The 60,948-nt window shown below is 42.1% G+C and overlaps 1 long non-coding RNA gene across 1 annotated transcript; it reads right to left on the bottom strand.

Annotated features, from left to right (window-relative positions):
- Nucleotides 1-1,310: 1,310 nt before the first annotated feature.
- On the bottom strand, nucleotides 1,311-33,597 carry LOC103177717. The gene is made up of 2 exons (XR_487752.1): nucleotides 33,508-33,597; nucleotides 1,311-1,368 (listed from the first exon to the last, which is right to left on the bottom strand). It is a non-coding gene; the product is annotated as an uncharacterized LOC103177717 (long non-coding RNA).
- Nucleotides 33,598-60,948: the final 27,351 nt, after the last annotated feature.

Genomic DNA, 60,948 nt, shown 5'->3' with positions numbered 1-60,948 from the left:
GTTAGTGCAGTGACTGTGCATTTTCAGGCGAATATGTTTTTACCCAAAGAGGCAGTGATAAGTAAAGAATTCAAACTAGCTAAGAATGTTTCCTTGTCCACAGGGAATTGATCAGTAAGGGTGGGTAAATCTCTACAATGTTTTATGAACAATAAAATGGGCAATTTTTTAACCAAATGTAAAGGTAAGAATTTTACAGATTAACGTAATCAGGCAACAAAAACTGACAGTGTTTCATTCTGAACCTTAACTTTGAGGAATGGAGAGCTTGTTTGAGTCAATGGTTTAATTCTGGAAATTGAAGCTATTCAAATAACAGGATAGCAGCGTGATGAAGCCTTATAAACAGCAATGGTAGAAGGTAGTAATGAGTAATGTAGTGATAATAATAATCTTTGCATATCCTCCGGGGGGGGGGGCGGGCGGGGGGAGGGGGGGAGAGAGTTAAATGAGTTCTGGCAACGGAATGTTGGAATCGCGTCAGAGCCCTCTGTGAAGTGCAGTTCCTGGCCAAGTGGATCCAAAGTATTCCAGGGCACTGCTGATGATAGCACAGCCAGCATTGCTCATCAGCAGGATCTGGAAGAGTAGACCAGTCACTGGAGGCAGCGAGTGATCCCACTCCGCTCCTTTTAAGCCTGAAAGCCAAAGCCTAATGGGTAGAGTAGGCCTAGCTAGACAAGCAGTGGGAAAGCTTGCTAGACAGAATAATCTTTGCATTTGATATAGTGCTCTCACATTGGAAAGATGTCTCGAAGTACTTTCCCTGATTTACTGTGAGGTGTAGTGACTATGTATTTATAGGTGAATTTGGCAGCCAATTTGCAAGGATGAAGTCAATAATTAGTTTTATTTGGGGGATTGTTAGCCAGAATACTGGGAGAAATTCCCTTCTCTTTTTGAATACTGTCAAGAGATCGTCAAAGTCCACCTGAACACTCAGCCAAGACCTTGCTTAATGTTTCATCCAAAAGTCGGCACCTCCAATAATGCAGCACATCCCCAGCACTGCACTGGACTGTCAGCACAGAAAAGGCTTGAACCTACAACCTTACTGACCATTAAGCCAGGCTGACACTAGTAATGGAAGAACAGAATGATGCATTACTAGACATATTGCAAAAGTGCATGATACTGTATTTTATTGGCAAACGTTGCTGGTGACATGCCATGACTGATTTCTGACATTGATAGTCCGTTGTTTGTATTTATTTTACAGGTAATCAAGGAACAAAAGGATTTCAAAACAAACATCAATGTTAATTAAATTGAATTGTCCTCTGCAATTTCGTTCCTTCCTTGCTTTTTCATTCTTACTTCCGGTCCAGATTCACGTGCTTTCCCTCAAATCAGCATCAGGATTACATTCTGGGTGGGATGAACAATAAACCAAATAATTTATAAATTTGTAACACAAAAACAAAACTAATCCTTGCGTTTGATATAAGACCTTCATGTCAGTAGGGTGCCTCAAAGAGCTTCACAGGATATTCTGTAAAGCTATATATTGTATTGGTGAATGGGACAGCTAATTTGCATACAGCAATATCTCACAAACAGCTATGAAGTGTATTCCCAATTTTATTTGGGGGATTGTTAGTCAGTGTTAGACACTTGGAGGAATCCCTTTGCTTTCATATCATCCCATGAGATCCTTAAACTGAACAGGCAGACACGACCACCTGCATGTCATCCATAGAAGGCACCTCCACCAATTCACATATCCTCAGGTCTACACCAGTGTCAGTCTATACTGTAGAAGTTCAAAAAGGTCTTCGGGAGAAGCCTATTGCCTGATAGAGAAGCGTACAGAGTCATATAGGAACTGCATTGCTATATAAAACAATTTATTGTTGTTGAGATTGATTCATTTGTGTTTTCAGTGCAGGCCAATCATTCCCGACAAGCCAATTACTCGGGAGCCATGAAAACAGAACTGTCTGTTTTTCTTTCTGGAATTTAATATTCTTGACATGAAGAAGAGTTAAACAAATGGGGCAAAAAGGTTATTTAAATTTTTTTTAAACCCTGGAGAGCAAGTGCTGTACACAAATCCTCATATGATCAAGTTAGGAGTGTCAAAGTCCTAAATGATATCCATGTCCTTGAATCAGTTGACTGTCCCTTCAGAAATCTTTCCTACTCCAAATTCAACCCACAACTTGGGTGCAAACCTTGATTTTCCAGCGCTTTGAGATGTCCTTCTGGTGTGTAAGGTGCTATACAAATGCAATTTGTTGTTGTTGTTGGACATTGATATCTCTGGAATTGTGGGTTCAAGCCAGCCCCATGTTGGGACTTTGAGTCACTGGGACTTTTGACACAGTCTATGATGATATTCCAATGCAGTGCTGGGGAGTGCGATATTGATGAAGTGCCATTCTTCAGATGATACGTTAAACTAAGTCCCATCTGTCTGCTCAGGTGGATGTTAAAGATTCCATAGCACAACTCTAAAAGAGAAGGGAGATTCTCCCAGTTTCTTGGCCAATGATACCCCAATATAATTGTTCATTGATGTCATGGCTGTTTGTGGAACATTGCTGTGTAAATTGGCTACCACTTTCAACTGCAAAAATACAGTCACTACACAGTAAAAGAAATCCTGTGAAGCATTTTGAGATGTCTTGACAACATGTCAAGGCATTATATCAAATGAAAGGATTATTATTACTATACTAGTTTGGTGTTTAATGCCACATGTTATAGCTTGTATGTGTTAAAATATTGATCTGAAAATCACCTGCATTGCTACTGCTACTCTGCATTCCTGAATAGCTAAAATAGTCTTTGATAATTTTTTTCACACAGCGAGTTGTTTGGATCTGGAATGCACTGCCTGAAAGGGTGGTGGAAGCAGATTAGATAACACCTATCAAGAGAGAAATGGATAGATATTTTGGGAGGACAAATTTGCAAGGCTATGGGGAGAGAGTGGGAGAGTGGGATTCTTTGGATAGCTCTTTCAAAGAGCCAATACGGGCACGATGGGCCAAATGGCCTCCTTCTGTGCTATATAATTCTATGATTCTATAAATATTCAGGGAAGATTTTGCATTTGTTTAGAATAGTTACTGCATTCAATTGTCTTTCACTTGGTTTTACTAGGAAGATCATCTTCACTCTGCGTTCACACTGCACAATCTTTGTAGAATTCTATTTACAGCAACTGCAAGGTGTATTGGATTGTTTCAGCAGCTGTTCTATTAAGATTAGTTTCTGTTTGATTCTTCCCAAGTCCTTCACTCTTGATTTGAAATTTCTACTTTAGCCATATCTTTTCTCTTCTTACTGCTAGGTAAACAGCGGTGTGTGGAATAAGGAAACTTGCTCAACATTTCGCCCTGCAGGGAATCTAATCCAGGTCTCTCGCTTGTAAAGCGAGTGCTCTAACTCTGAGCTATAGGATTTACTAAACTGATGGAACAGGCTTGGTGGGTTAAATGGTCGCTTGCCTATCCTGTTTTCCTATGTTCCTAAGTCAGAAAGCAGCAACATAGACAAACAATGCAACAATTAACAGCAACATAATTTCATTATCAATCACGTCTGGTATCTTTTTCATATTTTTATACTAGATTAAAAAAATTAAAAATTGCAAACATTCACAAAATAAATAATATACACTCCACAGGTGTTTGCCCCAATTACAAGTAATAAGAATAAGAATAAGAGGAAGAAGAAGAATCTTTAAGTTTGATATAGCAACTTTCATGTCAAAAGGATGTCTCAAAGTGCTTCACAGGATTTATTGTAAAGTGCAGTGATTGTATTTTGTAGGTACACACTGCATTACACTGAATAATGCAGTTACAATGGCTTTTTAGAGAGGAATAATCCTAAATAGTCAAAGTTCTTTATCTGTCTAAAAATAGTTTTAAAAGCAACTAATGCTTGAGTGAAAATTGTAATGTTTCTTTACAGAGGAATGGACTGCAATTCTAGTAAGTTACACAGAGCATTATTGCAAATGGGAAAAATCCATTAGCGACTGACCTTGATAATCCATACATGTGATGGCAAATAGTAAATTCAGCCTATCAAAGTGCGAATTATAATATATCTGTAAGAAAGAAGACTATTTACATCACTTTTTTATAACAAAAGTATACAAATAAAAAATTACAATGAAAAATTAATTCATGTTAACTACATTAAATTCAATGTTTTCTTTGAAACATCAGTGAAAGCTTCCCTACGCAGTCCCAGTATAAGAAATATGTACTATTTAACTTACCTGGGTTATTCTGTTCTGTTTCCTAATGGAATAAATTCACTCAGATGGCCAAAGTGAAATTCTGCTCTGTTCACTAAGGTAGTTTGTTGCTCTGCATTTATAAGTTATTGTAATGCAATTTAAAATCATGAATAACATTGAATTATACATGTGAAATTGTATTTTTAAGCGCATTGCAACTTTTTCTGTAAATTTACAAAATGGAGCAGAATTAGTGCTTCAACCACAAATGCACTGCGTTGAAAGCAAAGAGCAGGACAATTTCCCAATGAGTAGTGTTGAAATATAATGCCTCTGATGGTCAGAAATTAAACTTGAGCCCAGCTTTATTATATTAATGTAGCATTTCAAAGATCCAGAAATTGTCAAATTCTTAAATATAGTCTGTCTCAGTCAGGCTCAGTTGGTCGCACTCTTACCTCTGAGTCAGAGTTGTGGGTTGCACTCTAAACCTCTCAAAGCCAGTCAGGAACCCCGGCGTTCTGTTCGACCCTGAGCTGTCCTTTCTCCCTCATATCCGCGCCACAACTGGCACCACCTTCCATCACCTCTGGAATATCGCCAGTCTACGGCACTACCTCACCCCTCACGCTGCTGAAACTCTGGTCCACGCCTTTATCACCTCAAAGCTGGACTACGGGAACTCTCTCCTCGCCGGCCTTCCCGGCACCTCTTTCCACAAGCTGCAGGTCATTCAGAACTCTGCAGCTCGTGTACTGTCCCGCACCAGGCTTCGGGAACACATCACTCCCACCCTCGCTCGCCTCCACTGGCTCCCCATCCCCCAGAGGATCGAATTCAAGATCCTCACCCTCACCTACAAGGCCATTCACGGCCTTGCTCCCTCCTACCTCTCCGACTTACTATCCCCCTACCTACCTGCCCGTACCCTCCGTTCCTTTGGCTCCGGTCTACTCCACATCCCCCGCCCCAACCGCCCTACCATCGGTGGCCGGGCCTTCAGCCTCTCAGCCCCCAGGCTCTGGAACTCTATCCCCGAGTTCCTTCGCCGCCTCCTCTCTTTCCTCCTTCAAGGCCGGTCTCAAGACCTTTCTCTTTGACCGTGCCTTCAGCTCCCCTGTCGACTCTCTACCCCCTCCTCGCTCCCTCCCTTTCCTCCCCTCACCCTGACCATTTCCCCCAATGCTCGGGTCCTGACCCAACTGTACAGCGCCTTGGGACGTCCTCCCGACATGAAAGGCGCTTAATAAATGGAATCTTGTTGTTGTTGTTGTTGTTGTGGGTTCAAGCCCCATCTCCAGGCTTGAAACTCGCACAGTCATTGTTGTAGGTACCATTCTTGAAATGTGATGTTAAAACAAAATCCCATCTGCCTGTATAGGTGGATGTGAAAGATTCTATAGAACTAGTTGAGAAGTGAAAGGAATTTCTTCTGGTGTCCAACAACCCCCTAAATAAAATTGGTCACTCACTCCATGGTAGTTTGTGGGACATTGCTGTCCACAATTTTTCTGCTGCATTCGCCCACAAAATACATAGTCACTATACTTTGCGGTATATCCTGTGAAGTGATTTCAGATGCTTTGACAATGTGATAAGGCCATATATTGAAATGCAAGGATTATTATTTTCTGTAAATTCTCTAAGAACTGCAGAACTGCAGAAAACACATATCAGAGAATTTAAGAAATAACCAAATTTTGCATTATCTGAAATGCTATATTCATTTAAACATAGAGTGAATTTAAACTCAGATGGAATTTCTACTCATCGGTTGGTTTAAGTACTAATTAAAGTCTAATGTCATGTACCAGACTTATTAAGCACCAGCTGCTTAATCCAAGTCGTCATGTGAGGGGACTTGGCAAATAGACCTGCCTGTGTGAAGCTGCCTCCACGCCCAAGGTGCTTAGTGACAGGTCAGTATCGGCCAGAGCCCTCCCTCCCTGCCGCTGCTTCCCGTGTTTGCCACAACTCCACCTCACTGCTTGATTTGGACTTTACAAATTGGCCAGTTGGCCCAATGTTTAATATGTTGGGTGGAGTGCAGAAGGTCCCCAGATGAGTTCACCAGCAGCACAATATCATCCGCAAACAGATATGCCACAATCCTGTTAGAAGACCTGGCGCAGATATACAAATTCCATCCCACTCAGTGCCATCCAACAAGTCATTATAATAATAATGATCATTACATTTGATATAGTGCTTTTCACGTCTTCTCGACATCTCAAAGCACTTCACAGAATAAAGTGTAAAGTGAATTGACTATATATTTGTGAATACATCTATTAGGGTAAGTTACAATAGCCAACATTGCTTCACCCCCCCACCCCCGCCCTTGGGTGTCAACCTTTTCCCAGATCTTGGAGCTGGAATAAACATTCCACATAAAATCCAACATTTGGTCATGTACTCCCATGGATTCCAGTTTCATCATGAAGGCTTCAGGGGATAACTTGGTCACACACAGATGAGCACGTTCAGAGAAACTGTGAGAAAAGTTACACTCAACAAAAAATTGTATTAGGAGAAAGGAGTCACTATCATTACACTACACATCATCTTTGTGCACGAACCGTATCGTCTCAAAAATTCAATTGTGAATGAAATGTGATTTTTAGGATATTACATGCCAGTTGTGTTAATTTCAGGGATTTGCAAATCATCATACCATTCAGGCTCATTCACACATGGAAGAACCTCACATCTACTCATTCATTTTACCATGGGTTAGGATAGACAGGAAGAGCACCTCTCTTCAAGAGGCAATATCAGGATTTCTAGTTTACACACCCCAGGCTGACACTGTAATGCAATCCTAGAGGTTTGCCTCATTGTTGGAGGTGAAACCTGATGAGACCTCCTGAAATTCTCTCTGCCTGTTCAGGTTCAACATTAAAGACCTCCCTGAGTTTCTCCTGATGTCCCGGCCAGCAATCCCCCCAGTTAAAATTGATCACTTGCTTCAAGTTTATGGGACATTGGTCTGTGAAAATTGACTGCTGAATTCTCCTACAACAGGATTGTTGTGAATATGTTAGCCACTAACATGTGGGAACTGGGGATCCAAATGTGGTGAAATTGTGTTGTTAATGTGTAACTGAAAAATGTGTAATAGACACTATCGATGTGCATGCAATCTCAATACTTATATTCGTACAGCGTATGCATGTGCACTTTGACCTTTTTGTGTTTTTGTTGGTAAAATGGTAAGAGGAAAATCAGTGTGTATGAGTGTTTTGGGATCATTGTGTGTGCTTTAACTCCTTGGTTATTGCTTATTGGTTAATTGCTAAAATAATTCATAACACAGGTGAAAACTTGGATTTCAGCACCATGGAAACACCAGCAATATTGTATGGAGAGGGGAGCTGTCCATTGTGGTCAGGTAGACCAATCTGAATAACCACTCCAGGCCAGCAGAATACATTAAGCCCAGCCAACAATGATCAACTCCAATAGGACAGGACATGTCATGGCAAATGGAAAACAATATCCAACTGAGTTCTGGATGGAGAGCAAGGGTGAGTCTGGCGAGTCATGCGAAAGAAAAATAAAGAGAAGTTTGCTTAGCTTCCCACTGAATGACGGTAGATGTTTGTGAAGTAGATGTTTGTTAAGTAAATATACATGTAAACATACAAACAAAGTAGGTTTACCTGTATTGGGTGAGTGCATGAAAGGCATTTACTACTAAAATCAGTGCATTGTAGCTAAAATGGTGTCAACCTAGTCACAACTGTGACTAGTCAGTGTGGTTTCTATTGGACAACACTATCCTACAAATATACAGTTATTACAATCTACGATAATTCCTGTAAAGCACTTCAGACATTTCAATGACGTTCCAATGGTACTATATCAAATGCAGGGATTATGACTATAATGATGAAGTTATGCAACAACACAAACTACTTGACTGTGTGTAGCTTGGATAATTCACAACATTACCTCCTGAAACAGGTTATCCATGCACTGCTTTTCTTTGTACAGCAACACAATTAGGCGTGTTACCAAGATTGGCTATCAAGGCTGGTCAGTAGAATCATTCAAAAGGGCAACACAATGTGCAGCTGAACATCAAAAAAAATGCTTAAGAGGTATGCGGAAGAGGCTGGAAATGGAATCTACAATACAGCATCTATGATGTTAATCTCTAGAACTCCTTCTCTCTATCCTTAAACCTCATCCCCTCTCTGTCTTTAATTCCTACCTAAAAGCCTATATCTTCGACCACAGCTGTGATCTCCTCCCTTCTCCCCCTCCTCCCTTGCTCAATATCAGCCCCTGTCTTTGTGCAGAGCTTTGAGAAGGACTCTATGTGAAGGCAAATATTTCCTGTTGGTAAAGGGCAACATAGAAAAAAACAAATCTTGTTGGAGCAATTTAATTGACCAATTTAATATAGTTCTATGAAGTAGTAACAGCAAATGTAAATCACAGCAATACTATATGGATGTATATTTGGATTTCCAAAAAGCATTTGATAAGATGCCCCTTGGAAGATTGGTGAAGAAACTTAAGAAACATGGAACAGGGAAAGGTGGTGATTTGGATAGAAGGGGTGACACAGTCATGATGGGCAAATGTGCAGAAATAATCCTATACTTCTAAGTTTCTATTGCTATTGCATTTTAATTTATCCCAAGGCCCATTTTTACAGCCATTAGTCACCAGAGGATGGTCTAGACTTTAGAGTAAGGTGGCAGTGAAAGTGGAGCAACACATTCTATCCTTATGACTGAGGTTAAAGAAAGAGATATGCTCCAAGTGTTTACTTCAGTTACAAACAGCAGGCTTCTTATATGGGGCATTGCTTAGATGTAACAATTATAAATAAACCTTGCATCTCGATATACCACATTATCATGTTGCTGAGACGTCTCAAAGTGTTTCACAGGATTTTACTATGAAGTGTAGTGACTAGCATGAGAAGGACAGATCTTGTTTGAGTAATTTAATTCACCAATTTAATATAGTGCTTTGAAGTAGTAACTGCAAATGTAGATTAAGGCAAAGAATCATTTAATAAAGTGCTGCATGGAAGATTGGTGAAGAAACTTAAGCTGTCAGGCACTGATAGCATCACCATCCATGAATGAACACTCCACCTTTCTAAGCCAGTCCAGAACCTTGGTGACTTATCTGACCCTCAACTATCCTTTCTACCCCACATCTGCGCCATGATCCCCTCTGCCTTCCCCCACCTTCGAAACATCGCTCGACTCTACATCGCAGGTCGCCGAAACATTCATACATACATTCATTACATTAAGGCTTGACTATGCAAACTCCTTGCTTGTCGGTCTCCCCAACTTCTCCTTCCATAGACTGCAGATCATCCAGAACTCTGCATCCCAGGTCCTCTTCCGCACCAGTCTCCATGACCCTATCACCCCCATCCTCACCTGACTCCATTGGCTTCCCATGACACAGAGCATACAGTTCAAGATCCTGTTCCTCACTTTCAAAGCCCTTCATGGTCTTGCTCCCACCTAGCTCTGCGACCTCCTAACCCCCTACCATCCTGCTCGTTCCCTCCGCTCAGCGGGCTCCGGCCTGCTTCATGTTCCCATAATCGGTGGGTGGGGCTTCTGCCACTCTGCCCACACCTGCTGGAACTCCATCCTGCAGTCCCTCCGGCTTGTCCCTTCCCTTGCCTTCTTCAAGACCCATCTCAAGCCCCTCCTCTTCGACCATGCTTTCTATCTTCCTGCTTCTCCATCTGCCTCCACCTTTCCCCACCCTGACCCCCAGCTCGTGTCCGTGACTCTGTCTATCCAGCTCCTTGGGACATCCTCCTGATGCGAAAGGCGCTTTACAAGTATAATTTTGTTGTTGTTATTGTTAAAACCCCACATTAGAACTTTGCACTCACTAACTGTGCTGAGACTCCAATGCAGTGCAGACCCTCCTCTTCAACCATGCTTTCGATCATCTTGCTTCACCACATGCCCTTCACCCTCCCCAATCCCAACCCCCAGCTGGGGTCCAAAACCCTGACTGTCCAGTGCCTTGGGACATCCTCCCAATATGAAAGGCACTATACAAATGTAATTTTGTTGTTGTTATTGAGACACATGGAATAGGGAAATGGGGTGGCTTGTCCGATCCATCAATGTTCAGCACCTTGGTAAGTCCTCCCGATGTGAAAGGCACTTTGCAAATATAATTGCATTGTTATTGTTGTTGTTAGCTTGGATTGAAGGGTGGTTGAAGGCTAGAAAGCAAAGAGGGCTGTTTTTCCATTTGGAGGAAGGTTGTGGCGTGCCCAGAATATGTCTTGGGGCCTCGCCTCTGTTCTATATACGTTAATGACCTTGACTTGGATGTAGAGGTTATGTTATCAAAGTTTTCAAATACCAAGCTAGGATGGCAAGAGACTGCAAGAGTATTTAAGCAGATGAGTGCGATTGGCTGATCAGTGACAAATTAAGTTCAATGAAGGGAAATGTGAGGAGATTCATTTTAGTAGGAAAAATGAGGGAAGGCAATATATGCTGAATGGCAGTATCTTGCAAGGAGGCAAGGACTAAAGGGATTTGGGAGTCCAGGTACCTAGATCATTGGCATCACAAATGACAAAGGCTGCAAAGAAAGCTTAAAGTATGCTGTGTTTCATACACAGGAACATAGAGTACAAAAGTAAAGCAACAATACTCTTTGTATTAATCATTGGTTAAGCTGCAACTGGAGCATTACATTCAGTTCTGGACACCTGACTTCTGAAAAGATGTGAAAGCCTTAGAAGGGGGACAGAGGAGGTTTATGGAAATGATTTTGGAATGAAGGGCTGTGGTAATGAAGAAGGATTGGAGAGACAGGAAGGGTCTTGAAGCTCTCTGAGATGCCATCCAGCATGGAGGGCGCTATATAAATCCAAGTTGTTGTTGTTGTTGTCTGTTTTAATTGGAGCAGAGAAGGTATACAAAATTGTAAGGGGTATTGTTGGGGAAAAAAGGGAGACGTTATTTCCATTGATAGGAGAGTCAGTAACTAGGGGACATAGTTACAAGATAACAATAAGAACAGTAAAAGAAGAACTTAGAAGGATTTTTTTACCTATAACAACAACTTGCACTTATACAGCACCCTCCACGCAGGGTAGCATCTCAGAGTGCTTAATAGTGGTCGAGCCTGACTCTGACCTGGGTGGGGGTGCATGGGGTAGAGGGTGGGGAGGTGACCCCCAACCTAGAGAATTGTTGGGGTGTGGAACTCCCTGCTCAATAGGATGGTGGAGGTGGAGTCCATTATGGCTTTCAAGAGGGTAGCAGACAGGCATATGAAAGAGAGGGGCTTGAAGAGGTATGGGGATATGACGGTGAGGTGGGATTGAAGTGATCTCCTTGCTCTGTGAGCCGGTGCAGGATTGATGTGCCAAACGGCCTCCTTCTGCTCGATAGATTTCTATGTTTCTATTTATTTTTGTGCATGAGTGGGTGAATGCAGCTGCCAATTTGCAAAGAGCAATATTCCACAAACAAGGTAGAAGGGATATCGAGTCCAGTCAGCCAGTCACTCACTTAGAAGCATGTGTCCACCCACTGCAAATTTTTTGAACAGTCACCTTGCATGGTGGCTTATTCTCAAGGGCAACAAAGTAAACTATTCTACTCTGATATGGGAACTGATTGGAATACATAGAACTTCCCCCTTTTCCTCTTTCTATCCCTCAGGCATTTACTGTTTCCTCAACATCTGCTAATTAGGCCATTGGACTCATTAACACCGTCTTTGGTAGAAACATTACTCATTTTTCCCAGGAGGCAAAAATTGCACACTTTATGACTCACTTTGCTGTTCTGAAATATTTTGTTTTCTAAAAAAAGGCTAATCTGGCTAATTTTCTTGTCAGGTTTTACGCTCAGTGCGAGAAGTGTCAATGCTGGGAATAAAACATATTTTTTACTTTTCTCACCCAGTATCATCCTGGTGTGTGCTGATAAATGCAGCGCAAACAGATTTTTCTTGGTTCAGTCAGGTATGCATCCAAAGCAACAACGTCAATTTGCATTTATATTGTGCCCTTCACAAGGGTTAGCACTCTGGAGCGCTTGATCACATATGTATGTATGTCCCGGAGCAGACCACATATGTATGCCACCTACACATGGAAATTTCCCTGTTTTGTGAATGGAATGCATGGAAGGATTCACCCCATGTACCAAATTCTGGAGAGCATTAAGTACAGGTTGGCATGAGCCAAGTCTTGAGTGTGCATTGTCTAGAGTTTAACTAGCTAAAACCGCACAACTTGCCATTGAGAGCCCTTTCTGGCAAGCTTCCCACTGCTTGTTTGGCACAAGCCAGATGGAGAGCCATGGTTCCCTTTTACTCTGTCTAAACAATTAAGTTTAAGAAGAGAATTCCCTGAAGTTCCAATATGAAATTTCCAATTGGCATCAATTTGCTTGCTCTGCATTCACACTCAATAGAAACATTAGTTCAGACTGCCAAACTTATTTCATGTAGGATTTCCTGAGCCAACAGAGGGAACAAATCTTAATCACTTTAGCCTTTATCTCATGGAATTAAAACTGTCCAAAGGTGAAAGGACAGTGTGCACTATCAAGTCTCTATGAAATATTATAGTTGAGTGTCACCTCATGGGATACCGAATTGAGTGCAACGGCTCAGTTTATAGCACTTTCACCTCTGAGTTAAAAGGTTGTAGGTTCAAACTGCAAGTCAGGACTTTGAACTCTAGACTGACTCGCAAGTGCAGTGCTCCATTGGTGGAAGTGCTGTTAGGAGATGTTAAGTGATGTTAAACACTGATCTTGAGAAGGGAGTTTTTCCTGGTGTCCTGGCCAACAGTCTTCCAAATAAAATTTATCATTCACTTCATGGCTGTATGTACTGTTTGTGGGTCATGGCTGTATGTAAGTTGGCTACTGTGTTCGCTTACAAAAATACGCAGTCACAGTCACGTTTTAGAGTATTATTCTGTGATATGCTTTGAAACATCCTCTCTCTGTGAAAGATGTTATATCAAATGAATGTATAATTTTTAATAACATTATTAATAATAATAAGTCTTGCATTTGATATAGCGCTTTTCACATCTTCTAGACGTCTCAAAGCACTTCACAGAATATGCTGTAAAGTGAATTGACTGCATATTTGCAGGCGAAATGCGGCAGCCAATTGCGCACAGCAGTGTCCCACAAACAGTCGTGGATCGAAAATGACCAATTTATTATTGTTTTGTTTTTTGGAGGGATTATTATTAGGTGTCTGGAATAAAGAAACTTGCCCAAAGTTTCGCCCTGCCTGGAATTATTATTATTAGTGTTATATTAATATTATGTTCAGTATGTGTTTTACACGAAATGAGATTGCTGTATGAAGTAACCTTGTTTTATTCTAAATTTCCAGCACAATAGTATGAGTGGATATCTTATCCTTGCCTGGTGATTTCCAAAGAACTTCCGGGATGTGATTGTATCTCAATCCTGTTTAGGACACTCAATCTGCCTTGAAAGAGATTGTGTGGCTGAATGAAAAGGTCAGAGCTCACGGTCACTTCTTTAGATGTTTTTTTTAAGACAGAAAAGGCTAATACATTTTATTTGAGCAATAATATCAACTGAAATGCTATAAACTCGAGTCAAATGCTACACAATTTGAAATGAAATACTGCCCCTGGAGCTTAAACTACCTTGGAGCATACTGGGAAAAGAGGCCATCACGATTGGAAGTGTACGTACTTTTGTTAAAACCACCATAGCCCATTAACTGAGAAAGACAAATGTTCCTCAACATATTAAAGATAGGCTGAAATCATTTGCATATACTGTAAATCATGTCAAAGATGTGAGGGTGAATTTAGGTACATGCTAGTGATTGTGTCATTATTTTAAATGGAATTGAAAAAGTAAACCCAGTTCAATGGGTTTAGAGTTGCAAAGGACAATTTCAGCACCAACACCAGGAAGTTTTTTCTTTAAGCAAATGGATAAACGGATGGAACAGGGTGCCAGGAAATGTGATTGAGACCAGGGCACTAGAATTATTTAAAAAGCAGCTTGATGCTGTGATGTGAGATGGTAAGATTATTGTTATAATGTGCTTTCCTCCTTTTTGGTTCAAGATTGTCACTTTGGGTTTATGCAAAGTAATAATGCTTAGACGTAGCTTTGAAGATGGATAATTTGTCAAATAGCTAGGAGCTCTCAATATGTTGGAATTTCTTATGCACATCTACATTTTTGATAAAATTAGCATACTTTCCGGCCACTTCAGGGGATAGAAAACTGAGAGCACAGTCTCCAATTTGAGATGAGTATTTTGTTGTGCTAGAAATGTTCATTCTTCCTTGTATAGTACCCGAACACCTTTCATAGCTCCAAAATGTTAACCTACTGTTTTCAGATGTTAATCAACCTCCTGTCAATAGAACTAGAATACAGAAGGAGACCATAGAATAGACCATTTGGCTGCTTGAGTCTGTGCTGGCTCTCTGCAAAAGTTATCTATTTAGCCCAATTCTGCTGCCTTTTCCACACAGATAAAAAATCTTTTTTGGTTTCATTTCCACTTTCTAGCATTCATTTTTTCCTTTTCAATAGGTTCACCTACAAAAAGTGTTGGAACACTCACAATATATTGTCAATCATATACACTGCATTTCTACTCTGCCAGGTATATAATTAACAATTTTTGTAAAAAAAATTGTACTGGGGTCTTTATAACTTCTTAGGTATGTTCTTTGATTCTTGAGTAGGTTTTTCCTCCATTAAGTCGATCAAACTTTAATACTATTTATCTGCTTATCTCCATAACCTTTAATATTCTTATTTAACAATTGTTTAGTTATTGCTAATTTGAACTCATCAATAAACTATTGACTTGTAAAGTCAATCTGTTTTATACTTTCATGACATTTTATGCGAGGAGCACCGATAAGTGGCAGTGACTTGAATTCAGACTTACATACAGCTTACAGCACCCACAATCAAACACCAATAATATAAACCTGTGCTAATTCTTCTCAACAATTCAACCAGCACAGTTGGACACCAACATCAGCCGAGACACTTTCCTGAAGGTCTGTGCTGAGAAGGGGTGAAGGGCACTTTGGTTATGTTCCTCCCTCTTCAAGGACAACAAGGTCTCAAAGCAGGTCAAGCTTGTCTCATACAAGATCTGTGTGTAAACAGTTCTCCTTTACCTATCTGAGCTCCTGGGGATGCAGCGAAGAGACTTCCTCCGAACCATCTGCAAAGTGCAAGATCAAGCAGCGAGGAGGATTTGTGGCAAACACGGGAAGCGGTTGCAGGAGAGGGAGGGCTCCAGCCTACACTGACCTGTCACTAAGCACCCTGGAGGCAGAGTCGATTTCACAGCCAGCACGTCTATTTGCCAAGGCCCCTCACATGAGGTCCTGGATTGAGCAGCTGGTGCTGAGTAAGTCTGGTACAAGGCATTGGACTTGGACCTCAAGAACGTCAAGGTGGCTGGCACATCACAAGCTGTCCTATAAAAGTCTGCCCACCATGCTGAAGGCAGATGCCCACCAGATAGTTGATGAGGAAACACTGAGGCTTGGGGTGACAGAAAGCTGGAATGAGTTACCTGGAGTCCGAGTTTGTGAACACATATTTGTACGTCCAGTGCCTGGAATCTATCTTGGTTGGCCTGCAGAGAGGCAAACAGCTGCTGCTAAAACTCCGCACCTCTAATTGGTGGAACCATTGCTCACTGGGAAGCGATGTGTGCCCGAGCTGCGGGCAGGAAAATGGTGGCAATGCTCTCACGAATTTCATGCTGAGATGTGTTGCCCACTGGGAAGCGCGCAGGGAGTTCATTGTACCTATTATCCACCACTAGCCATTGGCAAGCTATATGGTTTTAGTTGGTTAAACTCCAGTAGTACCCCAACACACACTCTGGGGCCCCCAAGCCTTAACTCTTGCCAACCTGTGCTTAATACTTTCCAGGAATTAGGTAAGCAGAATGTATCCCTCCAGGGACAGAGTGCGCATCCATTCAAATAATCTATCTCTGGGATTTCCATGTGCATTTGAGATGCATGGAAATCTTAGCTTGGTTTGCATACTCTTAATTATGGTGATGGATTTCCACATGTGTCAGACACCCGGCTGACCAGAAAAAAAGTACAGCACAGCACACAACATGGTGACTTCTATAATAGAACCACATTTTTTTTGCTAACACAGCAGGGGAAGGCTAAAGTTTCACTGACTGTTACCTGTAAGACCATTTGATCTGAAAATTTAAGATCACACAGAATGGTGGAAAATTCTTACATTCAGTATTAATTTGGAAGCTGGTTTCTTTTTAAGGATTGTGGGGAGTAAAAAGGCTTCCAGGTTATCACCTACTAAAAAATGATGAACACAAGAACTTTCCACAAGTCTGTTTGAAAAACCAAATGGTGTTATGGGCTAAAATTAAGTGGAGTTTCAATCCTCAGAGAGAACAAGTGGCAGCAGTTTTGACAGCCATGTTCCTAATTACTGAGGAGACTCTCAAGCTTTCAACTGATATTTTGGAATCGTTAGTGATTGCCACCTTGGAAAGCCTCAAATGTTCTGACACTGCTCTTCAGAAGTTGCCTCTGTATAAAATAAAATCTGGCTTTAGTCAATGTGCCTACAGCTTTGTTCATGCAGCTTCTCATCTGACAGCTACAATGGGTGAGAGGTGATAAGGTTCATAAGGTAGTGTCGGGCTTTGTGAACGCTCCATCCTGTGAGTGGCTGCTCGGAACCCTTTTTATTGTAGAATCTAGGAAGCTCAGTTTAGTGTTTGGAAGTGTGAATAAGGCACTATTCAATTGGATTCAGGTACCAATTAATTTGTTCATTTGGAGTTTTGCTGTTGGGTACAGAAACAAATTTCCAACAGCTGGACCATATGCAGAAAACCTTTAACCTCTGTCTAAGGTAGAAGTTTATTTGATTTCCTGGACTATTGTATTGTCTGAGGACCACCAGACTGTTGGAATTATGTATGACAATGTCTTGAGATATCTTTGAGATATCTAGAATACGTGAAAAGTGCTATATCAAATGCAAGGATTATTATTATTTTATTATTTGGGGGATTATTGGCCAGGACACTGGGATAAACCCCTCCACTTATGAATGCATATAAAAGGATTTTCAGTTGCCTACAATTAAAAATGATATCACCTATAATCTTTTCCAGTGTTTTCTTAATTATATAATTACTGCATTTCTGTACACGTGTTTACACGTTGTTAACACAACCTACAAATTAGACCCCAATGTATTCATCACTCCCCTCTCTGCATCCAATGCTATTTCCACAAGCCTTGTAGAAACGTGCTATGTTATTCATTTTCATTAGCTCGTGTGAGTGACAAGAAATATAAATTTTCATTGAAATGAGCAGTATTGCAATGAAGTCTAAATGCAAGATTCACAAAATTATTTGCAAATCGCAAATTGGAGAATTTATCATAGCCGACCTGCTGGAATTCCACTGAGCTGCTTATCTTGGATTGGATGTCTGAGTAAAGTTCCAAGGGGGTCACAAGATCACAAGATTGGTTTGGGTGAAGAAGTCTCTTTGGCCCATCTGATCTCAATCCTTCCAGAACACCCACCCTACCATCCCATCATAGTACCAAGCTGCTTTTTAAATGAGTCCAATGTCCTGGCCACAAGTATCCTCCCTAGTATCAACTTTAACACCTTCCCAATGCTATTTTTTTTGAAAACAAGATTAATAGAAAAACAAGTGTGTCTTTTTTTTTCAACTTTGCTTTGACCTAGCTTTGCCTGTATTTTTAGCCTTATTCCTCCTCCGTGCTCCCTTCCAGCTTGGACTCCTGCCCAGTCTGTGTAAATTGCCCTGAGATTGTTTTCCCCCAATATGAATGCACCACAAAATATAAATTGTTGTTGTTGCATTCCAACAAATTATTTTAAAGGTATTTTAAGTTAGACCTGTCCAAAAATTGTGATCATACCGTACCACAATACATGACTGGAGAACATTAGTAGTTCTGCTGAGAGTGTTCCACTATATCGACACTCACTCTTGGCCTAAGGATGACGTATAGCCTGTCCCTATCCAACTGTGCGATGAAAACCATTGAGTCACAGCCCAATAAAACATTTCTGGGGCACGAACATCCATTACCTTGTACAGTTAATCCTTAGAGACTGTCACTGCAGAAGTAATTAAAAGCATCTGTTATTCATCTTCTACATCTTTTAATGAAGGAAATAATTTTTTTTGTTAAGAAATATCAAGATTTTGTTTGTTGGTCTTATTCTTGTCTAAAGAGTAACCTGCCTTTTGGGAATTGAACCTATAATTCTGTGCACACTGAGCTGACAAAAATCAACTTCAAGACAAGTTATTTTTATTTCAGCCTTGCCAAAATTGAAGAATCATTCATCTCTACTTTGAACCTGAATACAAATAGTTTCACCAATGAAAATAAAAACAGGGAATTTGAGCTTTGGATTCCCTTGCACTGAAATTAACTTTTTGCTGCATGAAATTCTTTTATTTCTTTAAGAACTTCTATGTATTATTTATCAATGTGAAAAATGCCACACTTATTGGAATGATTCTGTTGCAAAATGTCACATTTTTCATCCCATCATTTTATCAAGCAGTTGCCAACAGATACAAGAGATATGTAAAATATCATTAACTCTAAATTGGTGTCAGTTCTACAGAAGCTTCTATTGCTCTGGGCTGACAAGCTCTGTATATTTTCAGGACACATAGTGTTATGTTGCATATTCCCCCCAGTAATATTACAATGGAAAGATATGCATTAGAGTAGCAAAGGGAGTTTCTCTTGATGTCCTGGCCAACATAAAACTCCGGAACATAGTAAATGATGAGAAGGATAGTAGCAGACTTCAGGAGGACATCGACAGACTGTGAAGTGGGCAGACACATGGCAGATGAAGTTTAATGCAGACAGAGAGACCTAGGGGTGTTCACATACACAGGTCTTTGAAGGTGGCAGGATAAGTTGATAGAACTGATAACTAAACATATGGCATCCTTGGATTTATAAATTGAGGCCTAAAGTACAAAAGCAAAGAAGCTCTGCTATACTTTAATAAATCATTGGTTAGGCCTCAGTTGGAGTATTGTATCTATCAAGGGCTTGGAGAAAGTGTAGAGGAAATTTAACAGAATAGTACCAGGTACGAAAGACTTTAGTTATGTGGAGAGACTAGACAAACTTGGATTGTTCTCTGTTTCACCCACAAAATATAGAATCAATTCACTTTACAGTATATTCTGTGAATCGCTTTGAGATGTCTCAAAGATGTGATAAGGCACTATATTAACTGCAAGAATTATTATTCATATTTTAGAATGTTAAGGGGAGATTTAATAGAGGTGTTCAAAATAATAAATCGATTTGATAAAGTAGATAGGGAGAAACTGTTTCCTCTGGCAGGTGTGTCGGTAACCAAGGAACATTAATTCAAGATAATTGGCAATTATTTTACAGAGTTGTTACAGTCTGGAATGCACTGCCTGAATGGGACATGGAAACAGATTCAATAATAACTTTCAGAAGGGAATTGGATAGGTACTTGAAAAGGAAACATTTGCAACGATATGGGGATAGAACAGTGGAGTGAAACTGATCGGGTAGCTCTTCCAAAGAGCCTGCACAGGCATGATGGGCCGAATGGCTTCCTTCTGTGCTTTAATATTCTATAATTCTATGAATCTATAATTCTAACAATCCCCGAAATAAAACTGGTCATTTGTTTCATGACTGTTTGCGAGACATTGCTGTGTGCAATTTGGCTGCCACATTTGCCCACAAAATACAATCAGTGCACTTTAGAGAATATCCTATGAAGCGCTTTGGGACATGCTTCTGATGTGAAAGGTGCTGTATCAAATGCAAGAATTACTATTATTTTATTATTACCTGTATTAGTTTCACTACTGGAATATTAACCTCAAACTATTCAATAAATAAGACTTCACCTGCACATGTCTTGCCATCATTTTATTTCTATCCATTTTCTATACTTCATTTGTATTTTTTTTCATAAACGCATCACGTCCTCCTGATGTGAAAGACTCTATACAAATGTAATTTTGTATTCTATTGTTATAACTATCTTAAACCGCTTGTACCTTTTTCACTTGAAAATCTTTCAATTGTCTTTCTACTTGTAACTATTTTGGAGATGGGATTTTTAGTTGGCTGTAAGGTTAATTTGAAGCAGATTTAAAATATTAATAATCTGTGCATCTGCAGCCAAGCAGTGAATGACTGCTTGTTGAACATTGCTACATGCAAATTGGCTGCTAATGTGTGCATAGCAAATTTCTATTATTGTGCACATTAGCTGAAACCCTCATCCACGCTTTCGTCATCTCCTGCTTTGATTATTCCAATGCTCTCCTTGCCAGTCTCCCCAGCTCCACTGTTCACAACATCTAACTAATTAAAAACTCTCTCACCCATCTACTCAACTGCACTAAACTGTGTACCCCAATCACATCAGTTTTTGCCAGGCTCCATTAGTTCCCTAACATAGAATGGATTGGCTTCAAGATCCTCACGCTTGTGTACAAATCCCGTCATCCCCTGGACCTTCCTACCTCTTAAGCTTGTTCACTTCCCATTTCACAGCTCACCTCTTCTACTCAGCTGACTGGTCTCCTGCTTATGCTTCATCCCCTCCTGTCCGCCATGGGTGGCTTTCATTCATTTTGCTCTGAAATTTTGGAACACTCTCCCTCAGTCCCTCTGCATTGCCCCCTACTTCCCTATTTTCAGACAGTGCTATCAATGGAAAGCTATGCAGTTTTATCTGGTTAGACTCCAGCAGTACCCCAACGCACACTCTTGCCAACCTAATACATTCCAAATTAGGTAAGCAGGATGCATCCCTCCAGGGAGAGATCCACATTCCATTCCAACAATTTATCTCGTGAATTTCCATGTGTATGTGGGATGCTTGGAATTGTTTTGTTTGGATACTCTTAAGTATGATGATGGGTTTCCACACATGACACCCAACTGACTAAAAAATAATTCCCCGGATAATACCTGAAGACCTTCCTTTTCGACAGTACCTACAGTCACTTCCCCTATCCCCCCAGCTCAGTGTCAGGTTCTGCCACACTTAGGCATTCCAGAACTGGATGATGGGCTCTATATAAATGTAACTTGTTGTTGTCGAATAATCAAGTTTTATTTGAGGGATTGTTGGCCAGAACACCAAAGAAACTCATGTCTTGTTCCAAATAGTGTCAGGGGCTCTTTATCATCCTCTTGGATAGGTAGACAGGACTTCAGTTTAACTTCAAATCTAAAGTATGGTATCTACACATTGCAGCACCAACCCAGATCTGCAGCTAATAAAAATGCCACACTTGCAAGTTTGATATAGGTGTAAAATTTTCAGGGTTTCTTATCTCCTGTCAGTGTTAAATATAATTGCCCAGAATGTGGCATGGTGTCCCTCCATGCAAGTGGTTTCCTCCTTTTCAGATACATCATTTGCCATTTGCAAACATTTTAAGCGAGGATTTAAAAAAAATTGACTAGAGTTTTTTTCTGTTTAATATTTATTTCTAAACTTGATCTGTGGAGGAGGGGTAGAAATCTTTTCTTTCTCTCTGCCCAGCCAAAAATACACAATTGAGCAGGCTAGGCTGATTGCCAAAATTGTAATATATGTTGAGGGGGAGAGTTGGGATTTCACCTCACCTTGGCTGATCAAGCAGCAGAATTAAATATGAAACAAAAGAGACAATTTAGCAGCCCCTCTAAGGCACATGACAGCAAAACAAAAATACCTTGCTTCAAATTTTAACAACAAAATTGTTTGCCCACAAAATACACAGTCACACCACGTTTTATAATATATCCGATGCAGCACTTTGTGAAGTCTCTATGACATCATAAGACATTATATCAAATGAAAGGATTATTAATATGAAATGTTTGGTTTTGGATCTGGTATTGATTAAGTCATTACCAGGGGGAGTGTGCTGCCACTTGGTGAGGGAAGTTTAATGCAAGCATTAGTTCAGAACCACCACAAATGCTAACCTTTTCTCAGATTAAAGATGCAGTCAGACTAATTAGTGATGTGAAAATTCTGCCCTGTGCAGGGTGATGAGTGAACTTGTCTATGATGATCAAAGAACAAAGCCTGCGTAATACAAACTAATGCCATAGAATAGGTAATTAAGATTAAAGAGAGGACACAGCAAGACAGATTCTGAACCATGAATAAATCAATGAGCTTAATGCTTCTCTCTCTCTTCAGTTGTAGAGGGAGAGCAGCACAAATAGGACAAGAAACTCCAAACTGTGTGGGGCCCATCTTCCTTCTTTAATGCGACTTTGGAAAAATATTGTAGTTGTAAGACCGCGAGTGATGAGTATCAGAAACCTAATCTATCATCTATGCTGAAGGTAGGGACGACTTGAGATAAAGAAATGCAAAGGAAGCAATTCTGGAGATACTGAAGGGGCAATGGAGCTATGGGTAAATGTTCTCCAAAACCTCTCAGCTCAGCTAATGTAATTAACGGTATCATCCCCAAGTTTTGAAAATACATAATAAAGTTACTTTGAAAAAGTGATAACCATCTATCACTGAATTGGGATTCATGCTAGATGTTGATTAAAGAAATTTAAGATTGCATAACAACAACCTGCATTTATATCGCCCTTCAAGGGGTAGTGTCTCGGTGCACTTAACAATGGAGGAGCTTTGATGCCGTGAAGAAAGGGGAGATGATCATAGTTCTTCAATCAATGGTTTTCAGGTTACTTTTTTGAAGATGGCACATTGCAATATATTAAGGCTCTGTCATAGTTAGTGAATATAGAACATTACAAAAGACAACGAGCTGGTGTTTGACCCAACTGTCCAGTGCTTTGGGACGTCCTCCCAACATGAAAGGCGCTCTATAAATGAAATCTTGTTGTTGTTGTTTGGAGATCATCACTATGTGGAGTCCTGTAGCTCAGTGGTTAGAGCACTCACTTTGCAAGTGAGAGACCTGGGTTCGATTCCCAGCAGGGTGAAACCTTGGGCAAGTTTCCTAACTCCACACGCCTGATAATAATCCCTAAAGATAAAAAACAATAATGAATTGGTCATTTCAATCCACAACTGTTTGTGGGACACTGCTGTGCACAATTGGCTGCCGCATTTCGCCCACAAGTTTACAGTTAATTCACTTTACAGTCTATTCTGTGAAGCGCTTTGAAGATGTGAAAAGCGCTATATCAAATGCAAAGATTATTATTATTATTTAATAAACTGGCTGTGGGCATCTATCTCTATTTTGACCAGGACAATGTAGACCCATGAAAGATCAAATAGATCAATGCAAAAATACTGCTGGAGCCATTTAGGTATGGGGCTCTTGGATGTGTGGTAATGCCAATCATGGGATATTCATCAGAAACAGTGAAACTGCTGTGTGCAATTGGCTGCACATCTTTCCCACAAAATGCACAGTCAATCCATGTTACAATGTGTTCTGTGAAGTGCTTTGAGGTGTCTCAATGATGTGATAAGGTGTTATATCAAATGCAAGGATTATTATTCTACTTTTGAAGTTATGACATTAAATCAATAAAGTTGTCTGCTGCAGTTTTTAGACCGAATATTTGAGTATTTCTTTTGTTGTATATTTTGTCAGATTATTATTAATTTCAGTGGGTATCAACAGGAAGCCATATGAGCAGGTTGCAGCTAAGATCTGTCTTAAAGATGCAGAGCAATTATGGTGTAGGGTTTAGCAAGGTCATTGGCCAGATTATAAACTGAGGGGTGTGGAATGTTACCATCCATTCACATCAATGTATTTCCACTTCTGTGTGCTGCTGTAAATTTGTAGGCAAACTCAGCAGCTAATATATGAACTGCAATGTCCTATAGTCATGCAGTGATTAACAAATTTTATTTGGGAGATTGTTGGCTAGGGCGCAAGGGAAAACCCAATTCTCTTTCTGAATATTATCATAAGATCTTTAATTGGCTAAACAAAAGGCAAAATATTGCAGATGCTGGAAATCTGAAACAAAATCTGGGAACACTCAGCAGGTCAGGCAGCATCTCTGGAGAAAGGAAAGTGACTCAACGTTTTGGGTCCACGACCCTTGGTCAGAATTGGGGCATGTTGGGAGAGAGAGGCTTTTAAGAGCTAACGAGAGGGGGGAGGCAGGGCAACAAAGACAAAGGAGAAAATGGAGTAGAGGACAGGGGGTGATGAGTTAAAGAGGTCTTGATGATGCAAAATAAAAGGGTGGGGGGAAATTGCAACAAAATAGGCAGACCAGAGAAAAAAAAACAGCTGCACTCCTCCCATACCACTGACCAGGGCCCCAAACAGAGTTTTCAAGTGAGACAGTGATTTACATGTATTACCACCAATGTAGTTTACTGCATTCTCTGCTCATGATGTGGTCTCCTCTACATTGGAGAGATGAAACACAGATTGGGTGACCGATTTGCTGAACACCTCCATTCTGTCCGCAAGCACAACCCTGAGCTTCCAGTTTCTTGCCACTTCAACTCTCCCTCCCACTCGCACTCTGACCTCTCCATCCACAGTCTCCTACAACAACAACAACTTGGATTTATATAGCGCCCTCCTACGCTGTTCCAATGAACCACAGCGCAAGCTCGAGGAACAGCACCTCATTTATCATTTACCTTACAGCCCTCTGGCCTCATTATTGATTTCAACAATTTCAGACCATAACAGCTCACCTTCCCCCTCCCCCTCTTCTGTGACCATTACAACATCATTTGGGTCCCAGACACACCTTTTCTCTCCAGTCCTCCTATCTTGTTGCAATTCTACCCCACCCTCCCCACTTGTTTTACATTATTAACACCTCTATTCCCCTGTTTTGTTGCAATCCTTTGACAGAAAACTTTCCTTTCTCCAATAGATGCTGCCTGACCTGCTGAGTGTTCCCAGTGACTTCTGTTTTTGTTGTCTTTAATTGCCTGTTGTGTTTACCCATACATAGATTGTCCCTTCACTTTACAACAATTCCCCTTGAAGATTTGTTTATGGTATAGGTGCTTTATCAAATGCAAGGATTCTTATGATTAATTTCAGAATAGACGTGTCTATTTCTGTTTATTCTTCGACTAAATATGTTCAAGATCTACCCACTGAACCAAAAAAACTCTTCCAACTGACAGGGGTGGGGGAAACGTATCAATATACAGTGCTGTTAATTTCTACACTTCTGAAAAGAATGATGCATTCCACAAGTTTGAATGATATTCTGAATGCCCAGTGAAATGATAAGCAGCACAGAAAAGAAAATCTGCACATATTTATTAGAAATGTTATCACTTGGCACCAGCCAGGCACAGGTTTCCAAAATCAATTTAAAGACTGCATTATATGATCTGAGGAATCATCCACTTCTTTGGCAGAAACACCATCTTTACCAGTGACAGAGAACTCCAAACTTTCTTCGAAGAGAAAGATAATCATGAATCACTTATCATGTATTTAGCAATTGGGGTTCTACTGATGTCAGCTTGGCATTGTTCTCACTTCTAGTGCTGGAGGCTGGTTTCAACTGAATATCGGGAACTAAGGTCATAACCTAGGGTGACACCTCACTGTAAAACGGAGGAAAAGCTACTTTGTTGGATGTGCCATCTCTCAGCTGAGGTGCCAAATTGAGTTCCCATTTGCCTGACCCAGTGATTCATCCGAACATTAAAGATACTAATTTACTTCAGAGAAGACAGGGACTTTTTGTTCTTGCCAGGATACATCTGACTTATCAAAGATAGATAACAATCTGTGGCCATTCACTCTATTGCTATTAGTGGATATTCCTGCTGTGTTTGCCCATTGACTCAGTCGCTACACTTCAAAGGAACTCATTATCGAAAGGCTAAAGTAAGGATTTTTAAAACACTGAAAGATGTTTGAGATGGTTGGGGAGGATACGAATTGTATGTATTATTTATTATTTTTGTTCTGTGAAGGAGCAGTAGAATGAGTCTGTAGAGAGATGCCCTCACTTTGATAAAAAATAGAATCACTGAGGCATGACTGGAAACTATATCACATCAAAGGAACAACCACCGATTCAATGAGTAGACATGAGCATGGCTATCAATATCTACAGTTACCAAGTTTTCTAACAAGTATCTTCCTGTATTTAACATTAGAAATTTGAGACTAAATTATGCAGTTGCAATTTTAGTTTGAGAACAATGGAAGGCAGAAGAAGAAAAGTAAGGCCCTAAGCTTCAAAATTCTATCTAGTTTTAGCTTGGAAGGCCATCACATCTTGTAATATAAACTAATAATAATCATTGCATTTGATATAGCACCTTATCACATCATAGAGATGTCTCAAAACGTTTCACAGGATATAATGTAAAGTAGATCGACTGTGTATTGTGTGCAAAAGCTTCAGCCAGTTCTGCACAGCAATGTCCCACAAACAGTTATGGAGTGAGTGAGCAATTTTATTTAGGCTTATTGTTGGCCAGGACACCAGGAGAAACTCCCTTCTCTTTTCGAATAGTACCATGGAATTTTTAACATCCAACTGAACAGGTAGACAGGATCTCGGTTTAACATCTCATCCAAAGATGAAATCTCAACATTGCAACCTCCACCCCCCACCCCGCCCCAAACACTCCATTGGAGTGTCTGCTTAAACTGTGATTTTGAGTCTCGACCTGGGGCTTGAACCCACAATCTTCTGACTCAGAGGTGAGGAGTGGCTACTGAACCAGGCTATGTAGAATAATGACAAATTCATAACTTTATATTCGGAGACCAGTGCAGAGGTGACTGACATTCTCTTCCAAGTAAATGATTCTGAATGGATCCCATTACTGACGGACACAAACAGATTCTATGCATAAGTGCAGAAGTGGTCTTCCAGCTGAGAACAAATTGCTGAAGCGGGTAAAAAAAAACTTGTGTGGGGATCAAGCAAAGAAATGATACTAATGTGGCCATTCGAAGGGGAAGACAAACCACATGAGGAAATAATAGGGATAAAGGTGACAGGTATTCCATTAACAACAACAACAACAACATTCCATTTATAGAGCGCCTTTCACGTCGGGAGGACGTCCCAAGGCCCAAGGCACTGTACAGTTGGGTCAGGACCCGAACAGGGGGGAAATGGTCAGGGTGAGGGGAGGGAAGGGAGGGAGCGAGGAGGGGGTAGAGAGTCGAGAGGGGAGCCGAAGGCACGGTCAAAGAGAAAGGTCTTGAGACCGGCCTTGAAGGAGGAAAGGGAGGAGGCGGCGAAGGTACTGGGGTATAGAGTTCCAAAGCCTAGGGGCTGAGAGGCTGAAGGCCCGGCCACCGATGGTAGGGCGGTTGGGGCGGGGGATGTGGAGCAGACCGGAGCCAGAGGAACGGAGGGTGAGGGCAGGTAGGTAGGGGGATAGTAGATCGGAGAGGTAGGAGGGAGCAAGGCCGTGAATGGCCTTGTAGGTGAGGATGAGGATCTTGAAATCGATCCTCTGGGGGATGGGGAGCCAGTGGAAGCGAGCGAGGGTGGGAGTGATGTGGTCCCGAAGCCTGGTGCGGGACAGTACACGAGCTGCAGAGTTCTGAATGACCTGCAGCTTGTGGAGGGAGGTGGCGGGAAGGCCGGCGAGGAGAGAGTTCCCATAGTCCAGCCTTGAGGTGATAAAGGCATGGACCAGAGTTTCAGCAGCGTGAGGGGTGAGGTAGTGCCGTAGTCTGGCGATATTCCGGAGGTGATGGAAGGCAGTGCCAATTGTGGTGCGGATGTGAGGGAGAAAGGACAGCACAGGGTCAAACAGGGTAGAGGAGGAAAGGTAGAGTTGGGTGTCATCCGCATACATGTGGAAGTTAACCACATGTCTGTGGATGATGTCACCAAGGGGGAGCATGTAGAGGGTGAAACGGAGGGGACCGAGGACAGAGCCCTGAGGGACACCGCATAAGAAAGTGCGGGGGGTGGAGGAAAAGCCATTTATGGAAACATAGTGAAGACGGTGGGAGAGGTCCGACCTAAACCACTCAAGGACAGTGCCTTGAAGGTTGAGGTGGGAGGACAAGCGGTGGAGGAGGATAGCATGGTCGACCGTATCGAATGCTGCCGTTAGGTCGAGGAGGACGAGGAGGCAGAGGGAGCCCTGGTCACAGATGGTCAGGATGTCATTGGTGACCTTGACCAGGGCAGTTTCTGTGCTATGGGCAGCACGGAAACCCGACTGAAGGGTTTCGAATAGTGAATGGGTGGAGAGGAAAGAGCACAGCTGGGAGGCGACAACTGTTTCGAGGACCTTGGACAGGAAGGGGAGGTTGGAGATGGGTCGGTAGCTTGATAGCTGCGATGCATCAAGGGAGGGTTTTTTCAAGGTGGGAGTGATGGTGGCAGTTTTTAAGGGAATGGGAATGGAGCCAGAGGAGAGGGACAGGTTGACGATGTCTGTGATATGTGGGGCAAGGAGGTGGAGCTGGGAGATAAGGAGTGGAGTGGAGATGGGGTCAAGGGAGCAGGTGGTGGGTTTCAGGGATAGGATGAGTTTGGTGACAGAGGATGGGGAAACGGGTACAAAAGTGTGTAGGGGAGGATGGGTAGGAGTTGGAGTGTGGGAGGGAGGGGGTGGGGGTGGGTGGATGTTGGAGGGGAAGTGACCGTGAAGCGAATTCCCTTGATTTTGGATTCAAGGAAATCCAGCATCTCCTCGCAGTGAAGGTTGGAGGAGATGACCTGTGCGGGGTGGCGGGGGGGATGTAGGAGTCGGGATGTGGTAGAAAACAGTAGCCTGGGGTTGTTCTTCGACTCCCCCTTGGTGACATCATTAAACAGGATACTCTCCCTTGCTTGGTGGGTAGTGGATTTGGGAGTAAACAGTTCAGAGAGGTAGGTAGGTGCCAGGGCATGAAGGGATTTGAAGACGAGTGAGAGGATCTTGAAATCAATAATGAAAAAACGATCTTGAAAAAGAATAGCTTTGTGCACATTTACTTCAAAGTGTATGAACAAATTCGAAGCATCTGTGTGTAAAATAATAACCTTGCTAATTTATCATGACAGCACGTTTAATTACCCATGATAAAGATTAATACCTTTAGCCAAAGTTCAGATCCCAAAGAGATGAAAGTTACAGAGGTTTACTGCAACATCTCAGCCAATCTGCAGCAAAAAATGGATACACTTAAGCAATCTCAAGCACTTATTCTTAAGAAGATTTTGTAAGCTAGGTCATCACGGTAGTTTGTCCTTGACATTGACGTAAGCTTACTTTGTCTGAAAGGCCTCAGACCTCTGGGCTCATCACTCACTATAACTATATGCCACAGGTCACTTTGCTCTCGTTCCTCAGTATATAAGTCTCAAAGTCAATGGGCTTAAAATGGCATGCCTCTACAGACAGTAATCTCCAAATATGAAGAGTTCAGAGGCATTTCAGAAAACCTTCTTTTTGTGTTTTCATCAATAGCTTACCGGGGCTGAAAATCACAGACTTGGGGGTTGAAATTCCATTACATGAACATAGATGACATAAAAGGGTCTGGAGATCACTGCAATATTATTAGTTGTACTGCAACTGGCACTGGGTTCAGAGTGTAAAACAATGGAAGCTTCCCAATGTGATAGCTCACCCATGTCTATCAGACATCATTTCCAGATCAAAGTGCCAATTCAACAAGAAGCTTTCACAATAACTTGCATTGATACCGCATCTGCCACAAACCCACCCTGCAACCCACCCCCACCCCCCTTCCCATACACACACAGTCATTACACTTTATAGTGAATCCTGTGAAGCACTTTAAATTCTGCTACCTTTCCTGGCAACCTGTTTCAGTCAATGATTAACTTCTGTGTAAAGATAAAACTTCCGGGTATCTGTCTTAAATTTGTCCTTCACAACTCTAAACCTATGTCCTCTTGTTCTATGTTCTTGTGGGTTTACAAATGTGTTTGGTGTGGATCAAAAATGAGGTGATGTAAGGGTGGGGTGGTTGTAGAGGTTATATGAGTCTAAGTATTCTCTGGAACTTCATACTGGAGTCCTTCCAACTCTCTCCCTCGCATAGTCCATCTCAATACCTAACAGTTTGACTGCACTTTTGGTCATAGAAACAAAGAAATATAGCAACATCAAGGATGTCAGGATCAGGGAGGGTGGAGGGCAGGGGGAGATGGAGGGTGATCAAAGGCATGGTCGAAGAGGAGAGGCTTTTAAGGAGGTAAGGGAGGGAGCGAGGCAGAGGGACTGTGGAATGGAGTTCCAGAGGGTGGGGGCAGAGTGGCTAAAGTCCAGCCCAACAATAGTACGGTGGGCGAGGCAGCAGATGTGAAGCAGGCCGAAGCCCACTGAGCGGAGGGAATAGGCAGGTTGGTAGGGGATTAGGAGGTTGCAGAGGTAGGGGGAGTGAGACCATGGAGGAGTTTCAAGGCGAGGACCAGGATCTTGAACTGCATCCTCTGTGTGATGGGAAGCCAGTGAAGTCGGGCGAGAATGGAGGTGGTAGGGTTACGGAGCCTGGTGCAGGAGAGGACACTGGCTGCAGAGTTCCGGATGATATACAGCCTGTGGAGGGAGGAGTTGGGGAAGCTGACAAGCAAGGAGTTTGCATAGTCAAGCCTGAATGTTATGAATGCATCTATGTGCGTCTCAGCGGCCTGTCGTGTGACACGGCGGCGGAATCGGGCGATGTTGCACATGTGGCAATAGGCAGAGCGAGTCATGGCATGGATATAGGGGTAGAAAGTATAGTTGAGGGTCAAACAAGACACCAAGGTTTCGCACTGACTCAGTGAGGTGGAGTGTGCATCCTTGGATGGTGATGCTGTCAGCATCTGAGGTGTGGAGGCACTGATGGGTGGCAATCAGGAGAGCCTTGGTCTTGTTACCATTCAAAAGTTAGCTCTCATCCAGGGCTTCATGTCTGAGAGACATTCCGTCAGGAGAGCAGTGGTCCTGGAGTCGAAGGTGGAGGCAGAGAGATAGAGTTGGATGTCATCCACATACATCCGATGACCCCATGTCTGCGGCAATGTCACCAAGACGCAGCATATAGATATTGAAGAGAAGGGGACCAAAAACAGAGCCCTGAGGAACGCCACACTAGATGGTGCGGGAGTTAGAGGAGAAACCGTTTGTGGAGATGAAGTGGACAAAGTGGGACAGGTAGGATCTGATCCATTCAAGGACAGAATTATGAATGTTGTGGTGGGAGGAGAGGCAGTGGAGGAGGATAGAGTGGTCAACAATATCAACAGCAGCAGAGAGATCAAGGAGGACAAGGAGGCAGAGGGAGGCCTGGTCGTAGATGGCCAAAATGTCATTTCTCACTTTGACCAAAGCTGTTTCTATGCTGTGGGTGGCACAGAAACCTGATTGGAGGGGTTTATGAAGGGAGTGGTGGGAGAGGAAGAAGTGAAGCTGGGAAGCAACGACTTATTCCAGAACCTTGGAAAGGAAAGGTAGGTTAGAGATGGGGCAATAATTTGAGAACAGGGATGGGTCCAGGAAGGTTTTTTCTAAGGATAGGAGTGATGTTGGCCATTTTAAAGAGGGTGAGAACAATGCCAGTGGATAGGGAGAACTTTATGATGTCTATGAATAGGGGACAAAGAGGTGGAGCTGGGAGGTAAGGATAGGGGTAGGGATGGATTTGATGGAACAGGTGGTGGGCTTCATGTGGTTTATGTTGGTGAAAGAGGAGGGGAAGACAGGTTTGAAGGTGTTGAGGGAAAGATGGGTAGGGGCTGGAGTGTGAGGGGGAGATGGGGAGGGCTTAGTGATCGGAATGGCAGAGGCAGCTGAGTGGATCCCCTTGACTTTGGTTTTGAGGACGTCCAGCATCACCTCACAGTTGGCATTGGAGGAGAGGATGGGTGAGGTGTGAGAGGGTGAGCGGAGGAGCCAGTTGGTGATGGAGAAGAGAAGCCTGTGGTTGTCCTTGGCCTCCAAGATTGTCTTGGAGTGGAAGGATGATTTAGCTGACGTGAGGGCAGAACAGTAAGTGTTGATAGAAACATAGAAACATACTAACAGTTGTAGGCTTTTCAACCCCTCGAGCCTGTTCCGACATTTTATGAGATCATGGCTGATCTGTACCTCAAGTACAATTAAAGGCCCTTGCCCCATATCCCTTAATACCCTGACCTAACAAATATCTATCTACCTCTGTCTTGAAAAAGTGACAGCTTTCCCCTCTCCACATTCCTCGGCTTTCACCCCCAGCTCAGGACCATTACATACCCTGGGAGGTTCTCCTGACATGAAAAACGCTCTACAAATGTAAATTTGTATTATATTTTAAGCACTCACTGATGATATATATAATATATATATACCTTAATTCTTGTCCTTAATACCTCTCATCTTTAATACCAGAGGGTTTCAATTTCATTCACAAGTCAACCTTTTTTTATATAAACAATCATATTAATTTAAAAAATATATATCACTTTCCTCATGAAAAACCACACCCGTGACAGAAAAAAACACAGAAAGCTACTTCAACCCGGTTACAATGTGCAATGGCCCCGTCCTCTTGTTTTCCCAAGCAAATATATTAATTATTATCTAAAAAACACATTCCGCTTGGCCTCATGGAAAAGAACAACCATAACAGAAAAAACACAACTATTTAAACTCCATTACAATCAGGACCCATCTCCTTGTGGCAGCCGTTTTGACCCCCCAACACCCCCCAAACCCTGTGCCACCCGCAACCCCCCCGGGGCCCCCCACCACTGACTGGAGGGAGCTGCTGTTTCGGGTCACAAGTCAACTTTATCCAGTCCATAAATAACCACTACCAAGTCAATGTTCATTCTATGCTGTTTCAAATAGACATCTTTATACATCGTCTATGTTGCTCTCAATGTAAAATTATTTTCTATGCAATTAAATGTGTCCCTGAATAGGTGCAAATCTGAGGCCATTTCCTATGGTTTGACAGCACAACTATAACTCTGCAAAACCTGTTCAAACAGCCCGCAGCAATGTAAATTTAACTATCCTATCTTTATGCACTTTCCAAATTACACGGCCAATCTTTCAAATCTAAATTCAGATTTGCTATGTAGTGCACAGAAGTTCAACTCCTTAGTATCTTAAACAAAACATGTAGAATGTTACAAATTCCATTTGGGGGACATTGAATTAAGCTTAGATATAATTTTTTTACCAATGTAATGTATGCTTTCTTGCATATAATGTGTAACCCACTGGCTCAAATTAACTTATTCTTAGATGATCAATGGTGAATTATCTTTTCTGGCCACTTGTCACAGCTCAGCTTAAATATTTAATCTTTCCAATGATAATTACCTTAAGTTATCTTCATTGATGAAATGTGACTGCCTGCTGAAACCCAGCTCCTTTGCCAGACAAAGATTTTCACATCAATCGATGCTCACAGTTCACAGACATTGCTTGTGACATGCAATGACTCAGTCTGGGTCACAGAGACACAACCATGATGCAACATCAATAAAAGGTAACATGTAGATGATATTTGTACATAAAAATGCTGAGGGGAGAGGAAGCAGAAATAACGATTTGGAGAAAACAATGAAGAAGGGAACCAATTGTTTAACAGTTGTTATTAACACTGTCAGCAGTATGTGCAACCAAAAATTTCATCTTGTCTTAGGCTGTAAGACCTTAAAATTTAAGATTGTGTAGAATTTAAATTCAGTCATAATTTTAAAACTGACTAGAAACCACATTACAAACTAAGAGAAAATTTAAGAATTTGCCGTAAACTCTGCACAACCTTAGTCTTTTAAACCAAAATTGTCGTACATGGTTGGACCCCCCGGAATGTCAGACTGCTGTTCAGGTGCTTTGATTTTCAGACAAAGCTTGTAAGTACTGTAGCATGTCTAAAGCTGGGTGGTGCACAGATCATTCAGATCTGAATCATATGTAGCTAATGAGGAGCAGATTCAGCCACTGAAGTTCAAAGCAGTCCAGCAGCCATAAGCCAGCAAACTGTTAGTCAGGCAACTGACTGTTGAACATGCCAGACTCAGCTGGAAGCCAATTTTCACCACACAGATCAATACGGGGGAGCAAATTCCACTACAAAAAAGGAGCTGTAAAGCTGGTAGGGTTATACTATAGAGACCACCAAATAATGGGAAGGAAAGAGATAATAATAATAATCCTTGCATTTGATATAGCGCTTTTCACGTCTTCTAGACGACCCAAAGCGCTTCACAGAATATACTGTAAAGTAAATTGACTGTATATTTGTGGGCGAACCCGGCAGCCAATTGCGCACAGCAATGTCCCACAAACAGTCATTGAAAAAGACCGATTTATTATTGGGTTTTTTTTGAGGTATTATTATTAGGTGTGTGGAGTAAGGAAACTTGCCCAAGGTTTCGCCCTGCCTGGAATTGAACTCAGGCCTCTCACTTGCAAAGTGAGTTCTCTAACCACTGAGCAACAGGACTCCACATGAGCAGATTTGCAAGCAGATCTCAGACAGATGCAAAGCCAATAGAGGCGTGATAATGGGGGACTTTAATTATCCCAACATAGACTGGCAAAACAACAGCGCAAAGGGCAAGGAGGGGGAAATATTCCTAAAATGCATAAAGGACAACTTTCTTGATCAGTACATTTCCAGCTCAATGAGGAAGGAAGCAGTGATGGATCTAGTTCTGGGGAATGAAGTAGGGCAAGTGGAGCAGGTTTCAGTGGGAGAGCATCTGGGCAATAGTGATCACAACATCATTAGATTCAGAGTGCATATGGAAAGAGACAAGGAACCATCAAAGCTGAAGATACTCAACTGGAAGAGGATTTGTTTCAGTGAATTAAAAAGGGACTTGGCCAAGGTGAACTGGAAAGAAAGATTGGCAGGTAAAACAACTAAAGAGCAGTGGGAAGTCTTCAAGGATGAGACAGCTCGGGGACTGAATAAATACATTCCCACAAAAGGGAAAAGTAGGGCTTCCAAACCTCCCTGGATGACAAAGGTAATTGTATCTAGAATGAAGCAGAAAAAGGAGGCGTATGACAAATGTCAAACCCAAGACACAGAAGACAACCAAATAGAATATAGGGAGTGCAGAAGAGATTTGAAAAAGGAAATAAGAGGGGCAAAAAGATTATACGAGAAAAGGTTAGCGGGTAACATTAAAGGGAATTCTAAAATATTTTACAAACACATCAAGAAAAAAGGTCAGTCATAGGTAGGGTGGGGCCAATTAAGGACCAAGGGGGAAATCTTATTGTGGAGGCAGAGGGCATGGCTGATGTACTGAATGAGTACTTTGCATCTGTCTTCACAAAAGAAGTGGATGCGCCAAATGCTGCAGTATCGGAGGAGAGGGTAGAGGAAATGGATAGCAGAAGTATAAACAGAGAGGAAGTACTGGAAAGGTTGACCAGGCAACTGGAAGATAAGTCGCCCGGTCCGGACGGGATGCAAACAAGATTACTATGGGAGGCACGGGTACAAATAGCGGAGGCTTTGGCTACAATTTTTCAATCTTCGTTGGATACAGGGGTGGTGCCAGAGGACTGGAGTGGCCAATGTGACTCCCCTATACAAAAAGGGACAGAAGGACAAACCTGGGAACTACAGGCCAGTCAGCCTAACATCAGTAGTGGGGAAACTCATGGAGACTATAATCCGGGACAGAATAAATCTTCACTTAGAAGAATATGGGTTAATTAGGGACAGCCAACATGGATTTGTTAAAGGCAAATCTTGTCTAACAAATCTAATAGAATTTTTCGATGAGGTAACGGAGAGGGTGGATAAAGGAAGTGAAGTTGATGTAGTTTATATGGACTTTCAAAAGGCATTTGACAAAGTGCCACATGAAAGCCTTGTAAGAAAGATAGAAGCCCATGGGATAAAAGGGAGAATGGCAGCGTGGATCCAGAACTGGCTGGGAGACAGAAAGCAGAGGGTTCTGGTGAACGGCTGCTTTTCTGACTGGAATGATGTGCACAGTGGCATCCCCCAGGGATCAGTACTAGGACCACTGTTCTTCTTGATATAGATAAATCATCTGGACTTGGATATAGCAAGTACCATTTTCAAGTTTGCGGACGACACAAAGTTAGGTAGGGTGGTAAACAGTGAGACAGATAGCAGCCAACTGCAGGAAGATATAGACAGAATGGTAAAATGAGCAGACACATGGCAGATGAATCTCAATGTGGAGAAATGTGAGATAATGCATTTTGGTAGAAAGAATGAGGGGAGACAATATAGGCTATGTAATACAATCTTAAGGGGGGTGAACGAACAGAGACCTGGGGTTTCAGGTAAATTAATCCTTGAAGGTGGCCGGACAGGTAGATAAAGCTGTAAAAAGGGCATATGGGATACTAGGGTTTATAAATAGGGGCATAGAGTACAAGAGTCAGGAGGTTATGATTAACCTATATAAAACACTGGTTAGGCCTCAGTTAGAATACTGCGCCCAGTTCTGGGCACCACACTATAGGAAGGATGTTAAGGCACTGGAAAGGGCACAGAGGAAATTTACAAGAATGGTACCAGGAATGAGGGACCTTGATTATGAGGAAAGGCTAGAGAGGTGGGGATTATTCTCATTGCAGCAGATAAGGTTACGAGGAGACCTAATAGAGGTCTACAAAATCATGAGGGGATTTGATAGGTTAGAAAGGGAAAAACTGTTTCCAATGGTGGGTGTATCGGTGACTCGAGGTCACAGATTCAAAATAGTCTCTAAAAGAAGCAGAGGGGAAATGAGAAGAAATGTTTTCACGCAGCGAGTTGTTTGAATCTGGAACACGTTACCTGAAAGGGTGGTGCAGGCCGATTCAATAACAACTTTTAAAACTGCAGTGGACGGGATTTGAGGAGGACGGGTCAGCAGGGTTATAGGGAATGGGCTGGGGAGTGGGATTTGACATTACATTGTTCTTCTCAAAGAGCCGTCACAGACTCAATGAGCCGAATGGCCTCTTTTTATGCTGTGCGATTCTATGATTCTATGAATTTGTGTATGGTGGAGCTGGGGAGATCAGCGAGGAGGGCATTGGAATAGTCCAGCTAGGTAGTCACAAAGGAGTCGTCCCGCAGGACTGACCCGCAGGAGTGAAGACGGAAGCCAAAGAATGTGGCTTCTATCTTGCCAACATTCAGCTGCCGGAAATTTGCGCTCATCCAGGCCTTGATGTCCGTCAAACAAACTAACAGGATATCAACGAACTGAGAGTCACAACTGGAGGAGGAGAAAAAGTAGATTTAGGTGTCATTCATGTGGAAGTTGACCCCATGCCTGTGAATGACATCGCTGAGAGGCAGCAAGTAACTAAGGAAAAGAAGAGGACCTTGTGGTACCCCGCAGGTGACCGGGCGGGAGCAGGAGTAAAAACCATTTGCTGAGATGTATTGTTGGTGGTTGGTTAAGTAGGACTTGAACCATGTGAGTGTGGTCCCATTAAGGTGAATGAGGAAGTAGAGGTGCTGGAGGAGGATGGCGAGATCGACAGTGTCGAACACAGCGGTGAGGCCTAGGACAATGATGAGGTAGAAGGAGCCTTGGTCACAGAGAGAGAGGAGTTTGTTGTTACTTTGCAAGTTAAATTTACTCTCATTGCTGTGGGCAGGGCAAAAGGCGAGTAGGGAGTGGAGCGAGAGGTGTGAGGAAGGTTGATTTCCAATGACACATTTCAAAACCTTGGCCAGGAAAGGCAGGTTTGAGTTGGGTCTGAAATTTGTGAAATTGGAGGGAAGGAGAGTGTGTTTTTTTAAGAAGAGGACTGATGAAAGTGGTTTTGAGGGGAGGTGGGACGGAGCCTGAAGAGAGGGACCAGTTGATTGTGTCAACAAGCAACAACAAATTCCATTTGAATAGCGTTTTTCACGTCAGCAGGGAGAAGAGGAATGGGAGTTGATTTTCCAGAAGCTGGATGGAGTGTATGATAGGGGCTATGGTAAGAATCGTGGTAGAAGGACAGGGTGATAAAGTAGGCATGGCAGGGGGTGGGGCTGGTAGGCGACATGTGGGGATTGGGGAGGAGGCAGCCACCCACGTGGATGGTATGTATCTCAAGGATAAAGAAGTCCAGGACCTCTTCACACTTGGCATCGGAAGTGAGGATTGCGATGCTTGAGAGGGGGCGTTGAGGAGGTGGTGGGTACTGGAGAATAGGATTTTGGGGGTGTTTGGGGCCTCAAGCATGACCTGTAAATAGAAAGCGGTTTGGGATTGAGGGAGGGACCAGCAGTAAGTGTGACGATGCTTGAGCCACGACTGGCCAGTTTTGTGCCATCTGCGCTCAAGCAACCGGGTTTGGGATTTCAGGAAGCAGAGATGTCTGTTGTGCCAGGGGAGCGGGTTGGAAAGAAGGGAATTGAAAGTTGAGGAGAGGTGATCGTTCAGCAGCTTGACGGCTGCGTTTGGATCACTTTGGATGAAAGGCCAGAGAGAGAGAAGGTCTGAAGTTGAGAGGGCGTTTTTTGAGGGATTCGGGGTGGAAGCTTTTTCCATGGGTGGAAAAGATGGTGAAAGGAGGGGAGGATGATATGAGAGGAGAGAGAGATGAGAAAGTGGTCTGAGGTGGCCTTGTATGTGGTGGTCAGATCAGAGATATCAAGGCCATGGGTGATGATGAGGTTGAAAGGGTGGCCGTGGTTATGGGTTGGGGAGTTTACATGGAGGGTTAGGTTTAGGGTAGAGAGGAAGGTGGCGAAGTTAGAGGAGATGGGGCAGGGGAAATTGAAATGGAGGACACAGCAATGTCCCTTGAACAGCCATGAGGTGAATGACCAATTCTCTTTCTGGGGGATTGGCCAGAACACTGGGAGAATCTCCCACTCTTTTTTGAGTAGTATCGTGGGATCTTTAAGGTCCACCTGATGAGACAGATGGGACCTTGATTTAACATCTCGTAAGAAGGACAGCGGCTTCATCAATGCCGCACTCCTCCATATTTTGGCTCCTTGAAAAGTCTGCTCAAACCCTTTATGCAGAAAACAAACGGGTCAAAATTGAACACCACATCACTTTGCCTACTAAAACTTGACAATAATTACTGTAAAATGCTTTCTGAAGTTCAATACAAACTATTCTGAAAAAAAACTGCTCTACGTACACTTACCTCCTTAAAACTGTTTCTTTCACATTCTCCATTGCATTCTACCTATGTTTTGCACAAAACCTCCAGTGTTTGAACATTTGCAATTTTTTATTTCGAATTGTGAAAGGCCTTCAGGGAGACATTNAAAAAAACCTGGAACACTACTTACTAAACAGCGGCATTTCCATCCCTCGCAATCTGAATCTGAATCTGAAAGATTTAATTTGTTTTCCGTATCCAACTGTTCTCATGCATTACGATGCCACCTGTGAAGTGGTCTCCAAACCAGGCAGCTATCAGAGAGGTAAAGAACTCCCATTATTGCTACCAAGAGGGCTCAGATCCATCACAGTCATATCCCTTTTCCTCAGTCTCTGGATATTTCCACCCAACTGTGTTTAATAGTTCTTTTTTCAGCCTGTTGTCTGACACCTGCAGAAAACCATCACCATGCTTAAGAGTATCCCGACCAGACTGAGAGTTCCGTGTATCCCACCTCCACATGGAAACTCTTTTGTATTGGAATGAAATGCACATCAGTCTCTCCCTGGAGGGACTCACTTTCTCCATGGAGGGACAGAGTATTAGGTGCAGTCTGGCAAGAGACAACGCTTGTGAACGTTGCCTTGGGGAAAGTTGCTGGAATTTAACCAGCTAAAATTCTAAAGCTTGCCATTGAAAGCATGTTTTGGCAAGTTTTCCCAGTGCCTTTCCAGCTAGGACAACGCTACCAGATAAGACTGCAATGAACTGAGTGTGAAGAATCTCTGCCATCCGTTTACTACTGGGAGTATATATTTAAGGTTTTTTCATATATGTTTGTAAATATTAATAGATATATTTTTAAAGATATTTTTTGTGCTTCCAGTATTTTTAGATTATGGTGGAGGAAGATAGGATACTGTGTTCGAACATCATTTGAAAAGGGTCCAGTCAACAGCCAAGGAGCAGTCTGTTTCCATAAGCCCAAAAAATGGAATAAACTGCACATGGAACAAACATCCGATTGGGATTGACAGAAGCCAAGGTACTGTAGATCTTGTAGGCTAACACCCCAAGTTTGAGTGCCCAGGTAGCAATGTTAAGTGCTATGGGATTTTATGACGTGGAAGGTGCTATATAAATGCAAATTTGTATTGTATTGTATTGTATTGTATTGAGTGGTGGATGAGGATAAAATGAATCTTGGCTACTACACCCTCAAGTGAAAGAGCATGTTGACATTCACTATGTAGTAATAATAAATCTTGCATTTGTTATGGTGCTTATAACACTGAAATATCTCACAGGTCATTCCTGTAGCTTCTGTATATTTCTGGATAGATGCAAAGAATTTGAATACAGCAGAGTCCAACAAACAGCAATGGCATTAATTACTCATAACAACAAGAAAATTACATTTGTACAGTGCCTTTCATGTCGGGAGGACATCCCAAGGTGCTGGACAATCAGTGTTTCAGAACCGAAACGTAAAGCATCATCTTTAACTAAGATCTCCAACTTCCACCTGAACTGGCAGTTTAATATCTCATCCAAAGGACAACAGCTCAACAATGCAGCCCTCTTTTAAGTATTGCACCGGAGTGCCAACCTGGATTTTGAGCCACAAATCCCAATGTGGGGCTTCAGCCTGCAAACGTTTGACTTTGAGGAAAGAATGCTTCCAACATCCTAAAGGAAGGTGAATTGGTATTCCTGGAATTGTAGCCCAGCATGAGTCACTGCCTCTGGGTGAGAATGAGAGCAAATCCAAATCAAACCTTTGCAGCAGTGTGTGTGCAGTTCCAGATCACCCTGTGGATGTTGTCAGCAATGTCAGTAATGTTGTCAGCAGCACCCCCTAAAGGCAGCATGTGGCAGCAAAACATCAACACAAGTCACATTCTCATCACTCCAGGATAGTTTACATTGCAGCCATAGGCAGAGGGTGGCCAGGGCTAGAGAGGACTCAACCCCCCATCTAGCGACAGCTCATCTCTTTAAGGGAAGCTGGTGGGGGAAAACCTTGAGGCTTGAGAAGGACCATAGCCAATCCTCTGAGCAGCCCCAACCCATGATACCCACATGCCTGCTCTTGCCCCTCTCCAAATTTGTTGTAGGCACCCACCCACTTCCAGTCCAATGGGCTGCTCATCAGGGCTTCCTCAGCTCTGATTGGCCAATGGACCTGTCAGTCAAGCCAACCTCACCTGTCTAAGGGGTCCAACACCCCCCACCACCCACCATCACCCCCAGATTCACAAGCCACCTGTGATTACAGCTGGTTATCTATTCCGGTAACAGAATAACAATTCACAAATACAACAGCAAATACACAGATATCTGGCAAAATCTCTTCCAGATTATCAATTCCGATCTGATGTTTGCTGCATCCATTGATCTCAAAATTCCTTTTTTTTAAAAAAAGCAATGTAAGATGAATTAAACAAAAGTCTAATCTAACTTGCTTGTTCTTTTTTTTATTGTTTTACTGATTAGAAGATATACAGATGCAATAAACACAATCATTTGGAGGAAAATGTCATTCATTTGCAAATATTTTACTAAACCGCACACTAAACACATTTTTAAGGTATGCAGAAATGTATTTTATGAGGACAGAGTCTATCCTTAGTATTTTGTTTTGTTTCTGACTCTGTGCACACACGAGTATGTATATGAGTGTGAGTGTGTATGTGTGTGGCTGTGCGTGAGTGTTTACATGCATGTGCATGAATGTGTATGTGTGTTTGATATAAGTGTGAATGTGTATATGTGAATGAACAAGTGCGTGATTGTTTCTGTGTGTGTGTATGCATGTGAGTGTCTTTGTATACGTGTGTGTACAGGTGCCACACTGTGAATGCGCGTGTGTGTGCTGAATGTGTGCCAAAAGTCAATCATGAGCACAGTTTTGTTAGCGACAGTTTAGTATCTACTGGGAACTATCCAAACTTTCACTTGGACCCTTTTACAGCTGTTAAAAGGGCAAGCAAAGACCTTTCATCCCATCTGTGAGGCCTGGATTGAAGCCCATGTTTTGAAGATGAAAGAACTCCAGTGCCATCCAATTCCTTTTGGCACTACTTAATGTTTTCTTTTTACCAGCTTCTATATTAATAATAATAATCCTTGCATTTGATATAGTGTCTTATCACGTCTTTGAGACGTCTCAAAGCACTTCACGGACTATACTGTGAAGTGAATTAACTGTATATTTTGTGGGAGAAACACATCAGCCATTTGTGCACAGTAGTGTTCCACAAACACTTGTGGATTTAGTGACCCATTATATTTTTAAATGTTTCTAAAGGATCATTACCCCAGAAAAGTGATCCATCAAACAACTAACAATTGGCTCCCTACTTACTGCTTGGTAAGGAGAGGCTCTGAATGGTAACTCAAAATAGGTTTCTGCTTTCCACTCCTTGTGTCCAGAAAAAATCGGTCACTTTGTAGCTGTTTGTGGGATATCGTTGTGCGCAAGTTGGCTCCCATGTTCACTCACAAAAAATAAACAGTCCCTACATTTGCAATACAGCCTGTGAAGCATTTTGAGATGTCCTCCAGGAATAATAATAATATTCCTTACATTTGGGAGAGGGCCTTTCCAATCAGGAGGGCATTTCAAAGTGCTTCACAGGTATACTGTATTGTAAGCAATTCCTTCATCTTCCTTCAGAACACCATAGTCCTCCAAGATGGAATTAGTCAGGTCAGCAACGAGCGGAATCTGCATTCGGCCAATACCGTAAAGTGGAGTGAATGTTTGTTTTGTGGGCGATCCTCATATGAAAGGCACTGTCAATCTTGATTGGCTTCTGGCTGCAGCCATTGAAATGGGTTTGGAGTGATTTGACTACAGAGCACCAACAAACTAGTGATTAGAGTTGTAATTACATGATGGAAACATAGTTAATTTAAAGATATGTGATCGGTGGTACTACCAAAACAGCAACACAATATTGTAGTATGTGAGTGTTAGTCTCTGTAAGTTTCACATTTTACTTTGACACTAGTTATATGGAAACTTCTTCAACAGCCCATTTCACAGAAGGATGCGGTGAGGAAGAGGAGGAGGAACTCATAGGCAGCAGACCCTTGAGTCATTGGAATCAAACTCTGTTTGGGGGCACAGGCAGTATTGCCTGGCATTGCTAAAGAAGCAAAGCCTGGCTCAAGGTGACAGCACATTGGTCAGAGCGGTCACACCATTCTTCAACTCCCTCTCTCTAGCTTCCTTTCTTTCTGGCTTTACATAATGCCTTAATTCCTACAACAAGAAGATTACATTTGTATAGCGCCTTTCACGTCGGGAGGACGTCCCAAGGCACTGGACAGAGTACAGCATTTCAGACCTGAGCTGGGGTCGGGGGGGGGAAGGTAGGGGGGGTGGCCGATGAGATGGTCGAAGAGGAGGGTCTTGAGACGGGACTTGAAGGAGGCTCAGGAGTGACTGGGCAATGGAATTCCAGAGGTTGGGGGCAGAGTGGCTGAAGGCTCTCCCGCCAATGGTGGGGCGGTTGGGTCGGGGGACATGGAGCAGGCCAGAGCCGGCTGAGCGGACGGAGCGGGCGTGTTGGTAGGGGGTTAGGAGGTCACAGAAGTAGGGTGGGGCGAGGCCAAGGAGGGCTTTGTATGTGAGGACCAGGATCTTGAACTGGATCCTCTGAAGTATAGGGAGCCAATGGAGTTGGGCGAGAGTGGGGGAGATGGGTTCCCGGAGTTTGGTGCGGGAGAGGACACGGGCTGCAGAGTTCTGGATTATCTGCAGCCTGTGGAGGGAGGAGTTGGGAAGGCCGACAAGCAGGGCGTTTGCATAGCCGAGCCTGGAGGTGATGAAGGCATGAACAAGAGTTTCAGCGGCCTGAGGGGTGATGTATTGGCGGAGTCAGGCGATGTTACGGAGGTGAGGGAAGGCAGAGAGGGTCATGGCTTGAATGTGTGGGGGAGAAAAGATAGTTGAGAATCGAACAAGACACCTAGGTTCCTGACTGGCTTGGTGAGTTGTAGTTTGCAACCATGGAGGGTGATGGTGCCAGAGCCTGAGGTGCTGAGATCCTGGCGCGAGCCAATCAGGAGGGCCTCAGTCTTGTTCACATTCAACTGCAGGAAATTCCTAGCTATTTTAATACACCTATGGTCTCTCCGCAATCCCCCCCACCCCCAAGCCCCCACCCACCCACCCCTCTCACTCAGTGTCGAACCTTGTCCTTGTAATATGTTCCTATGTTCCAAGGCATTACCCTATGTGAAGGGTGCTATATAAAATAAAGTTTTTTTTTGTTAAAGTGTGGATGAAGCTGGATTTCAGGAATGGCAATACTGAAATGTGACTTGGAATATTAGAAAGATTGACTTGTAGTGAGTTTGAACAAGATTCTTTACCAATGATATGGTTACTGTTCCTATATTGATTGTAATTAAAGCACAGACCTTTCAATAGGTAGGTGGCAATCAATTTTAATACAGCCCTTGTTTCACACAAAGTCTGACCAGTGATCAATTTAATTTTATTAAAAACCCTTCAGGGATTGAATATTTTCAATTAATTTGTTACATCTCAAATGCAACAAATTTACATTTATATATATACATTTCATGTCAAAAGGACATCTCAAAGCACTTCCCAGAATTGGCGAGAAGTCTGTGTCGAGGGGAGCTGAGGAAAAGGTGTAAGGGAAATATTCAATACATATTGCAGTCTCCCATTTTTCTACTGCATTAAGGATGTTATTATTATGTGCCTGTGCTCTCAGAGCTCTACAAGATCATGACTGAGGAAACAGCATCAACACTTAAACCATGTTTATGGGAGGAGAAGAGAAGCAGCTCCAGTAGCAGCTGAATATTCTCTGTCTGTACAAAACGCCCACACAGACGTTAGCCAAAAAGCTTCACACGCATTCTTGTGCATGTGGAATTCTTTCCCACATAATCTGACGATACCCTGTCTTTGCATACAGAAGCTGAAATCAAGAGTTTAATGTCATTTTCTGAACTAGGAATGTCAGAGCAATGATCTTGCCCACTCCCCCAGCCAACTCAGGACTGCTACATATCCCCCTGTCCCACCGTCGGTAGGTGAGCCTTCAGAATTCTCTGGAACTCTTTCTCTAAACCTCTTCATCTCACAACTTCCCTCTCTACCTTCAAATTCAACCTAAAAAAACTATCAATTGCATTTGTATAGCGCCTTTCATTTTGGGAGGACATCACAAAGGACTGGACAGTCAGAGATTTGGACATGAACTGGGAGTCGGGGAGGGTGGTGGGCAGGGAGGTTATGAGGATGGCTGAAGATTCGTTCGAAGAAAAGGGTTTTGAGGTGTGCCTTCAAGGAGGTAAGGGAGGGAGCGAGGCAAAGAGTATGTGGCATGGAGTTCTATAGGATTTGGGCAGGAAGGCTGAAGGGCTGACCCTAGATGGTGGGGCGAGCCGGGCGGGGGATGTGGAACAACCTGCTGAGAGGACGAAGTGGACAGGTTGATAAGGAGTCAGTAGATCACAGAGGTAGGGAGGGAGCAAGGTCATGGAGAGCCTTGAAGGAGAGGACAAGGATTTTGAACTTTATCCTCTGGGGGATGGGGAACCAGTGGAGCCGGGCAAGGGTGAGTTGATGGGGTCACGGAGCCTGATGCAGGAGAGGACATGGGCTTGCAGAGTTCTGGATGACCTGCAGTTTGTGGAGGGAAGAGTTGGGAAGCCGACAAGCAGGGAGTTGACGGAGTTTAAAAACAGCCCTGGTCAAAATCACTAATGACATTCTGAACATCTGTGATCAGGGCTCCCTCTGCCTCCTTGTTCTCCTCGACCTCTCTGCTGCCTTCGACACTGTCGACCACTCCATCCTCACACCGCCTTTTCTCTTTACTTAATCTCTGTGGACCTGCCCTTGCCTGGATCAAATCCTATCTGTCTCACCATCGCCACTTTGTTGCCTCTAACGGTTTCTGCTCCAGCCCCCGCACTGTCACATCTGGCATCCCCCAGGGCTCTATCCTTGGCCCTCTCCTCTTTGATATCTACATGCTCCCCCTTGGTGACATCATCCGCAGACATAGAGTCAACTTCCACATGCATGCAGATGACACCCAACTCTATCTTTCTGCCTCCACCCTCAACTCCAGGACCACTGCTGTCCTGACAGACTGCCTGTTGGACACCAAGTCCTGGATGAGGGCAAATTTCCTACAGTTGAATATGAACAAGACTGAGACCCTCCTGATTGGCTCGCGCCAGCGCCTCAGCACCTCAGGCTCTGGCACCATCAACCTCCATGGTTGCTCACTACAACTCACCAAGCCAGTCAGGAACCTAGGTGTCTTGTTCGACCCTCAACTGTCTTTTCTCCCCCACATCCAAGCCATGACCCGCTCTGCCTTCCCTCACCTCCGTAACATCGCCCGACTCCGCCACTACCTCACCCCTCAGGCCACTGAAACTCTTGTTCATGCCTTCATCACCTCCAGGCTCGACTTTGCAAACTTCCTGCTTGTCGGCCTTCCCAAGTCCTCCCTTCCCTGGCTGCAGATAATCCAGAACTCTGCAGCCCGTGTCCTCTCCCGCACCAAACTTCGCGCCCTATCACCCCAATTCTCGTCCGACTCCATTGGCTCTCTATCCTTCAGAGGATCCAGTTCAAGATCCTCGTCCTCACCTACAAAGCCCTCAATGGTCTCGCCCCACCCTACCTCTGTGACCTCCTAACCCGCTACCAACCCACCCGCTCCCTCCACTCAACTGGCTCCAGCCTGCCCCATGTCCCCTGACCCACCCACCCCACCATTGGTAGGAGAGCCTTCAGCCATTCTGCCCCCAGACTCTGGAATTCCATCCCCCAATCACTCCGCCTCGCCCCCTCCTTAGCCTCCTTCAAGTTCTGCCTCAAAACGCTACTGTTTGACCATGCCATCGATCACCCCCCCTTCCCTTCCCCTCCCTTCTCCCTCCCTGACCCCAGCTCGGGTCTGAAATGCTGTACTTTGTCCAGCGCCTTGGGACGTTCTCCCGGCGTGAAAGGCGCAATACAAATGTAATCTTGCTGTTGTTGTTGTTAGCTTACATGGGATGAATGTGTGGACGAAGGTTTATGACACCATTATATCTATTGCTATATTTAGCAACATGAAGAAATTCACCCTCTTAAGGCTGTTAGATTTCAAATCGTATATTAAGTCCTTCTTTAATACCATAACCGAAGATGAACAATAGGTAAGTTAAATTCCTAAAATATAAAGCCAATTAGCCCTTGTGTGAAGTGGCTAAATTGGCAGTTCTTGAAAACGAATTACCTCGTGTTCTTAAAACATTCATTTTATATCATTATCTGTTTGAGAAAGAGTACATCTGTCATACTGAGGAGAAATAGTTAGGTCCTAAAGATACTGCATTTAGAAAGCTCCCATTAAGCAATTACAAAGGATGGATTCAGTTAATAGCACTGGCTGACTTCCAGTAAAATCATCATAAGGTTTAAGTGCTGAGTAACTGCTGAGCAAGTTAACTTCATATTTGTTAGTTTGTATAAAGATAGTTAACCAAGAGAGATCAATAGGGCCGCAGATCTTGTGTGACTAAGAGTCCCAGTGGAAGGGTGAGATTTGTTATGGTGAAGTCAAATTTCTACACTAGAGTGAGAAATATTCATCATCCAACTGGATAAGCAGAAGGATTTTGTGACATTGTAACGTTTCACCCACAGAATATACAGTATATTTTTATACTGTACTTTACAGTATATTCTGCGAAGCGCTTTGAGATGTCTCAAAGACATGATAAGGCGCTGTATCAAATGCAAGGATTATTATTATTATTAATGAATAATTTTTACAGAAAAGATCAGACAATTGGTTTATCTAATCTAATCTCCCTCAAAAAAATCAATGATCGTTCACCTCCATGTTGTTTTTTGTGGCATTCACCTACAAAACACACAGCCACTGCACTTAACAGTATATCCCAAATATTACGCTCAAAATTATTTTTCATTGGAAGGATGCTCACTGCAGTTGTAACAAGGATGTACACAAGAACCAGGATGTACTTATAATTTTCTTTCAAAAACTGACGTTTCGAAAAATCTATAAGATAGGAAAGTAGAGGTAGAAACAGAAAACATTCAAAAAGAAATAGGATGCTCTGTGAAGATTTTAGATAGCAGGAGTACGATACAATACAAAATTACGTTTGTATAGTGCCCTTCACGTTGGGAGGATGAACCCAAGACGTTAATACTTGCTGGAGGGATGGCTTTATTTCCTATGGTCTTTAACACTGTACTTTTGCTATGACCTCAGATTCCCCTGGTTTTGCACACTGCATTTCGATGAGCACTGGCTGTGATCTAAGCTTCCTTTTTACACTGTCCGAATTTAATAAGTGTGTTATTAATATCATTGAAAAACTGCCTATTTGCCAGTGTGAGAGAGTTGAATGAACACCAAAAGGTGGAATTATTATCTCCTGCTCTTTGGAGAGTTGAGGTTAAGTTAGTCATGTCCCTTGCATTGGAATTCTTAACAATTACCCCTCCCTCACCCATTAGCTCTTACTGTTCCAATAAAAATACCTTTAAATTAAAAAAGTACAATAATAGCCTAGAAAATAACTGGAAGCATTAGATCATCATAAGAATTTCTAATTATTTAGTTCTTCAAGGGAATACAGATGATAAAATTCAGTTTCATTATGCGATGTATCTGAGTTTTAATCAGTAACTACCATTTACCATCCTTCTGCATACTTCGAGGCGGGTAGTGGAGTGGCGATGAGATTGTCAATAAGGTAAACACTTATCACTCTGCCTTCCTCCACCTCCGCAACATTACCCGGCTCCGCCACTGTCTCACACTGCAGGCCGTCAAAATCCCCATACACGCATTCATAACATCCAGGCTTGACTATGCGAACACTTTGCTTGTCGGCCTCCCCAACTCCTCCCTCCACAGGCTGCAGATCACCCAGAACTTTGCAACCCATGTCATCTCCTGAACCAGGCTCCGTGACCTTATCAACCCCATCCTCGCCCAACTCCACTGGCTTCCCATCACACAGAGGACACATTTCAAGATCCTGGTCTTCACCTTCAAAGCTCTCCACCGCCTTTCTCCCCACTCCCTCTGCAACCTCTGAATCCCCTACCATACCGCCCACTCGCTCCGCTCAGCGAGCTCTGGCCTGCTTCATGTCCCCTTGCTTCGCCCACCCCACCATTGGCAGGCGGGCCTTCAGCTACTCTGCCCCCACCCTCCATCCTACAGACCCTCCACCTCACCCCCTCGCTTGACCGTGTTTTCGATTACCCTGCTTCCCCCCCTCCCCTTCGCTTTCCCCAATTCTGACCCCCAGCTCAGGTCCAAAACTCTGACAGTCCAGCACCTTGGGACGTCCTCCCAAATTGAAAGGCGTTATACAAATGTAATTTTGTTGTTATTGTTATTATCAATTGCCTATACTGATGATGATATCTTTATCACTTGTTTCCCTTAACTGCTCTTGATCTTACATTGTCGCTGCTGTAATTACTTGCCCCGCAGGCATTTTATGAAGTCAGCATTCAGTTTCTTTGCTTGTACACTGCTGAGAATACGGCATTATTGCATTTACTTTCACTTCAAATCAATAGGTTGATGATGCTTTTCTAACTCTCATCAGAACGGTCAGTTCTATACATCTTTAATTTTCTTGCAGTTAAAGTATTGATTTTTTTTATTACTTAATTCTAATTAGTGAACTGACTTGCAAGAACTATGGAGCCGGAAACAATGCCTCGCTACAACTAGTTCACTTCAATTTATGGCTAAATCAACTTCAGTCACAAGAAATATCTAAAATTCTAAGTGCTTGTTTGTTTGACTTCGCATTTTTTTAAGAGTTCAGCATATTTTATTTAACATAGGATTCAGCTCTTATATTCAAATGTATAATCCTCATGATTGTTCTCCCTTTGTGTTTGACATGGAATTGAAATACTTAATTTCATTCCGTGTTCAGTCCGTTATATCTCATTATGAACTTAAGATGGTTTCAGCTCATTTTATTTCACATTTGCCTTGGCTTTGCTTATCAGTGTGTACTGAGTGTGAATTCCATATCCTTTTGTTACTTTTGGATTTGACATTAATGCTTTCCTCGCAATGGATTCTTGTGCATTCAGCAAGATTTGTTTTGTTTTTCATTCAGCTGTGCATTCAAAACACTTTCTTTCCCCACCTCATAGAACGCACATTCAGCATGCTTTAGTTCACTTTGTATTGACAATAAGAACATTAAAGAATGAAGCACAAAATAAATAACAATTCAACCTATCAAGGCCATTCCTTACACACACCATGTTTAATCTGGTTTGTCATTTATTCCATCCAACTCATCCAATCTTCTAAATAAAGGCTTCTGCAATGTTTCGTTTTGCTTTCAATGGTAAATCAAGCAAACTTCCTAAATACTTATTGACTGACCACTTTAAATGTATTTGACAGTTAACTTCCTTGTTTCGGATGAAAATGCAAAAAAAACCTAGTCACTACATTTTACAGTTTAAATCCTGTTAAGCATTTTGCGATCTCTCCCTGACATGACAACTACAACAACTTGAATTTATATAGTGCCCTTGGCATGGGGTAGTGTTCTGGGGTGCTTGACAGGTGCTGTATCAAATGCAAGGATATTATTTTTATTATTTTGATTTCTCCAACATTTCATGAGCATTACATCTCTGATAGCATTTAAGTATCTTTATGTATTCTTTCAACCCTTAATCCCATCCCTAACCAGATATCCATATTTTAAAATGAAGAATATGACAGTCCATTAGTCAATGAAAAGATATTAGCTGACAGTGAGGAATAATGTGATAGAATCATGACTAACACAAGTTGACAAAGTTAACAGACATACAATTCACATCCCTGAGGTGTAACAGATGTTCCAGCACATTATATATTGTACAATAAGGTGTTGTTGGACGGGAATATTGTTTGTTACTTCATTAACCAATGGGAATGTGCCAAGCAACACCATGCGTCAGACAAAAATGTTTTGCTGTGACATTTTGAGAAAAAGGAGAAAATCAGTACATATTTCTATTCAACTGCATATTTTAGTCCCAGTCTGATGCACGGGAAATATATTTTTATAAGTCATGTTGTAAAGCAGAGGAAATCAGGCAGCAAAGTATAATTTTTACGTTAGTAATATGAAACTTTTATTTATTACTTAACATTCAGAACATCACACATTCTCCTCCTTACCTGTGGGACCTAATCCAATTTTACTCTCTTGCCCGCCCACTTCTTTCGGTGCAAATTACTCACCCTGTCTACCCCATCGATGGCCAACTCAAGATGAAAATGTCTTGTGAAACTCCTTCCCTAAATCCTTCCATCTTGACTCCTCTCTACCTCTCTTTAAAATCCACCTTTTCAACTGTGCCTAAAGCTAGCTCCTTCCTTAACCATCCTCCCTGCTTGATGTGAAGTCCTGTAGCTCGTGGAGTCCTGTAGCTCAGTGGTTAGAGCACTCGCTTTGCAAGTGAGAGACCTGAGTTCAATTCCAGGCACAGGGCGAAACCTTGGGCAAATTTCCTTACTCCACACACCTAATAATAATCCCTCCAAAAACAATAATAAATTGGTCATTTTCAATATACGACTGTTTGTGGGACATTGCAGTGCGCAATTGGCTGCCGCGTTCGCCCACAAATATACAGTCAATTCACTTTACAGTGTGTTCTGTGAAGCGCTTTGGGACGTCCTCCCGACGTGAAAAGCGCTATATCAAATGCAAGGATTATTATTATTATTACAGCACCATCTCGAACACTGTTTTAGATAGAAGCTTCCCCAGGCTGCCAAAACCCTCATCAAATCCTTCAACAAAAACAACAACTATCTGCATTTATATAATTTATCTTCATCATGTTCAGGCTCGATTATTCCAATGCCTTACTCAACAGATTCCTCAGCTCCTCCCTACACATGCTACAGACCATCCAGAACTCTATAGCCTGTGTCCTCTCCCATCACCCCAAACATCATTTGGCTCAACTTGCTCAGCCATAATAGTGCAGAGGACAGAGACTAGCATCAGGCCCGGGTTAACTGAATGGAGGGGGCGAGCAGAGGAGAGGAAAATGTATGTAAGAATGTAAATTGTTGTTAGTGTATACAATAAAAAATTACATTTGTATAGCACTTTTCACATCGGGAGGATGTCCCAAGGCACTGGCCTGTCAGGGATAGGTGGGGTTAGCTTCAGGGAGGGTGGAAGACAGGGAGGGTAGAAGGGTGGCCGAAGGCGCGGTCAAAGAATTTATAAATATAAATTGCTGTTATTATTGACTTAATGTAACAACAATAGCAAATTATGTGCGAGACAATGTTCGAAGATACAGCAATTAGGCATTCAAACATTTTAAATGAATTTTAATGATAATGCAAGTACTGTTGTTACAGCAGAAAGTATGGTGCTACTGCAAGCAATACTAAAGCACACTCAGAAATATTAGACATAGGTGATTTGCCTATTGTGACTATTTAATATGATATTACTGTCATCGTTGTTTTTCATTTGAGCTGCACAGGAAACTCAATTTATCTTGAAACTTTACTGCACAGAAGAACGCAAGCACACTTTGTCTTTGGATATCTAAAATGACTTTGTGAAGCACTTTTCACAGTTTTTACATGGAGTTCACACTCGTTGAGAGTGCTTTCTCAACCTCTCGTCTGTAAAAAGAGATCTTTGTAGGGATCTGGGCAAATAATGACTCCTCGGAGCTGATTTAACACCCGTTCATTTCATCTTAATAGGGATGAAAAAAGGTGATGCAATGTAACAGATATAATATGTCAATATAATAACTATCACATGGTAACTTTCATGAAATGTCAAACTTTTTTCTTTATCCCTTAAAAATGGTGACTGAATGAACCACATGGTCCTTTGCTCAACAGCCACATTCTTCAATCACAGTCTTGACAGCAGCTTAACAGATTGAATCGGTTATGAAATGTCACATAGTTCATCCCCAACTTGTTAATACAAGTGTGTTTTAATAACACTGAACCCCCCCAGTTCCAATAAAGGTCTGATGGATGTCCATTGACTACTGTGGTTTGTATTATGTTTCAGATTTCCAACTTCTGCAGTTTTCCCTTTATTTCTCCAAATTACAGAGCAACTAACCTTCTCGCTTCCCTCGGGCCCATTTAATGCAGCCTTCATCTTTTCTCTTTTGGGTCTTTTACAGCATGCATTAAGCATTTTGACCACCACTTGTAGCTTCTCTGGTTCCCTAGTGTCTGCCAATTCGCAGGAGCCTCACCGCTCTGAAAAGTCTGGTTGGAAGTGATAGAGAGTTAGAGAGGGAGCTCTTCATTATACTCACTTAAGCCTGTTGTAAATTAGAACCAAAATCATCTCCTAAACCAGTTCAATAGCATCCCGCAATTCAGATCATCTCTATCCCCAAAAGCAAAAGAACTCTCTTTTTATTTTTGAATTCCAAAAGGTAGAAAGACCCATAAGAACTATTGGGCAGAAGGTAAAGGCCAGAGTTACTCTGGATTTACTACTGGTTCATATTGCTGTGTCAGTAACAGCTGCAGAAATGAAAAATTTACGAAGCACCGCCACAAATGTCAAGTGGATAATTAATCCCCATGTGGATTTAGGAGAAAAATAACCTGAATTGTAAAAGGATCTTGCACTTTGCCAAGTTTGTTCCCTCTCCCAGCTCAATATTTCTCATGATATTAGATTTAAGAATGCTCCATTAAAATTTAACATTATGCATCATTTTTTTAAAAAATTCACTTAGGTTTAATTTTGTAAAGTTAGCTTTTGGGGCTTTTTTGTGTGTGGGTGGGGGGTGGATGGGGGTGGGGGAGGTGGAATTTACATCCAAGATAAGCCTGAATTGAATTTTTGAAAATGTTCTACAGTCTTAAATTTTAAGACAATTGTCCTAAGGCTAATAAGGATATGAGATATTTCAAATCTAAAGAATACTCAGCAATCCGGTTGTCATTATTTTAGCCACTTGCTTCTACTACTAAATATAACAAAGTATTTGACAAATGTAGCCCAAAATTAAAATAATTAGACCATATTATTGCATGACATATATAGATCTATGTGTCATTTTGTGCTCACTAAAAAGTTATCTTTTTATAATGTTTATATTAAACAAGGATAAATAAAAACAACAACAACAAGATTTCATTTATAGAGCGCCTTTCATGTCGGGAGGACGTCCCAAGGTGCTGGACAGTTGGGTCGGGACCTGAGCAGGGGGTAAATGGTCAGGGTGAGGGGAGGGAAGGGAGGGAGCGAGGAGGGGGTAGAGAGTCGAGAGGGGAGCTGAAAGCACGGTCAAAGAGAAAGGTCTTGAGACCGGCCTTGAAGGAGGAAAGGGAGGAGGCGGCGAAGGCACTCGGGGATAGAGTTCCAGAGCCTCGGGGCTGAGAGGCTCAAGGCCCGACCACCGAAGGTAGGGCGGTTGGGGCGGGGGATGTGGAGCAGACCGGAGCCAGAGGAACGGAGGGTAACGGGCAGGTAGGTAGGGGGATAGTAGGTCGGAGAGGTAGGAGGGAGCAAGGCCATGAATGGCCTTGTAGGTGAGTATGAGGATCTTGAATTCGATCGTCTGGGGTATCGGGAGCCAGTGGAGGCGAGCGAGGGTGGGAGTGATGTGGTCCCGAAGCCTGGTGCGGGACAGTACACGAGCTGCAGAGTTCTGAATGACCTGCAGCTTGTGGAGGGAGGTGCCGGGAAGGCCGGCGAGGAGAGAGTTCCCATAGTCCTGCCTTGAGGTGATAAAGGCGTGGACCAGAGTTTCAGCAGGGTTGGACAGAAGCAACAACAAGCAAAATAACAATGTACCATGAGGTTAGCAAACAAATTTGTGCCAGGACACCAAAGAATAAGACGTATCCATTGTATTTACTTTTGTCAACTGGGTTTTTTCCTGTGTTTCACTTCATAGCGAGCTTGACGGAACTGTAGGAAAAACACATGTCAAGAACTGATTGATTGCTCTCACCTAAAAGTCTTAGGTACAATTCTTGATGTGCGCTGAATTAGATGTTTTCAGTTGAGTCAGCAGTTAAAGCATTATAGTTGACCTCCGGGTGATTGGGCTTGGGAGGGGGAAAATAGCTAAGATTCCCTCTTCTGGTTGCTGTTAAAGTGCCATTTGAGAAAAGTGGTGGTTCTCTCTACTTGTATATGGGTATGCTGGAATGGGAGTACCTTTGTTTCACTACTAATTTTCTAAATGATGTCTTAATTCTGATTTGATCTTGATTAAGAAAGCAAAGGGGACTGAATGATTGATGAACTCTCATAAATATTAATAATCTTTACATTTCATTATAGTATCTTTCATGTCAGAAGGACATCTCAAATACTTTATAGCATTCACTGCAAAGTGTTGTGATTGTACTGCAGGCAAAGAAGCAATGTCCCATCAACAGCCATGAAATGAGTGACCAATTTTGTTTTGGAGGATTGTTGGCCAGGGCACTGGGAAAAACTCACATTTCTTTTTGAGTAGTGCTGCAGAATCTTTTAATATCTGCCTGGAAAGGGGTCTTGGTTCAACAGTAAACAGAAAGATGGCACCTCCAAAATTACAATGTTTTCTACACTCAAGTGATATAATTGGATTAGAAAATCTTACTGTGCACTTTATTTTCCTGATTTCAGTTTGTTGATATAACTAATTATTTGCAAAATTTGTGTTCTGCCAGTTATGAATCTGGTTCACGTAGAGCAATGAGGGATCTGAGTGCAGCACTGGTCACTCATTGCAAAGTCCAGGTTAAGCAATTGGCCCCATATAACGTTTTCCTGAGTAAGACGATAAGGCATTGATTCACACACTGAGTACACGTATAAGTTTTTATTCGGTATTTTACTTCAGCCAAAACAAGCTTTAAGGGTTTCCACTTGACTTCCTGTAAGATGAACCCAAATGAGCATGTACAAAACCTAACTGGTCCCTGGGCTCAACCACCACAAGAGGGTGTTCCAGACATTACTAATATCCCTCATAACTGCCGGGTTCGTTACAACCAATTCTGGTTTCTGAGGGAAAATGTACAAAGTACAAACCCCTAAATTGATGGCAGCTATTATTCATACAGCGATATAACAAGCAACATGTTCCAATTGGTCTGAAAGAATTTGACAGCATTACATTTTAGAATGTCCAAACTCTGTAAGGAAAAAACATTCTAATTAGTCAGTGGGAGATACTTTCCCCCTTTCTTTTGACAAATATGATAACACTGTGCATTAAAAATTATTTACTAGATTTAGGATTATAATAGGGATGGGCTGTGGTGAAATTAACTGACTGGTATCCACTCTGTATATCTGCAGCCAAAACTGTTCTATCAGGCTGAACAGATCTCTTTTATATTCAACACATGCACAAAGAGTATATCATGGGGTCAGTACTCTCCCTTTCCATCAGAATCTGATGGAAGGTCTCCTCTTTGTCCCCCAAGTCCTCCGCTCCACCCTCGGCGGCCGTGCCTTCAGCCACTATGCCCCAAGGCTCTGGAACTCCCTACCTCACTCCCTCTCTTCCTATTTTCAGGTCTCTGCTGAAGACCTTTCTTTTCGACTGCGCCTTTGGTCATCTTCCTGCCCCTCCCCCTGGCTCGGCCCCAGGATCCGTTACTGTGAAGCACTCCGAGACTCCGTCCAGCGTGGAGGGCTCTATATAATTGCAAGTTGTTGTTGTTGTTGAATCAAAGTCGATTTTATTTAGTTGCGGCTCTCAGAGGGTTGGGTTTATTCACATAAGGAAAAGCCAATATAACGAGGTAAAGTAACATTGTGATCTAATCGTTATTTTTTGTAGCTCAAGCATGATACGATTATGCCAGGTCAGGTAACCGAAGAATAACAAAACATAAGAATGAAAGTGGAGAATAAAGGAAATGAAAGGAAATGGAAGAGGTACGGGAGGAGAAAAGGACACAGAGAGAATTTTGTGTAAATCCCCACACAGCAACAATCTATGTATATTATCTTTATCTGAATCTGTTTTGATGTCTGTGAAATAGTTGTTTAGGCTTTTGTAAAAGCTTTCAAGGTATCTTCTGCAGTTTATTAATCTTTACACTTGTACTTTTCATTCTTTCAAAAATACTTTATTAGTGTAATTGTATTATAATGATATAGATTCTTCTGTTTGCTTTATTTAAGCCTTTCAAACTGGGTTATTTCTGACTATTCTCTCGGTGTATAATCAAAGAGAATTTTGAATATCTGTGGTCTTTTGGAGGATGAGTCAGTTTCAAGCTCACACACCTACTAATTGAAAATCTCTGATCTAAACTGATGGCCAACAGTCCCCCAAATAAAATTAGAGATTAATTTCATGGTTGTTTGTGGGACATCGTTGTGTGCAAATTGGCTGCTGTATTCACTTACAAAATACACATTCATGACTTTACTTCAGTGTAAATTCTGCGAATTCTATGAGACGTCTTCCTGATGTAGAAGGTGCTACATCAAATGCAAGGATTAGTATAATAACAACTAAAGTGCAACATTTAAGTAGAAAGAATCTCAGATACCTTATTTGATGGATTATGATATCTTCATTTCCCCAGCGGGACTCAATAATTGATATGGACAAGGAGCTGTTTATAATCAGTTAATGTAATTCTTGTCATTCTCTCTAGAGCACTTATGAATCAACGCCACAGGGATTGTATTGTTGATGAAGTTTTAAGGGAACCCTGCGTTTTTTTAATCTTAGCTTAAAATATACTCACATTGCTATACCCAGCAGTTGTGCTATTGCTCCAAGTCAGAAATTCATCCCACTATTTTGAGATTCTCTTAATTGAGCAAACTCTAATTTTGCATCCATTCAAAAATCTATTAATTCTGCATTCTGATAGCTCTCTGAGTAGACCCTCTGCGATTAAGCACCCCAACTGAGTAAACTTTGTGATGTTTAAAGCATAATTACTCATGTTAATTTACGTCACTGCAAATGACCACTAGGTCAATATCCCCACCATCTTGCACATATATAGCACCCTTCCTGCAGGTAGCATTTTGGAGCAGTACACATTTGCTGTGTTGGACACAGAACAAAAGAAAAGGGGGAGGGGGAAATGACTATAGACGTAATCGAAGAGGTAAGTCTTAAACTGGGACTTAAAGGTAGATAATGAAAGGTGAGGTGGAGACACTGAAGGAATGTATGTTTTTGTTTCAAGTGTAGGCCTTAGAGTTCTTTCTAAAGGTATTTTTGGATTTAAATTTATTTTCTAAATTTGATCGGCTGAGAAAGGGTGAGATTGATGTTCTTCCTGGTATAAACTAACCTTTTATTAATCAGGCCTAAAGTCTCAGATATAGACCACTCGATTGGTAGAAAACAGATTCCCAGCTTAAGATTGAATTTCAGAAGTTCCAAAATTCTACAAAATCTAGCTCTGTCAGGAAGTTCCAGTTGGGAGGCGGTTACATTTACTAACAGCAAAATGATCAAGCTCTAATATTTTTCTATTTAGAGAGGATTTGACAGCTACTTGTCAAATAAATGATAGAATATCGGTTCATATATCCCAAGGACAAGAAGCTGCATCAGGGGCGAGAGATCGTCTGTGATAATATTAACAGGACAATAATTTCCATTTATTAGATGCTTTTCACATTAACATCGCAAAGCAATAATAATAATCCTTGCATTTGGTAAACAAAGCTTAAGGTGCCAGTAGTCTGTGTGGGGGATGTGTGTGTGGGGTGGCGTGGGTGGGGGGTTGTTGAATTGTTGGAGATACCATCCTTCGAATAAGATATAAAACAAGTTTCCTTACTCCACACGCCTAATAATAATCCCTCCAAAAAAAAAACAATAATTAAATTGGTCATTTTCAATCTACGACTGTTTGTGGGACATTGCTGTGCACAATTGGCTGCCGCGTTCGCCCACAAATATACAGTCAATTCACTTTACAGTGTGTTCTGTGAAGCGCTTTGGGACGTCCTCCCGACGTGAAAAGCGCTATATCAAATGCAAGGATTATTATTATTAAAACCAAAGTTCCGCCTATGCTTTTTCAGGTGGACAACTCGAAAAATTTCTCACAGTGACCTGGCCAACAGTACCCCCAGATAAAAAAAATGCTCTTTTACTTCATTGTTATTTGTGGGACATACTGGATATTCTATGGATCACTGTGTGCAAACTAGCTGCCACATTTTCCTACAAAATATACAGGTAGTTAAAAGATTATTGTTCTTTAAAACTCAGAGAAAATAACATATTTCTTTGAAAGCAACAGCAGTATTTTCCCTATATCTACTTGACTCACAATACATGTGACCGCTGGTGCTATTTATCACAAGGAGATAAAATGCAGTTGTTTAATGCAATGTCCTTACCGACAGATTTGCGACTGAACACTTTCTTGTGAAGAATGCTTTCACACTCCAGCCTGTCAGAATCGGTCAGGGAAATCTTGACTCACAGGGCAGTACAGCTCTTTTTTTAAATCATAAAAATACTCACTATATTAAAAACAAAGATGGTGGCAAATCAAATCAAAATGGCTACAGAGAGAGATATTTCTCTAGATGCTTGGCTATTTGTGGGACATACTGGATATTCTATGGATAGCTGTGTGCAAACTGGCTGCTGCATTTGCCTACAAAATACACAGGGAGTGAAAAGATTATTACTATTTATAATTGGGAAAAAATTATGTTTGGGTTTATCCTTTAATCATTTCACTCCCTGTGTAGTTTGTAGGCAAATGCGGCAGCCAGTTTGGGTTCAGGCCCAAGCCTGTTATTTGGTAAAGAACATAAAAATACACATTTTTGTCTTTGTAATAATTATGACATCACATGTAACATTTTCTCTCCCGCCTCTCCCATTATGACATTTGATAGCACTGTTGCCTCTGAGTCATAAGATTGTGGGTTCAAGCCCCATGTTGGGATTTGGAGCTCATGTAGTCTAGACGGACATTCCAATGCAGTACTGGGGATTGCTGCTTTGTTGGAGATGCCGTCCTTCGGATTACACATCTAGTCTGAGCTCCTGTCTACCTGTTCAAGTGGACTTTAAAGATCCCATGGCACTATTCAAATAAAGAGTTTCTTCCAGTGCCCTGGCCAAACAATATAATAATAATCCTTGCATTTGATATAGTGCTTTATCATGTCTTTGAGACATCTCAAAGAGCTACACAGAATATATTGTAAAGGGAATTGATTGTATATTTTGTAGGCATACTTTTTTTTGCAGGAATTATTACCCCCTAAAAAGTGATTCGCCAATCGACTAACAACTGGGTTCCTACTTACTGCTGGGTGAACAGAGAGAGGCATGTGGAGTAAGGAAACTTGTTCAACATTTCACCCTGGTGGGAATTGGACACAGGTTTCTCGCTTGCGAGGTGAGCGCTCTAACCAATGAGCTACAGGACTCCAATCTCTCAAATCATTCACCTCATGGCTGTTTGTGGGACATTGCTGAGCGCAAATGGGATACCATGTTCACCTACGAATACACAGTCACTGAACTTTGCAGTATATCTTTTACAATATATTAAGTCGTCTTGTCGAAATGAAAGGCACTGTATCAAATGTTTTCAATAATTCAATATTATTACATTGTCGTACAAAAGGAGTATTCCATACCATGAACTGCAGGCAGAGAACTCAGAC

This window comes from Callorhinchus milii, unplaced genomic scaffold, assembly GCF_018977255.1.
Source record: "Callorhinchus milii isolate IMCB2004 unplaced genomic scaffold, IMCB_Cmil_1.0 Scaffold1, whole genome shotgun sequence".
NCBI lineage: Eukaryota > Metazoa > Chordata > Chondrichthyes > Chimaeriformes > Callorhinchidae > Callorhinchus > Callorhinchus milii.
The sequence above is the reverse complement of the archived record's forward strand: the minus strand, read 5'-3'. Positions and strand labels throughout refer to the sequence as shown.